Source organism: Gymnodraco acuticeps, unplaced genomic scaffold (assembly GCF_902827175.1).
Source record: "Gymnodraco acuticeps unplaced genomic scaffold, fGymAcu1.1, whole genome shotgun sequence".
Lineage (NCBI taxonomy): Eukaryota > Metazoa > Chordata > Actinopteri > Perciformes > Bathydraconidae > Gymnodraco > Gymnodraco acuticeps.
In genome coordinates, this window is record NW_022990540.1 from 1 (window position 1) to 72,089 (window position 72,089).

At 40.4% G+C, this 72,089-nt stretch overlaps 4 protein-coding genes across 4 annotated transcripts; 3 read left to right on the forward strand and 1 right to left on the reverse strand.

The window, feature by feature from the left end:
- Window positions 1-270: 270 nt before the first annotated feature.
- ero1b (endoplasmic reticulum oxidoreductase 1 beta) lies at window positions 271-25,624 on the reverse strand (the record flags this gene model as incomplete). The annotated part of the gene is given in 13 exon segments (XM_034227311.1): window positions 271-340; window positions 7,914-8,160; window positions 9,467-9,559; window positions 10,182-10,208; window positions 10,298-10,309; window positions 12,034-12,080; window positions 13,829-13,949; window positions 14,277-14,350; window positions 19,274-19,356; window positions 20,890-20,931; window positions 21,250-21,333; window positions 22,884-23,003; window positions 25,415-25,624. Coding segments are annotated over 13 exon segments (1,095 nt in total), but the record flags the coding sequence as incomplete, so codon positions are not given.
- Window positions 25,625-28,026: 2,402 nt separating this feature from the next.
- On the forward strand, window positions 28,027-31,279 carry LOC117553405 (E3 ubiquitin-protein ligase TRIM39-like). The gene is made up of 2 exons (XM_034227306.1): window positions 28,027-28,189; window positions 28,390-31,279. Exon 2 carries the CDS (start codon window positions 28,392-28,394, stop codon window positions 30,045-30,047), a length of 1,656 nt encoding a protein of 551 aa, XP_034083197.1. The 5' UTR covers window positions 28,027-28,189; window positions 28,390-28,391; the 3' UTR covers window positions 30,048-31,279.
- Window positions 31,280-31,941: 662 nt separating this feature from the next.
- LOC117553408 (probable E3 ubiquitin-protein ligase TRIML1) lies at window positions 31,942-37,287 on the forward strand. Its single transcript, XM_034227310.1, has 2 exons — window positions 31,942-32,092; window positions 34,988-37,287. Exons 1-2 carry the CDS (start codon window positions 32,089-32,091, stop codon window positions 36,640-36,642), a joined length of 1,659 nt encoding a protein of 552 aa, XP_034083201.1. The 5' UTR covers window positions 31,942-32,088; the 3' UTR covers window positions 36,643-37,287.
- A 4,580-nt stretch (window positions 37,288-41,867) lies between these two features.
- On the forward strand, window positions 41,868-49,892 carry LOC117553410 (E3 ubiquitin-protein ligase TRIM47-like). Its single transcript, XM_034227312.1, has 5 exons — window positions 41,868-41,988; window positions 44,792-45,951; window positions 47,703-47,812; window positions 49,383-49,474; window positions 49,561-49,892. The coding sequence occupies exons 2-5, from the start codon at window positions 44,794-44,796 to the stop codon at window positions 49,680-49,682; spliced, it is 1,482 nt and encodes a 493-aa protein (XP_034083203.1). The 5' UTR covers window positions 41,868-41,988; window positions 44,792-44,793; the 3' UTR covers window positions 49,683-49,892.
- The last annotated feature ends 22,197 nt before the right edge of the window (window positions 49,893-72,089 follow it).

Genomic DNA, 72,089 nt, shown 5'->3' on the forward strand with positions numbered 1-72,089 from the left:
CACACACACACACCACACCACACACACAACACACACACACACACACACACACACACACACCACACACACACACACCACACACACACACACACACACACACACACACACAACACACACCACACACACAACACACACCCACACACACAACACACACACACCACACCACACACACACACACACACTACACACACACACACACACACACACACACACACACACACACACACATCTGTATGATGAGATATTGGTTTAGATTTTGGATTCACCTACCTTTAATATTTTGGCTTCAATCTTTTGTCCTGCAAACATGGACTTCTCATCAAAGTGCATTGGGAAAGTTCTGGAAAACAAAGGAAGCCGTTAGTATTATAACAACGACTAATATTATAAGTAACCTGCATAGCGTGTGTCATAATGGATCCCCTGTATTTTAACTGCAAACCAAATACGGGTACAAACAAATAACCTGAACCCAGAGTTAATGTTTAATACATACAGTGGGGCAAAAAAGTATTTAGTCAGCCACCAATTGTGCAAGTTCTCCCACTTAAAAAGATGAGAGAGGCCTGTAATTTTCATCCTAGGTACACTTCAACTATGAGAGACAGAATGGGGGGAAAGAATCCAGGAAATCACATTGTAGGATTTGTAATGAATTAATTGGTAAATTCCTCGGTAAAATAAGTATTTGGTCACCTACAAACAAACAAGATTTCTGGCTCTCACAGACCTGTAACTTCTTCTTTAAGAGCCTCCTCTGTCCTCCACTTGTTAACTGTATTAATGGCACCTGTTTGAACTCGTTATCAGTATAAAAGACACCTGTCCACAACCTTAAACAGTCACACTCCAAACTCCACTATGGCCAAGACCAAAGAGCTTTCAAAGGACACCAGAAACAACATTGTAGACCTGCACCAGGCTTGGAAGACTGAATCTGCAATAGGTAAGCAGCTTGGTGTGAAGAAATCAACTGGGAGCAATTATTAGAAAATGGAAGACATACAAGACCACTGATAATCTCCCTCGATCTGGGGCTCCACGCAAGATCTCACCCCGTGGGGTCAAAATGATCACAAGAACGGTGAGCAAACATCCCAGAACCACACGGGGGGACCTAGTCAATGACCTGCAGAGAGCTGGGACCAAAGTAACAAAGGCTACCATCAGTAACACACTACGCCGCCAGGGACTCAAATCCTGCAGTGCCAGACGTGTCCCCCTGCTTAAACCAGTACATGTCCAGGCCCGTCTGAGGTTTGCTAGAGAGCATTTAGATCAGGGGTTCCCAACCCCCGGTCCGCGGACCGGTATCGGGCCGCGGAGGTGTTACTGCCGGGCCGCGAAATAGCTGTGAGTTTATCGTAATATTTGCAGAATTATAAAAATATTTTATCATAATATTTTTTTCAAAAAGTGTTTAATGTTCGCACCTATACCAGTCATATTATTTAATCCAGTAGCCTAGTTAATCTTTCACCAGATAACCGTTGAAAATGGCTTTTATGATGTTCCGAGGGATTCGGCGGCTCAGCCTGGTCCCAGCCTCTTGTGCGCACGAGAAAGTTACCGGTGCGCCAAGTAGGAAGAGGAGCGCACAGGAGACACGGCTCCCTGGCTAAATGATGCACTGCGTGCTAATAGAACCGTCCTTAGGGCAGCAGAGCGGAAATGGTGGAAATCCAAACACCGTGACGACCTCCTAACCTATCAAGCTCTCCTCTCCTCTTTCTCTGCTTCGATCTCTCAGGCAAAAAGCACTTTCTTTCAAGATAAGATCCAATCTTCCTATTCCAATCCTAAAAAACTATTTTCCATCTTCTCCACCCTCTTGGACCCTCCAAAAGCTCCTCCCCCCTCCTCACTTCTGTCAAGCGACTTTGTTACCCACTTTGAAAAAAAGGTTAATGATATTCGCTCTTCTTTTTCTGACTCACCTTTACTCACCGCTGGGTCATCAGACCCTCCTTCCACCAACACACTTACCTCCTTTTCCCCTCTCTCTCCAAGTGAGGTTCTTACCCTCATTACCTCTGCCCGCCCTACCACCTGTCCTCTGGACCCTATCCCTTCAAACCTCCTTCAGACTATCGCTCCTGATATTCTACCGTTTCTCACCCATTTCATCAACACTTCTCTAACTTCTGGTCACTTTCCAAACAGTCTCAAGGAGGCAAGAGTAAACCCTCTCCTAAAGAAACCCACTCTCAACCCGTCTGATGTTATAAACTACAGGCCTGTCTCTCTCCTCCCGTTCCTGTCTAAATCACTTGAACGCGCTGTCTTTAAACAACTCTCCTGTTATCTCAATCAGAACAACCTTCTGGATCCGCACCAGTCTGGTTTCAAGGCAGGTCACTCCACAGAAACTGCTCTCATTGCTGTCACGGAGGAACTGCACACTGCCAAAACTGCATCCCTCTCCTCTGTCATCATCCTGTTGGACCTGTCTGCTGCATTCGACACGGTGAATCATCAGATCCTCCTTCGCACTCTCCAAAAACTTGGAGTTTCAGGCTCTGCACTTTCCCTCCTCACCTCATACCGGAAAGACCGTACCTACAGGGTGACTTGGAGAGGGTCTGAGTCCGACCCTTGTCAATTAACTACGGGGGTCCCTCAGGGCTCTGTTCTTGGTCCCCTCCTCTTCTCCTTGTACACAAACTCGCTCGGATCAGTCATTAGCCCGCATGGTTTTTCTTACCACTGCTACGCTGACGACACCCAATTAATTCTGTCCTTTCCCCGCTCAGAGACCCAGGTCGTCGCACGCATCTCTGCTTGTCTAGCTGACATCTCTCAGTGGATGTCTGCTCACCACCTCAAGCTCAACCTTGACAAGACTGAGCTGCTCTTCCTCCCGGGAAAAGATTGTCCAACTCTTGACCTGACAATCAACATCGGCACCTCAGTTGTTTCCCCGACTCAGACTGCAAGGAATCTGGGTGTGACCCTAGATAACAACCTGTCCTTCACTGCAAACATCGCTGCTACAACCCGCTGCTGCAGATACACGCTTTACAACATCAGGAAGATACGTCCCCAGCTGACTCAGAAAGCGACTCAGGTTCTGGTCCAGGCTCTCGTCATCTCACGCCTAGACTACTGCAACTCCTTCCTGGCTGGTCTACCTGCATGTGCCATCCGACCTCTGCAGCTCACCCAGAATGCAGCAGCTCGTCTGGTTTTCAACCTTCCTAAATTCTCCCACACCACTCCGCTCCTCCGCTCCCTTCACTGGCTTCCGGTAACTGCTAGAATCCACTTCAAGACACTGGTACTTGCTTACCGTGCTGCGAATGGATCTGGCCCTTCCTACATCCAGGACATGGTTAAACCGTACACCCCAGCGCGTGCACTACGCTCTGCATCAGCCAAACGACTCGTTGCGCCCTCGCTGCGAGGGGGACCCAAGTTCCCATCGGCGAAAACACGTGGGTTTGCTATCCTGGCTCCAAGATGGTGGAATGAGCTCCCCCATTGACATCAGGACGGCAGATAGCTTGCACATCTTCCGGCGCAAACTGAAAACTCATCTCTTTCGACTCCACTTCGAGCGTTAGAACGATTAACGAAGCACTTTTATACCAATAAAGGACTGGATTACCTAAAGCCAGTTGAGTAGCACTTGAAATGTTTGGCTCTATGAAACCTGATATACTTATATGATTCTGTTTTCTTCAAGGTTGTGTCTTCCTGGTCGAATGTACTTATTGTAAGTCGCTTTGGATAAAAGCGTCAGCTAAATGCAATGTAATGTAATGTAATGTAATAACAACCGTTTTATTGCAGACTGTTATTTTTATGCGGGGAAATGGCAGTGCATACATTATTTGAGATATATTTCAAACTCGGACTTCATTTTAAGGACATGTCGGCCAGGGGTGTATAGCTATATGTTTATTTTATTAGCTTTTCTTTTTAATGACTGATTTTAAATGCCATTTTCTTAATGTTTTTCATTTTTTTGTAAAGCACTTTGAATTGCCTTGTGTTGAAAAGTGCTATATAAATAAACTTGCCTTGCCTTTGTTTAAGCACCGGATTGGCAAAACAGGAGAGTAAACCAGTCTGCCTTGATCTATGAATTCATGTCCGGGACTCTCACGGTATCTGCTGCCCGCAGCTGTTTTATAGAAGGAAAACCTCCTTCACTTCATGAAATGGCTGCAGCATCAGGAGGCAGCGGGACGTGTAACTCCGCCTCTGAGAAGTGCAGCACCAGCGCGCCGAGAGCTGTGCCTTTTTACGCACCGCCTTCGCTGTGTTTACCTTCATCAGAACAGCGAGTGACTGCAGGCTGCTACGTGTTAACCACACACATCGAACTGCCCGATTACTCCCCCTTTTATTAGTTTTATGAAGAAGATGTCCAGTCACCAAGGCGCATGATATGTGTGTGTGTGTGTGTGTTTGTGTCTGTCTGACACCGGCATTTGTTTTCAAATGACCATGAACAGTAATTTACACACATCTGGCTAACTCCATAGGTAGCCTATATGCGGGTGTTCCCAAAATAAATTACTTTAATCTTCACACACACACACACACACACACACACACACACACACACACACACACACACACACACACACACACACACACACACACACACACACACACACACACACACACACACACACACACACACACACACACACACACACACACACACACACACACACACACACACACACACACACACACACACACACACACACACACACACACACACACACACACACACACACACACACCACACACACACACACACACACACACACACACACACACACACACACACACACACACACACACACACACACACACACACACACACACACACACACACACACACACACACACACACACACACACACACACACACACACACACACAATTAGCCTATGTTGCTACCTGCTGGTGAGTAAATATTAAAATCAGTTAAAATTGAAAACCGGTCCGCGATTTTTTTTTTTATGTATCTGCCGGTCCTTGGCACAATAAAGGTTGGGAACCCCTGATGTAGATGATCCAGAAGAGGATTGGGAGAATGTCAGATGGTCAGAGGAAACTAAAATATAACTTTTTGGTAAAAACTCAACTAGACGTGTTTGGAGGAGAAAGAATGCTGAGTTGCATCCAAAGAACACCTACTGTGAAACATGGGGGTGGAAACATCATGCTTTGGGGCTGTTTTTCTGCAAAGGGACCAGGACGACTGATCCGTGTAAAGGAAAGAATGAATGGGGCCATGTATCGTGAGATTTTGAGTGACAACCTCCTTCCTTCAGCAAGGGCATTGAAGATGAAACGTGGCTGGGTCTTTCAGCATGACAATGATCCCAAACACACCGCCCGGGCAATGAAGGAGTGGCTTCGTAAGAAGCATTTCAAGGTCCTGGAGTGGCCTAGCCAGTCTCCAGATCTCAACCCCATAGAACATCTTTGGAGGGAGTTGAAAGTCCGTGTTGCCCAGCGACAGCCCCAAAACATCACTGCTCTAGAGGAGATCTGCATGGAGGAATGGGCCAAAATACCAGCAACAGTGAGTGAAAACCTTGTGAAAACATTTGACCTCTGTCATTGCCAACAAAGGGTATATAACAAAGTATTGAGATGAACTTTTGTTATTGACCAAATACTTATTTTCCACCATAATTTGCAAATAAATTCTTTAAAAATCAGACAATGTGATTTTCTGGATTTTTTTTTTCTCATTTTGTCTCTCATAGTTGAAGTGTACCTAGAATGAAAATTACAGACCTCTCATCTTTTTAAGTGGGAGAACTTGCACAATTGGTGGCTGACTAAATACTTTTTTGCCCCACTGTATATTATTTTATTCTGTTAAGATATACTTTTACATTTTAGCCAAAGTTTAAGTAGGGAATTTAGTTTTTAAAAAACCTTGAGGCTGACCGGAACTAACACAATGAAAATTGCACTTTGGTAAAAAAAGGTTTTGAGGATGTGATGTTTTCAGGTAAATCAACAGGTGAACACTTGGGTTACTTTCATCAAAATGTAAACTATTTGAACACCAGTGTGAACTTGCATGTATTTGATTGGACGGTGCAGAGAGCCAGCGCTTCAGGATGATGTTGCAGCAAACCCAGGTTCAACTTAAGGTTGTAAAAAACGGTGTTCTTCCACACAGTTTATAAGTATCAGTCCTAGTGCAACTTCATATCAATCTATCCAATCGTTTTCAGTCAAGACCAACCAACTGACGGTCGGCAGGATCTAGATTTGTTTGCAAGTGTTGGTTGTGCCGTTTTATTTTGTATTTGTTATTACTGCCGAATTGTATTCCATGTAAATACTGCAATATTTTTACTATATTTTTAATTATTTCTAATTTTTTGAAATGTAATTTTATATGTTTCCCCCACGACATTAAGTCAAATTCCTCATACGTGTAAACCTACTAGGGATGTGCATCTCCATCACTGAGGCCGATGCGATGTGCATCTCGATACGTTGCCACGATACGATACATTAACGATACATTTGAAACACTAGGCGATGCGATACGATACGATACGATTCACCCCTGTTGCGATACAGTTCGATACGATTTGATTCAACATTATGCGATTTGGTGCGATACGATGCGATTCAACACGATGCAAAAATAATGATACTTCAATATGGTACGACAGAGGATTTTTGTTTTATTCCTTATATGCAGCAAATCATACATTAACAAAAAAGTGCTTTACATATTTGGTACTGCACATCCCATCATGCCGTTTATTTTGTTGCCTTTAAAAGCTTTCCAGAGTACAATTCTATAACACCTCAGTCCACATCCAACAATGTAAGGATGCATTGCTCATGATTAACAATGTGAAAATAACAGCTACCATAGTGCAATGCCCATACAGCTGCCAGCCTGATGTGCTTAACACTCATTCATAGGCTAACTCACCAGTGAGCAGAAAGCAGTGGGTTCTATATGAACAATAAAGAATACAAATAACCTTTCACAAACAGGTATTTCATAACTGCTTACAGTAAGGAAGACATTTACATTATTATTGGCCGTCACAGGCTGCTGTAAACTAAACACCACTCTCTCTGACAGAACACCTCACTGAGTGATTTAACTCGTATGTCTAACTTTCATGTTTCTCTTTTCAGCCGCAGACCCCATGTCGCCTCTTTATGTGCGTCGCTAAGTTCCTCGTACTACTTGTGTACTTTAAAGCGGCTCGGAATCGTTAACAATTTGCGAGCGATTTTTCAAGTTGACCGTCTGTAGTATATAGTGCCGCGCACATATACCATCAGGACGTTACTGATGGGGTGCGGCTGCGGAGTGATACTGTGTGTATGTAAGCCCGCATCTAGGACGGATCTATGTATCATGGCTGTAGACCTGTTAAGTAATAAAGATACCTCATACAAAGGTCTACGGATACCTTATTACTCTCCATGACCTGCGGTCAACTATGTAGCATAAAGGACTATTACACCGTCTTTCTTGAACATTCTTGAACAATCCGAAGTGTTGCCAAACGTTTGATTTGTAGGTATTTTTCGGTGCGCTGTGTTTCTCTTTCTCCTCGACTTCCGTGTGTGTTGATAACTGAGACTCTCGGCCTCCGTAGTGGCGAAGCAAATATCAAAAATCGTCTCTGCTGAGCGTTGACAAGATGAGGGAATTTTATATGATGAATCGGTTTTTTACCGATGCAAAGACTCTACGCAATCGATGCATCGCGAGTTCAACCCGGTTCAACCCAAACTGTAGCCGATGTGCACTCTTTCAACCGGTGCACTCGCATCTTGAACGTTTATGTCGGTGCACCGATGCGAATCGGTGAATCTTAACATCTCTAAAACCTACCTGTTGATAAACCTGTTTCCGATTCTGATTGATGAAAGTGAATAACATCCCCTCTTACTTGACCTCATCGAAGAACTGCAGCAGCAGCTCCTTGGTGTTTCCGTCCTCCTGCCGGTTCCCGGTGTAGAGGTTGACGAACGCTCTCTCGAAGTACGGAGAAACCTTAGAGAGCGCGCGCAGCTCGATGAGGTACAGGAAGTAGAGGTTCTTCAGCCGCCGCGTGCCCTCGCCCTTCGTCTCCGCCGTGTCGAAGCGCTGACGAAACTCCTGAAGGTTCGGACCCCAAATCGACCGGCCCCAACCCTCTGAGGAACCAAACACACAAACACAACTTTTACTACACGATAGAACACGCAACTGTTTGTTTAACACACTGTTTAAACACACTGAAGCCCAGAAACACAAGTAATATATGTTATATATATATATATATAACATATGTTAAACTGTAACCAGATTAATTACAAAAGGTATAAGTCGGCAAATATTATCTTTATTTCAGCATTCTTGAACATTTGTTACTGTGAAAATGATGTTGTTAGACATGTTTAAAATATTTATAATTGTTTGCTTCTATAAGGTCTTCAAGTTATTCATCCCTTTTGACATTGTTATGTTATCTTAAAACTGCAGAAGAAAAACCTTGAAACCGAGTCAGGCCCACTGCAGCTGTTTGGACAACATTTAACATTGAGAAGTTTTCCTTAATTTGTTTATATTATTTATTTGTTTCTCTGGCAGGGACATTGCACATTAATAAACACTTAAAACATGAAATAGGCCAAGTGTATGCCGGATCTAGCTTTGAGCTACTTTCCATCCGCAGTCCCTCACATAGAACATTAAGAAAACGAAAATGTCAAACATAGCCGTACAAATATATAAAATGCAAGAAAAGTGCAAGAGTAAGAGTAGAATAAGTATTTAGGACATGGTAATACATTTACAGAAGATGTTCTCCAAAAAATAGTTGATATGCCTTCGTAGGTAGATATTCAAGCATCATATAAGGAAATGTATATACGCTTAAAGGTGGGGTAGGTAAGTTTGAGAAACCGGCTCGAGATACACTTTTTGTTATATTCCATGGAATGCTCTTAACATCCCGATAGCAATGAATTTATTAAGTGCTTTGACAAAAAATCCATAAACAAATGTCATCTGTGGAAGACTAGTACTGTCAAAAGCACGACCAATCATCTGAGCCGGCCCGGCTAAAGTAACTGGATGGCCTACCTGCCTGTCAGCCTTCCATCTGTGCACACACTTATCTCGTGCCCTCATTGGTCATGTGCGCGTTCATGTGTGTTGGAGGAGGGGCTCTGTAAGGAAGGGGCAGATTTTCTCCGGTTGTGTATTTTCAAATTCTAGCGCACTCGAGCTGGTTTCTCCAAAATTACCTGCCCCACCTTTAACTAAAACCTAACTATAAGCTTTATTTTTTCCTTTAAAATAATATTCACAATAATTGATACACAGTCTGGTGCAGCCGATAGTCGTAATGAAATCCTGCTGACCTCAGTTCTGGTTTCACGTTAGGTTGAATTAAGACTGAGTTGGCTTTGGTGTCACAGGGGATAAAGCTTAAAGCTGTAGTGAGATCAGTCGTACCGTTCAGCAGGTACTCGGCACACAGGTGGATGTTGATGCTGCTGTGGAGGCCCGAGATCAGCCGGTAGAAAACTCTCTTCTCTAAACACAACCCTGAAAACGAGAGGGAGAGAAAGAAGTGAGGAGGACATGCTTTTATGTTCTAAAGCTAACTATTATACTAACAAATCAAGAGGAACTTATCTTCCTATGCAGATGTTATTTGTCCATATTTATAGACTTCTGTTTTTGAATGTGACATTTCTTCCTCTACTATTGTAATGGAGGTGAAATTAATATAATTAAAATGCATCTTCATTCCAAACACTATTTGTTTTAACATGAACAGACAGAAAAAAAGCAAGGAAATTAAAATGTTTAAGATACAAAATAAAACAAATGTTCTGCAATTTTGGGATGAAAAATGACTTAATCCATAAATGTTTCCACATATGTTTCAGTTGATCAGATAAGCAATCAGTCAGCTAATTGTTGCTTTTTCATACTTATCACAATATGACAAATCACTTTTAATTGAAGTTCATTCAAATGAAACGAAATGTAAAAATGCTTCACGTGTCAAATCCTTACATCCCGTGAGTTCGAGGTCAAGAGCTGCAGGAAGCAACGTTTTTAAAAGGAAGTATGACGTTGTTTGTGAACTCAAACATAAAGGGAGATGTCACAGAACATTTCCTTTGGGGAAGAAAAAGATCAAACAAGAGGAAGTTCTCACCTTCGAGCCACGTGTAGAAACCCTCTCCTGCAATGTGAGCGAGGTAAAAGAGAAACTTCATCAGTTTATAAAAAAACTCAAATAGATTCACATGCCGACAGTTCAGTTTTACTCACCATCGTCGTCTCCTGAACAAAGAAAAGGAGAGAACAAAGCTGAGTAAGATATCTTCTATTAATAAACACCTCGGCAACATTACAAACAGATAACAGGCGATCTCAGGAAAAGATGCAAACATTAAAGTGTGCGTGAGAAGTCATGCTGCAGGCTCACGGTGGGGTTTCTACAGAAATGTCTTTTAGGAATGAAAACAAATCTAAAAATGTCAATGATTATTTGACTTGTTTATGCTGATCAGAGGCAGATTTAAATACAGTATCATCCATATAGTAAAGGACGGTTTGTCATTAGACTTGTGCGGCAGGGGTATTCATCCAGGGTACATGCAGGAATCCTGAAGTCAGATGTAAAACCTTTGAAGACCCTTTCCATACATTTTAAGACCTCATCGCCACTTTGAGTTTTAACCGGTTACCTTGGCGACACACTTTACCTCACATTGACTATATACAGTATTGATTGTCCTTCCTCCTTATCTTCCAACCATTTGGACGCAAACTTGCATTTCCCCATAACGATGTTGTTCAACAACCGGCATAAACGGACCTTCGCGTGCTATCAAGCAGTGAGCGCGCGATGTCCTGTTCAGATGACGTCACATCCAACGGGATGCCATCAATAAACTACACAGAATCACACTACACACCTACGCCATGATTACATTCAGGCAGACTGTAGAATACAACCTCTTTGGACCATTTATATACTTATTGAAAACAAGCTACAAAATGTAATACCTTGGAAAACGCCGTTTTATACTTTTTAATAGCCTTCATTTTCACTAAATTGATTTATCAACTTTACTTTTAAAGACCCCGCGGACACCCTGATATATATATTAAATAATATAATACTGGATGTAATGTAATGGCTGTTTAACTGATTGCAAAAGTGATCAAAAATAAGTGAATTGATTGCATTTACTTGGAAGATTTTCATTATTTTGCAAGTAATTTATTATTTAGCACCATTTGCAATACAATTATGTCGTCTTTTAGGAATAAACATGTCATTATGTTGTATTTGTACAATCAGGAATATAACTGGATGCCCCATTTGACTTACAAACATAGATTCCAAAAGATAAGCTATTTTCATTTTGGTGAAAGACCTCTAAGACCTTTGGTATTATGTTTAATGTAATGGGTCAAATGTGCTGTCTCACGTGAGGCATTATGGGTAAAGATGTGGATTATAGATATCTATAAACCACTTCTCTCTCATATCTCGGATAACAAGCTGAGGTTTCCATTTTCACTTCCTTGACGTCACATTGAACATCCTTTAAAGCTTTTAGACACTTATATGGATGTGTTATCAACCAAAGATTGTTGACACTTAACCCTTTTGAAAAACATGTTTGACTAACTATAATAGGGGTTATTATAATTCGGATTATAATACATAAAACAAATAACAGCCTTGAGTAAAGAGAACCATAATTTTGCAATATCCTAATTTGAGGCCTATCATTGAATGAGTTATATCTAACAAGAGAAGCCATGTCAAATATGCAGCTGAGCAAAAATGAACCTTAAACATAATGAAAAATAATGAAAAACCTGAAAGCATAAACAATTAAATTAAGTGCATAATATTGAATATGACATTTGATTCTAGAGTTCAGTGATAGCACACATGATAACAAGATGTTCTATTTAAGCAAAAGCCTGGGGTTTAGTTTGTTGAAACAGCAGCTGATGAAACAGATATTGATTCGTCTCTGACTCACCTCTGCTCGGAGCCAGAGGGTTCAGAGGTCGGTACACCGATCTGGGTCTGAAGACAGAACACACACTTTTATTAACCATCAATAATCATCACAGAGGAGGATTTCCAACAGCTTTAAATGTGGACATGTCTAAACAAAAGACAAAAAGAGAGAGAACAGAAATCACTTTTTCTTAGACGCTCTATAAAAATGCATTTTAGTTTCAGTCCGTACATATTTTCAAACACAAAATAAGTTGAAGCACTCATTCTTGCACCGCTTTATTTTGTGATGATCTAACCCAGGGGTTTTCCAAGTGTGGAAAGGTGAGCCTCCCCTCAGAGAACATAAGAACAGCCGCACCCCCCCCCCCCCCCCAATTATTATTGCTATTATTATTATTATTATTATTATTGTTGTTGCTAAAATGCAGGGGCATTCAATTGCATGTCAAAGAGGTCCAGTAAGAGAACATGTCATTAAATGCTCTGTGTTTGCTGTCTACCTTCCGCCATTTGAAATTACTCCGACTGTTTCTCTCGTCTCTGTGTGTGAATCTATCGTGCTCACTGACTGCACCGATTTGATTGGCTGAGTAGCGCCACCTCCTTAAAACAATTAATTTTTTCAAACCTTTTTATCTTTATGTTTTAAACATATTGTATAAAACTCCCCCACTACTTGGACTATTCCTTGCACCCCTCTAGAATAAGCCCGAATGGTCTCAACTATATTGCATCAGTGACGTAAGGACACTGGTATAGCGATCGGACAATTGAGTGTTGTTCAGTTTGTGTGTTGTGGAACATGCGTGTCCGTGCACGAAAATATACCACACACCCAATTATAATTGCGTGTTCAATTCACTACCCTGCAAGTTAATAAAGTTGTTAAAGTTGGAACAGACCAGGCAGTCGTTCTTCCTTGCATGTCAGTCGCCGACACCTTCTTACAGAGGACAGGCAAATCTAGCTGCAGCACTACCCGTATATGGTCACACGCCGTGTTGTAAACACATTTTTTTTTAACATTTTCAACATCGTGGATACATCCTTACATGCTCCCGGCAACACACTGAACGTCAACTTTGCCTCCTTATTACACTCACCCCTACTTTAGTGGGAACAATGAGTCTGCGTCTTTGATGCACACAGGAATAAACGCAGATCACCTTCTGGCTGCAGCCTTGACCAGCACTTGCTTTTGATCTAAGTCAATGCGGAAAACCCGCACTCACACAGGTAGGTGGAGGCAGGGGCGGACTGGGATTAAAAATCAGCCATGGAATCTCACCCAGCCCAGCCCCCACAAATTAGCAGAGCACGCTGGTGAACTGTCAACGGGGGGGGGGGCCTCGCTGCGTGGAAACGGCCCGCTGAACGGACCCCTGTCGCCTGTCAGCGCAACTTAAATGATGCCGTTTAAAAACATAAAAATAAGGGGCGAACAGAGCCGGTCTGTTCCGGAACACACAGATGGCCAGTCCGCCCCTGGGTGGAGGCGAAGGGAATGAGCACTTTTACAGCCTCCTTGGCGAGGTGGGGGAACTCGGTCTCCACAGACAGCCAAAAGTGGGCAAGTGTCACTTTACTCGTCTTTTTCTCGTTATTTTTCTCTCACGCTGCGCCTCCCTTGAAGCTCTCTGGTGCCCCCCCAGGGAGGCGCGCCTCACACTTTGAAAACCGCTGATCTAACCAATTCATTCTTACTGTAGAGTGAGTGAGTGAGTGAGTGAGTGAGTCAGTGTGTGTGTGTGTGTGTGTGTGTGTGTGTGTGTGTGTGTGTGTGTGTGTGTGTGTGTGTGTGTGTGTCTCACTTGAAGCAGTTTTCCTCGTAGATGCTGTTCCAGACTCTCCAGGCTGAAGGTCCTTTGTATCCGGTGTATCGCTCCGGATTCAGCAGCAGATCCACGTACTCAGAGTCTGGAGCGGTTTCATCTAACACACACACACACAAAACACACACACACACACACAACATATTAGACTTCAAACAACGGAGAGCATGATGACACATAAGTGAGCTTGTTGTGTAAACATGGTCAGAGCCTCTGGCTCCACAAACATACAAAGTGTTGAATAGAAACAATCACATCCTGATTGATGTCTTCTTTACCATTACATCTTTCTGTGAACAAGAGGAACATTTGTTGTGAGGGTTGGTGTTCGATTAAAGGTCAGTAGGTGAAAAAGCAGGAATGTCCAGAACATTTCATTGAAAACGTTGCAGTAGTTCAGATCAGGTCTGAGGGAGTGAATGCTCACCGTCGAGCTCACAGAAGTGATCCTGAGCATCGTCGTGTTTCTCCCAGTTAGCGAACGCCTCTTTGCTCTGGTTACTGAAACAGGAAGTCATAGAAAACAAATGTAATCACAGAGGAGAAACTATCACAACATTTTAAGAAACCGAAACAACTTAAAGTCACTTTCTGTTATTAATATCTGAGATTTTCAGACACTCATTTTTTTAAGACTGTTTGAATAATGGCTCATGACTGAGATCTGATCTATTGCATATATTTAATGTTTACAAAATTGTGCATTTAGACCAGGGGTGTCAAACTCAAGGCCCGGGGGCCAAATCCGGCCCACGACTTCATTTCATGTGGCCTACAAGATTACGGTTACATGCCACTTTACAGGAGCAGGTTGCCCATACACTACATGTCCCACAAGGCATCTCGTTTTGTGACATGCGCACTGAAGAGACTTGCAATTATTTGCCCTGGAATTCTGCTTTCAGACGTAGTTAATTACGAAGTTATTACCCCATCCGATAATAATCCAATTCAGAGGCAATAATGTAATATAATACATTATATATCTTATATATGTATATTTATATACAGGGTATATGCAGGAATCCTGAAGTCAAATGTAAGACCTTTTAAGACCCTTTCCATTAGGGGTGTAACAGTATACGTACCCGTGTGTACCGAAGTGTACCGAACGAATATAACGTTAAACGTAAAAAATTGAGAACGTGAACAACTTTTTGGAAGTAATCTCAGGTGCTGCGTCGCAGCATTCAGAGTAATTTGCTCACATTGGGTTCAACACGTCATAGAGCGAGCAAGTCATTTCATTGGACGAGAGGCATACTATGAGAGCTGGTCACAGGGATGCGTTCAAATTGAGTCAGTAATTTGAGGAACTGTTGAAATGGCGCACGCAGATAAAGTTGAGCTCGAAAATCCTCCAGCATCATTGAAGTCTCCGGTTTGGGAACATTTTGGTTTCGCAGTTACGTACAAGGATGACGGACAAAGACAGGTGGACCGAACCAAAGCTGTTTGTCGGCATTGTTCAACTAACATTGGTTATGCGGCTGGCAATATATCAAACTTTCACACTCATTTGAAAAGGCATCACCCGAACGTGAATATCACCGGTACCAAAAGAAAAAAGACTGAAGTGCAAACCCAACTCCCGCTAGCATTAAGCCTCCACCACTCGCAGAGAGTTCAGACCGAGCCAAAGCTATTACAAACACCAACTATCCTTATGTTGCCATGTTAGCAAAGCGCTACCTGGCTGGCATTATTCACAGTTTAATAATAATAAAAAAATATATATATATATTTTATGTTTTGTGATAATTTGTTCTGCTGTACCGGAAACAAACCGAACCGTGACCTAAAAACCGAGGTACGTACCGAACCGAAATGTTTGTGAACCGTTACACCCCTACTTTCCATACATTTTAAGACCTCATCGCCACTTGGAGTTTTAACCGGTTACATCGGTCACACTTTACCTCACATTGACTATATACAGTATTGATTGTCCTTCCTCCTTATCTTCCAACCATTTGGACGCAGACTTGCATTTCCCCATAACGATGTTGCTTAACAACCGGCGTAAACGGGCCTTCGCGCGCTATCAAGCAGTGAGCGCGCGATGTCCTGTTCAGATGACGTCACATCCAACGGGATGCCATCAATAAACTACACAGAATCACACTACACACCTACGCAATGATTACATTCAGGCAGACTGTAGAATACAACTTCTTTGGACCATTTATATACTTATTGAAAACAAGCTACAAAATGTAATACCTTGGAAAACGCCCTTTAATACTTTTTAATAGCCTTCATTTTCGCTAAATTGATTTATCAACTTTTAATACTTTCTAAGACCCCGCGGACAGCCTCATATAGTTACAACCGGCCCTTTGAATGTTTGAATGTTAATGTGGTCCACGATGAAATTGAGTTTGACATCCCTGCTTTAGACTTTATTAAGTATGATACAGAAATATGCCAAAACAACTGAAATCTAGTACAGGTATGAAAGTATCTAACAGTGTAACTATGAACGATTACTTTGTAAAACTCAAGAAAAATCACCCTTTTATCAATAATACAAGTCAGAATAATCAATTGTTCTCCTATAATAATAATTAATGCGATAGACATTTTCTTACCACACGATATTTATTATTTGGGAACATGGGAGAACTGTTTTTTCATAAAATACAATTAAATATATATTTAAAAAATAGTTTTTTTTACAGATTTGTGCCTGAGCAATCCCAAAAACCACTTCAGAGGAAACTTCAGGGATCCACAGCGTCCCTCTTTTTGAATAATTAATTCCACATTAAAAAAAAAATCCACCAGCAGCTTAAGATAGATGTTAAGAAATAGTGAACTATAGAAGGAAATGGGCTTCAAATACGTCCATTGTTATATAAACAAAGCCCTGATGTTACTTTATGTCAGGGGTGGGGAACCTTTTTCCTCTCAAGGGCCATTTCAATTTTTACAACATCCTCCGAGGGCCGTACACATTATTGACCTCTGCTTAAAAGCACTAAAATCACAGCTCATTCATTTGGCCTTTCTTTCATTCTGTGCAAAGAAAAAGCAACCTCTTAATCCAGATATTTTACCATGACTCGCGCATGCATGCACGTGCACGGTTGTGGCATGACCACCACAACAGAAAGATATGGACACAAGATGTGTGCAAATGTATTTAGTTTCCTGTCCATGTCATGGATGTATAATAAGAACTGGATACAGCGTGGGAGGCGGGGCCTCATTCATTCCTATGAGAGTTGCTCATTAGCGCATGATGATAAAATGGCCCAACTTTTGAGAGAGCGAAACGTCACAGATTACCCGGCATGCCTGAGAAGTACCCGTATGTGCGCTCATAGCGCATGCGCAGCTTTAACCAAAATGCTCGTTCACATCAAGCACGTCAATTTGCGTACACGTAACAGCACCGTGCGTTCATGACAGCATGGTAATGGATTGTTATTATGATGGATTTGATATTAACGAGGCGGCAGTTAGTTAATTATGCTAATGTACACATCAATCGTTATGTACTTATATTACGCTGTAACAGGATCTAGTGATATCCAAGCAACAGAGCTTCATTTAACATGAAAGAGTTATTGCACCGTATATATATATATATACACAGTGCAATATGCTTATTAGTGCAATAATAAGCTACAGGGATGTTAATCTAACGTCGGTAATATTAACTTTATTTAATACAATATTTACGGTACAATATTTAATCATACAGCCCATGTAGTATAATATTTTACAAATGATGAATTACAGCAAACATGTGCAATATATCCATTATTACAGCACCGTGGGCAGTAAGGCGATATGGTCCGTTCTTATTGTGCATCCATGGGTAAAGAGAAACTCATGTAGTGCTGAACACGTAACATGAATGTGCCGGGCGGCGGGGTCCCGTGGGTTAGATGCACGTTCATAATGCAGAGGGAAATGTACTCTCAGAATAACGTTATTATTTACAACTTGAGGAACGAATGTTTTTATAAGGGCTATACAAGTGTTCATACTGGGTTGTTTATTTAATTTAAAAAAAAATTATCCAACGAGTTACAGACCAGTCTTTCCTAATGTAAGTCAATGGGAAAAAGTGTTTCCGGGCCCAGCAACCTAAAGGAAGTGTAGTACCGCCGTTTGGCCACAACGAATATTCTCATCAGACTCCGGCGCACTTCCTGGGGGCTTGGTCCATATGAACATGATTTAAGTGGGGGGGGGGGGGGGGGACCTAACCTCCTCTAGTGGGGTCCGGGGGGCATACTCCCCCCGGGAGATTTGTTTTTAAAATGTTGAAGTTAAAAGCATCAATCTGGTGCACTTTGAGAGCAACATTTGGAGATCTATGGATACATCTCTCAACACCCATATGAAACAGAACTGTAAGCAGATGTCTTTGTCTTTATGGATATTTTACAAATCACTCCCCTTTGTATTCTTGTTTATTAATAACAACTTGTTTTTTTACTGTCATATAGTATTTTATACCTGTTTACTTTATTATCTTATTTTTTTATAACTATAATGATCATATAAAGATGTGCCTTTACCTCACTGGTTGTAGAAAAAGCTTCTTATATTCGTTAGCATAGCTAGCTAACCAGATGCTAATAACAACAAAGTTATTGACTGTATGATCAGTGTGAAAGATGAACAGATCGCCACTGTGCTTACTGCTTACAACTAAAGACACAGACACGCAGAAACTGCGGCATGTGTACGGCTCCTTATGGGGGTACTGCAATTTCTGAAGTGCCGGAGCCGCGTTCTGCTGCTCTCCAGCAGAACTGCACCCCTGTCAGACGAGACATATACCACGTGATGACACGTTAGGCTCGTGATGTGTTCAAGGACCCTGACCTTGGCCAGGAAAAACAGGCACTCGCTTGTTTAATTTTTTTGCGGTCTAGATTTTCTTTTTTGCGTGTGTTTATAAATTACCTCGAGGGCCGTACCAAATGGTCTCGCGGGCCGTATACGGCCCGCGGGCCGGAGGTTCCCCACCCCTGCTCTATGTGATGGTGCACAGAGGAGGAAAGTATTTTCTCTCTTCCTGTTATTCTCCCCATTATATTTTTAGACTTTTTGGTTGAGCGAGTCTTTAAACACATTGTTTTATCTTTGTCGTTTCAGCACATATCTATGGTTTAAATATCCCTCGACTCAGGTCAGTCAGCTGAGAAACCTCCAGCAGCTGCACATCAGATGTTAGTGAATGTTTGACTTTACTATCAGCTGTGAAGCCGCTTTGCATTTTGGGTAAATGAGCTGCTGCAGCTGACTGTGTTAAAAGTGTGTGTGTGCAGTGGGAGATAAAGCAGACAGGAGGGTTGTGTGTGTGTGTGTGTGTGTGTGTGTGTGTGTGTGTGTGTGTGTGTGTGTGTGTGTGTGTGTGTGTGTGTGTGTGTGTGTGTGTGTGTGTGTGTGTGTGTGTGTCACCTCAGGGTGCTGTTGATGGCGCCCAGATTTTTGGCCTGTTCACACTCCGTCACATCGGAGGCCGTATCCGCTGGCTTGGAGTACTGAGACAAAAAACACTACAGCTGTTAATGCCATGTTTATAATAAGAACATGTGGATCTGAAACTGACAAAAATAAGCTGATGTCGGTAAATCAGAATCAGAATAGAGTGAAATTAAATAAATAAAAAATGTATACAATTTAAATATATTCTTTTAAGTGTATTATATCTAATTTGACATTGTCATTCCTGTGTGTGGATCTGTAAAGCCCCCTAAGATGAATGCATGTTGTGATATTGGGCAACACAAATACAATTTGATAAACATAATTAATTTAGTAAAATGTCCAAAACAATATCAAAAATATAGAAATACTTTTGTTAGCTGTCAAAAAATATGTTTTCCTGAATAAAATACAGTTCAGAATTGACGTATTTTAAATAAATGGAAACAGGGAAATAATCAATAAAAGGTTTAACATTGAGACCACGCTTTACTACAATTTATTTAAAAAAATGGTACGGTCATGCAAGTCAACAAGTGATGTTTTTCTTTGTACTGTTTCCGTTTCTGATTTGATGTAAAGCGTCTTTGAGCACCAGGAAAAGCGCTATAAAAATTCTACGTATTATTATTACAAAGCAGATAATTAGGCCATAAACTCAACTGAGTCATGTGTGAGGTCTAACATGGAGGCAGTGTATACAGCCACTTTTTCAGAGATCACCAGAGAACCTTTAAAGTGCTTCACAGGTATTTCCTATGTACAATTTCATATTTAAAATATCTTAAAATCCTGTGAAACCCACTGTTAACCCTGCGATCTAAGCTAACTGAAGCTTCTGTCAGTAAGAACATTACAAACCAGTAACAGCCACTTTAAAAGCACACAGAGATTGAGTTTGATGCTCAAAATATATATTTCAGATATCACTTTAAGCCGCATGATGAACCTCTCCACTTCCAAACGGCACGCTCCTCACATACTGCTGAGGAGGCAGAGGAGTCGTGTTTTCTTTCATCTCTTCTCGCTGACTAACAGCTTCCCAGCCGACGGTCAGTGAAAAACATTCGACCTCGACTGTTACAGATGTCAGAACACTTCTGGGTCATTACAAGACAAACACCAGGCCGCGAGCCAACGAACACTCAGTCTGTGCGTGGAAACTAGCAGAGCAGATAAGCTGAGTGCTAGGAGAGTAAAGAGAGTGTGTGTGTGTGTGTGTGTGTGTGTGTGTGTGTACAGAATCAGCTAATGTGGTGGAACAAACCGCAGCTGGTGCTAAACTCCATTTGGTTTTCAGTCCGCAGATACAGATAGTTACAAAGTTAGATTCACTGCATTGCATTTTCAAACCGACGCTGAGTTTATCGACCATCAGGTATATTCTGTGACTACATTCTAGTGGAGGTCGTCTTCTTCTGTGCAATATATAGATTTTCCAGCTCAATGTTGTTATTCGCTGTGTTTATTTCCCTGCTGTTAGACAAATAAAGGATTTCTCATTCTGTTGGATGGCGTTTGTTTCAAGCTGAGAGAACAGAGATAACCTTTTTAAGTTTCAAACCCATCATGTATCTTCTCAGTCTCACCTTGTTGTAGTTCCCAGACTTGATGCCCACTGGGATCTGGCTCTGTAAAACAACAAAGAGATCAACAGATAAACAAACGCAATCAATAAGAAACAGCTTTAACATTGTTACAATTATCTGAGTGAGTAAATCAGTGTTTTAAAAGCATGTATGTTGCTATATATACAGTCTATGGTATGTTGTGAAACTAAAGTCATACGCAGTAAACAACTTAACAGGAAAGTACAGCTAGAAAAAAAAACATGACGACAACTTCAGGGACCTAAAATAAATCCAAACTATTGCTTAAAAAGTTGTGTTAATTCTTGTGTTATGAATATGGGTGTGTGTGTGTGTGTGTGTGTGTGTGTGAACACTGACCTCTGGGCAGGGCTCCACATGGCAGTCTTTGATGGCACAGTGTCCGTCGTTCGGCCAGAAAGGACACGGTCGCTTCAAGTTCACCTGAAAAAGAGACAGAAAAACATCCACATGAGTTCATGGTGCTTCGTATCAGAGGAGATTTGGCCACGCGACACAATAAGTCTCTAAGGCCAGGTTATTCATCCCACTTACTTGAGCGAGAAATAGCTTTTTTTATATTAAAATACATGTTTCAGAAGTCAGATTAACAAAAAACAGTCAATCCTGAACTCTCATGATACCATCGTGTATCCTTCTCACAGTAATATCTCTGATTGTGCTCCTCCTACAACAGCGTGTCCTCCTCAGCGAATGCTAACATAACGTTAGCTCGAGCAGCTACTCATGTCGCATCAGACATGACGTGCCAGCAGAGTGACATTCTTAACATAACTCGGCAGCAGTTGTATCAGAACATGATTTTACTTTTGAATGCTATGATTACACTTAAATATTAAGGAATAACGTTTAGTACGCCACTAATGCAACCTCTCCTTTAATCTAAGGTCAATTTGCCATGTGTTCTATTAAAAACTAGGACAATGTGCATAGCCTAGATGTTGACTTCTTTCCCATTCATTCTAATAAGTGCTAAACCAGACACACACAAACTCAATTAGGCATCTTCCTCAGAGCCCTCTTTTCCTCCTGTGGCACCAACACTCAGACAAAGCATTTTAAAGATGCTTTTCCAAAGGATGTACCTGGTTTGATGCCTTGTGTCTGACGATATGTTCATGTGGCACATGATGTCATCAGAGCAGGTGTGATCAGCGGTAGACGGAGCAGAAGTGTACAAATAAAGATATAAACGTCCCCAGAGGATCAAATGGAGGTTTAAAACTGTAGTTACAGTATTCACTAAAACACACTTTCTCTTGCTGCAACTGCTCGCTGTAGTTTGAGTATTTCACAATATTTCATCGTTCCCGTTCTGCAACAGGATCATAAAGACAGCTGCCGTTGTTGTTTAACGTGATGCCTTTTTTTGATGAACAAAGCTTTTTGACAGACCTGCACCAACCTGAATATCAGGGCGTGTCCTCGGCTGTTTACACCAGCAGGCGCTGTCACTACTTGAGAAATGTTCTCATGCGATAATGTGAGAATTTAACGAGTCTTTTTTAAGGACAGCGCAAAACTTGAACGTGAAGGGACATCATTTACACAGATTTTCAAAGGAAAAACAACATTTTTGGACAAGTTTGATTGATTTTAACTGATTTTCAACGCTTATATGTTCTCACATCCAAATGGTATAGTTTCTCTTCTTTTTACAAGAAGAAGCTGATCACTGGACTTTACAGTAAACAACTACATGCATAGAAAACACAAGAGACGAGAAAGGCACATCCTTATGAGCTAGTGTCCCTTGAAGTAAACAAAAACAAACAACTTAAATAAGAGTCGGATTTGAAAAATGTTCACTTTGCATGAATTTTCATATTTCCGATAAATCTGATGCTCAGCCCTTTTTATAATATAAAGTGCAGAAGTTCAGACGTATTTGAGAACTACTGCCTTCTTTTACGCTTTTATTCCCGAGTGCAAGAAGCGTCTTGTTGTTTTCACAGAGAAGTGGCAGCTCTTACTCTGTAGTATCTGAAGTAGTCTTTCTCCGTCAGCCTCTTGATTCGAGGGTAGATCTTGAAGTTGTTGAAGACGTCGATGCTTTCAACGTCACAGAAGCAGTCGTCCAGGACCCCCGTCAGCTGGAGCAGAGAGAAACACGGATTACTGAGTGACGTCACACATGAAGAACAAAAAAGACAGAACAATGACCCAAAAAAGATTTGAGATCCTTAGCAACTTTTCAATTTGTCCTCTACTACACTTTTCATTTCTGCTTCACTGTCTTACTCACTAACGTGTCTCCGTTCATTCATTACAAGTAGCTGAAAGCTGTCGGAGGGAAAGCCAATGAAGTGCACACTCTAGATATAAGTGCAGATAAAGCCAAGGAGGTCATTTGTATTATTAGATATCTACACAGACTGGAATCTAAATCACCTGTATTCTATAGAGTTACTTTTTCAACTAATCAAGATGAGGTTGAATAATATGTGCATTTTTAGCTTATCTGTAGTAGATTTAACAAATACATAATTATTACAATAAAAGGTGCCACAATTTTATAAAACAGAAAATATTTCCAAACATGACATCGTTGTAAACTCTGAAGGATTCAATCAATCGATGAAACAACATTACACACACAACAACACAGACTATAACACCCCTTGTTGTTAAATACCATTGAACTATGTGCAATATATATATGCCGTTAATAACTGTGCAATATATACCTGGCTGCTAAATCTTCAGAACTGTTACAGGATGTGTGTTTTGTAAATTGTGTAACTTTAAAACAAATCTTTAATACTTTTGTATGCATGCTTCTTAGGTGGCCGTCTTTGGCTCTTTTCTGCTGTTACAATGTAGCTGCCCCCTCTGTGGGACGAATAAAGGCATTCTCATTCTGAACATTAAGGATATTTGTATAATTATGTAAAAGATGTATTAGGCTCTCCTTCTGCTAAACACTAACAACTCCACTGGGAAACCACTTTCCCCTTTTCACAGCAGGAGGCCCGCAGACACACAGGCTGTTGTCTACCTGCACTTCCATACATAATACATCCACCCCCTGCTGTGTGAGGGCGCACAGTGCTGTGTTACCTGATCCCAAACAGCTCATATAAAATGCAAACCTCCCTCTGATCATCACAAAGGATACACCTCAATCTGCAGATGAACGTATTTGACCCGAGGAGCAACTAAACAACCAGAGTTTGAAATCTGAGGAGAGTTCGGTAAACAGAGGGAGGTATTAAAGGTGGGGGCGTTAACACCACTGTTGCAGTAAAGAGGCTTTGGGTTGTCTTATCGTTTAAAGTTAGCGGTAACCTGTAGCTTTAATCCAGAGCACACACACCTGGTTTAGGGGGCTAAAAAACAGCTAACCTGCCCTGAACACAAACACTGTTGAGAGGGCATTTTTTAACACGTCATGTTTTTGGTAGGTTTTGTATTATCACAATAAACAAGACGCAATTTAGAAACCTTTGTCGTATTAAACTGATGATATCTTTCTTGAAAACAGACTGATCATTTGTCCATTAAATGAAAGAAAATAGTGAAAAATAACCCATAGCCCCAGTTGACATTAAAATGGGAAAGTATACACATTTCATAATACGACTATCCAGGACAACATTCTTAAAAAGGCACTAAAAACAATTAAATAAATACTAAATTAAGTTTTTCTTAACAGAACAGACGACTTTTTGGCATCACAGATAGGACACACATCTGTATTAAAATCAACCAACAATCTTAAATGATGTAATCATACGTCCCCTTGCATACATAAAGGAAGACTAAATACATTTAAATATCAACATTGTGTGAATTTTTTCTTTCTCACATGATTATTATTTATTTTTTAATCTGGCGATCTTTTTTTTTTACTATTTACAACAATAGTGGGCAGAGCTTGTTCAAGGTATGAATATTACAAAAGATACACCAACATACTGTGACTATACCTCCTATATTGTGGAGAAGTGATACACGAGGTAGTCGATTCAGAGCTTTGTTAATGTCTCTCTCGGTTTAGTTATTTGCATAAACAGATACACTTCCTAAAATGACCATTTCAGTGTTTCCCCATGTGTTGTTCCCCCAGGTGCTCATTCGAGTAAACATCACATCACTGACAAATATGTATGCCTGGAGGGAAGGTAAATACAAAATCTAAATCTCTGTATAATAACTATGGCTAGATGTTGTTTATTTTAAGTGCCCAATTCAATATGTAATACATTATAATTAGGCTTGGTTTTATATTGAAGAAAACTACCAAGGAAATTCTAAGAAAATGATTGAGCTGTAAATTAAAGCAAATGTTCTCGCCTTAAATAGCAATGTTTTAAATAAACAAATGTGAAATTAATGTATTAAACCAAATTAAATATCAGAGTATGACCAAGCATATGGAGCCACTTTTCTGCTATTTAATACAACACGAATAATACTGCTATGATCTTATCATCTACTTATATCTAGTATTGTATTATACAGACACATCTGGGAAATCTCAGTATAGCCATATTAACCAAACCTCGGTGTGAAGTTGTCCACCGAGCAGTCCACCGAGAGCCATGAGAGGCAGGAAGAGGCAAATCCCTCTCAGCATGCTGTTGTAATATCTCTACTTCTGTTTTCTGTGTTTTAGCTTCAAATCAAAACTTCCTCTATGTAAACTTTCAGCCCATATGTCACAGCAGCAGCAGCTCCGTCTGTGGACTGAGCTGTCATTGCAAACCTTTCAGTGCCAATGCCAACCGCCCCAAAGGGCCCCGCCTCCAAACAACCAGCTGTCAACAGTAAATCCCGCCTTCTCCACAAGCGCCCTATATTGTGTAGTCCACTTCCGGGTCAGAAGTCGTATACACCGCTTGTTGGTAGCGGGGCGAAAGACTACAATTCCCACGAGAGGACAGAAGACGGGAGCTATGCCTCAGCCAATCACGTTACACCACGCTTTTCTACTGGCTAATAGAAATAACATCAGTTCAGCAGAAAATCCACAACATAACAATTTGATTATAACACTTCTATTTGTATGTATTGCTTTCAATAATTATCCTATTTTCATTTTCATTTCTTAAAAATCCTCGAAATAGTCTTCATACGTTTTTGAAAAAACGGAAGTTAGGTAAACCAGGAGTAACGCAGTAAATACATATACATGATTACATAATGTGACAGTCACTTAATGAGTTTCAATGGGACGTGAACAAACACAATCGTTCGCTAGTAATTCTCATTTAGGAGATCGATAAATACATTAAAAGAAAAAAGAGAAACGTCGTTGCTATTTGCCAACCATGTCCGTAGTTTCCGGAATAAATAAAGACTACGTTTGGATTTGATTACTGCTAGAATATATATAAAAAGAGAGCTTTAATGTCACTTTCACACACGAAAAGATATGGAGATGTTTATTTCTTTTTTTCATGAATTTCATATTACAGTCAGAAAACACAGTGTTCTTTTGACAACAGAACAAGAATGATTTGATCCGTCATACACGCAACATAAAATAATTGAGACCAGTAATGTTAATAAATAAAACCTAAACAAATCCTACACCTTTTCTTCCAGGATGGATATTGTTGCTGCTTTACTATCTTTGGTTTATTTTATATTTACAAAATGTTATTTCCTGCATCTCCATTCAATGTGTTTTTGATGTTTTGTGAAGCTACGTTTGTATTTTATTATTGCTAATATATATATATATATATATATATATATATATATATATATATATATAAATAGAGTGACTTTCACACACGAAAAGAGAAGGAGATTGTTGCTGCTATCTTGCATCACACACACTGTGACGTCAAATTAAGATGACAGCAGAAAATGCTAGAATATTTCCTGAATGGAGAGGCTGTGTCGTATTGCCACGTTTAAAGCTTTAGAAAGCAAATACACAACCTTTATATCATCGTTTGACTCTAATACCACACACACACACACACACACACACACACACACACACACACTGTTTCAATGTTACTTACATGGCAGAAGCAGCTCTGGTCCTGGCTGTCTGGAGAAGGAGAAGCTTTGCTCGGTTGCTCGCTTTGCTGCGTTTTGGGTTTTACGCTGCTGTCTTGTTGAAACCAACCCAAACAAACAAAGTTCCCGAATAACAAGGCCAGCAGCAAAACACCAAACGCTAGTATAGTTGCTTTCCACATCATTCACTGTGCTGGCGGTGGGGAAATAAAGAAAAAACAAGTATGACTTCTGTCAGTTGTCCCGTCTATGTGGCGACTTTAGTACCAACGGTCGCTAGCTGAAGTTAGCATCCGCATGCTAACAGTGGCTCTGAAAATAAGAGCGGTTGAGCGAACTGAGCAGCCCGGTGTTTGAAGAGCCTCAGACGGACATTTAGAGGTCCAATTGCCCTGATAGAACCGGAGACATTGATTTAAGATGATACATAACTGGATAAGTTTATGTGTACCAGTTTCCCCCCTTAGCATCAAGTTAGCAAAACAACACAGTGGCTCTACTTCCGGTTAAACATTTTCCAAATAAAATACCTGTGATAGTTAATACGGTACTACATGAAGTTTTAATATTCACTTCAACATAAACTAAAGTACAAAGTTAAACACATACAATACTTTTGGGAAATAATACAATCATCCAAAACACCATAAAAGACCAGAGATTTCAATAAAATGTTGAACTTTTACACAAAAAATTGTTATGTCATCTTTGTGTTTTTTTTACTACTGGTTGAACAAAACAAGAAATCACAAAGATCTTAATTTAGAGGCATTGTAAAGGACGTTGTTCACTGTTGTAAGATGTCTAATAGACACATTATTGAGACAATAATCAGCATGTATATTTTGTATATAGGCTAAGTGTATGTGTGCATTGAGGGTAACAAGAACTGAAAGTTAAATGTTGTAATGTCTACACATACTCTGGCAATAAAGCTGACATTGAATCTGACAATATACCTTGGTTGGTCATTATAAGGATCAGTAATGTGATGCTGACGTTTGATTAGTATTGAGCAAATTGATTGTGAAAACGTTTTATTTTGAAAATGTAGTCTTGTCCTCTAGTTGAGGCTCATGTGTTTCCCTCCTGTGGTCACCAGAGTTAAGATTTACTGAAGAAGAGAACACTCACATACAGAGGTGCTGCAAGAGGAGGAGCAACACAGGTAGCTTCAACGTCGCATTCCTGAAGTAAAACGTATTGTTGTTCGGAGCTGCAGTCAGTCAAGACAGAGGTATTCTGTCTGAAGAAATATTATACTAAGTTCGTCAGGTCTTCTCAACAACTTACTCTAATACTGGTGAGTGCAACTTATAATTAACTGTATTCAACCCGCCTTAACACAAAACTAACAGCTCTATAAAAGCAGGAAGTAACTTTCTGTCAATTTCAGAATGACATGGTTTCACAATGTTGCAATAATCATGCTGTGATATATTTTTTTAAACAAATGATAAGTGATAACTTTTCACTTTATAATACTTTGACTTCTGTTCTCAGACATGTCTTCTGTCAGCTGCCTGCTACATGAAGATCAGTTCCTCTGCTCCATCTGTCTGGATGTGTTCAGGGATCCAGTCAGCACACCATGTGGACACAACTTCTGTAATACCTGCATCATTGACCACTGGAATAGTAATGACAAATACCAGTGTCCTATGTGTAAAGAGGCTTTTGCCACAAGACCAGATTTGAAAGTGAATACTTTACTCTCTGAGATGGTGGCTCAGTTCAGACAGTCGGCTCAACAGAAAGCCAGAAGCAGCAGCAGCAGCAGCAGCAGCTCAGAGCAACAAGTCTTCAAAGCAGGAGAAGTTCCCTGTGACGTCTGCACTGAAACCAAACTGAAGGCCCTGAAGTCCTGCCTGGTGTGTCTGACCTCCTACTGTGAGACTCACCTGGAGCCTCATCTGACAGCTTCAAGCCTGAAAAGACATCAGCTGATCGACCCTGTGGAGAACCTGGAAGACAGGATGTGTCCGAAGCACGATAAACCTCTGGAGCTGTTCTGTAAGACCGACCAGACATTTGTGTGTCTGCTCTGCCATGTTTCAGACCACAAGATGCATGATGTGGTTCCTCTGGAAAAAGAATATGGAGAAAAGAAGGTCAAACTGTGGAAGACAGAGGCGGAAATTGAGCAGATCATCCAGAAAAGACAACTGAAGATTCAGGAGATCACACGGTCAGTCGACCTTGGTAAAGAAGATGCAGACAGACAGGTAGCAGAAGGTGTTCGGGTCTTCACTGCTCTGAAGGAGTCTGTTGAGAGAGGACTAAACAAGCTCATTCAAACAATAGAAGTGAGTCAGGAAATGGCACAGAAACAGGCTGAGGTTTTAATCAAAGAGCTGGAACAGGAAATCTCTGAGCTGAAGAAGAGAAGCTCTGAGGTTGAGCATCTCTTACGCTCTAAAGACTACCTCCATCTTCTCCGAAGCTTCCAGTCCTTTAAATCTGCTCCCCATACAAAGGACTGGACAGAGGTCAGTGTCTGTCAATCATACGAGGGGACAGTAGTAAGAAATGTGCGCCAGCTGGAGGAGACAATCAGTAAAGAGATTTTGAAGCTGCTTCCTGTGGCTGAGCTGAAGAGGGTCCAGAGGTACGCAGTGGATGTGACTCTTGATCCTGATGCAGCACAAGCTGAACTCAGACTGTCTGATGATGGGAAAGAAGTAAATCATTGTGGTGGGAAGAAGAAGAATCTCCCGGACAATCCAGAGAGATTTACTAATCGTACTTTTGTTTTAGGAAAGCAGGGTTTCTCTGCAGGCAAATTCTACTATGAAGTTCAAGTTAAGGGGAAGATCAACTGGGATTTAGGAGTGGTCAGAGAGTCGATCAACAGGAAGGGAGGAATCTCAATGAGCCCTCAGTATGGCTATTGGGCGATATGTTTGAGAAATGGAAATAGGTACAATGCTCATGCGGACCCTCCAGTCAGCCTCTCTCTGAAGTCTGTGCCTCAGAAGGTGGGGGTGTTTGTGGATTATGAGGAGGGTCTGATCTCCTTTTATGACGTAGATGATGCAGCTCTTATCTACTCCTTCACTGGCTGCTCCTTCAACGGGAAACTGTTACCGTTCTTCAGTCCCTGTAATAATGATGGTGGTAAAAACTCTGCACCTCTGATCATCTGTCCTGTCAAGGCCTGACCTTATCATGACTACTTTATAGAACAATAAAAGCATTGACAACGGTACATATAGTCATTAAATGCGTCTTTTACCTTTCATATCCACATTGTAAATGTGTACGAGAAAACATTTCATTGCACAAAAGGAGCAGAAAATAGGATGCCAATGGGTTACAGACATACCAAAAACACAAGCCTGGCTGATCCATTTTTAAATTAAAGTATGTTTTGTTAATTTTTGGTAAGAAATGCTAATGTTTGTGAGGTAATGTGCAGTGATGTGGTCAATAATGAAAAAAGAACACCCCCTATACACGGCTACATACTACATTACATTACTTGTTATTTGTTAGACGCTTTTATCCAAAGCGACTTACATACTCAATACTGTGGGCAATCCCCACAGGAGCAATTTGGGCTGAAGTGTCTCAGGGACACAACGACATGCTGACTGCAGTGGGGTTTGAACCTGTGACCCCCAGATCCCAACACCAAGGCACTATCCACTGCGCAAATAAACCTACAACTTGATTCAGAAAATTCATTTAACATTTTTTATTGATTAAAAAAGATTGGTCAATTTGCGGGCTATTAGCGTAAATTAGAATGTCCAGCTGGACCAATCAGAATTGAGTATTCACCTAAACTGTGGAATAATTAGTATTAATGCACTGTTCTTTATCATTTGTTTTATGAGCTTTCTATTTTTACTGTGTGTCATAAAAGTTACGTTTTTTCTTACTGTTAAAACTGTCAATTTGTTTTTAAATGTAATACTTCTTAGAGACAACATCTTTTTTTTAGTGGTTTCTGTTTTGCTCCACAATGTAGTGATAATTATGAATTGTTTACTTTGTGAATCACTGGACTGGGGATGCACTGATATGCGGTTATTTTAGTTAGATCTTAGTTATTGGTATGAATGTTATTTAGCTCTGGGAACTGTTCTGTTAATCTCTTTGGATGTTAATATACGCCATGTCTTTATTCAACTTTTATAGAAAAACTTTGATAACATGCAAGCCTTGTCACAAAACCATGAACAGTGTTGGTATTGGTAAACAACCACGTGCCTTCACAACAACAATACAGATAATTATTGAGTATGTGAGGGAGAATCTCATACTCAACTGAAAATGAGAAAGAGCTACTAAATCAAACAATATACAATGTAATGATTATGAATCATTTCTACTATATTTCTAGTTTTGTATCTATTTGTCTTTTTTTAATAAAATGTTTTATATGAAGCATTATGGATGATTGTTCAGTCTTTGCTTGAATAACATATGTACCAGATAATATAGATTTTTAATGGTTTCCTAACATCTATGATATATGTTTTTAAACCTCTTTCATGCTGTTGTGTTAGTGACTATAACAGATGCTATGAATTGAAATAAAAACAGACTTTGTGATCTTTAAAATCTGCTCTGGTGAAGTCAAATAAATCATTTGTGGAAGTGTTTAACTTTGAAACTGAACTCCTGGTCTCTATGCCACAGAGGTGTTCTCAGTGTGGATGTGTTTACCTTGCTTTGGCCACTAGATATCAGCATTACATCACACATAGAGAGAAGAGTTTGTTAAAGGCTTTCACAGACTGCACACAAGACTACTTCCTGGTATGATTGAGCAACAACTACAGAAAAAGGCAAACAAAAGAAGGAGACGAAACGGCTAAACATTGCAGGGAAAACAGTGAGCTCGACTTTGCACTGAGCTGAAGAGCACTGTTGGTCTTTTCTGAATCTAAGATATATATATATTTGTTTAGACAACCGTCCTAGTGGCTTTAAGAAAATATGTTAAAAGTATTTCTAAATGTTAAACCTATCTTGTGCCCAGATGTCTGTAACTTTAATCCTGACTAACCCTGAAGGAGAAACACAGAGCTGCTCTAAGAGGAGGAGCAACACTGGAGGGAGGAGAGCTGTAACGTCACTTTCCATAAATGAAACGTATCGTTTGTCAGAGCTGCAGAGACACGTCTCTGGATTTTCTGTCTGAAGAAAGATTAAACTGAGTTTGTCAGTTCATTCTCAGCACTTTACTCAAATATGGGTGAGTCCAGCTGATCATATTTTCTGAGTTTAAACAACCAGGATTAACACAAAACGGACAGCTATAAACAAACAGGAAGTTAAACTAGAGAATGCAATTCCTGAAGAAATTGCTAGTGGGAATGCTTAATGCTGAAAAGCTGACGCTGAATTGCTATTCTGAAATGTAATGTGTAAGAAGAAAGTGAAGAATTTAGATTGAAATGATACATGAATACAGGGGGCTTGAATGTGTGATGAGAGAAGAAAATAAAATAAAAAAGCAGCAGAATATTTGAACTGCAAACTATTGAACTAACTTGATGACGAATGATCTGTCGCCATGGCAACGGTATTTGATGACACCCCATAATACGCTTAGATGTTTTGATGGCTGCATCGTTACCAAACCTGTGAAGTTTTGGGGCGTTTGGAGCATTTTCACTGAAGTTATGAGAAAACCGTATATCATAGCGAGCATTGTGTTGCCATGGCAACGACATTTGAAGACATTTCAAAACTGTCACGTAGATGTCTTCACGGCTGGACTGTTAGCACACGTGAAGTTTGAGCACTTTTTGACAATTTTCATAGGAGTTATAGCAATATCGTGTTTTACGTCGAGGGATGTGTTGCCATGGCAACAGCTTTTGAGGAAAACTCACTAATGGCACATAGACATGTTGAGGGCTGGACCATTAAATGTCAACTGAAGTCTGGTGGTGTTTTGACCATTTGCATATCAAGGTTCAAGGTTCTTTATTTGTCATACGAACATAGCTACAGAGTAGTTATGTCGATGAAAATCTTAGGTCACAGGCTTCTCCAACAGTGCAACACAAAAATACAGAAGAACAGAAAAATATAGTGCAAGTAAATATTAAAAAGTAAATACAAGAAGAAAAATTGTTTAAAAAAAGTGAAATAGTGAAATAAGAGTCTATATGCAAGCTATTGGAATGATATTAGATAAATAGATAAATAATTACTAAGTAGCAGATGAATGTTATGGATGTTGTTACAACAGTTCAGGTGTTTAACAGTCTTATTGCCAGTGGGATGAAACTGTCTCTGAATCTGGTGGTTTTTGTCCGGATGCTGCGGTAACGCCTGCCAGACGGCAGCAGACTGAACAGTTTGTGGCTGGGGTGATGGGGGTCACATCGTGTTTTTTGGCGAGGGATGCGTTTCCATAGAAACAGCCTATGGTGAGATCTCAGATTTGGCGTAGAGCTGTTGATGCATGGACCGGTGATATACAAGCGAAGTTTGGGGCACGATCGAACCGTGTCCATTGGAGTTACAGCGACATCTTGTTTTATGGCGAGGGATGCGTTTCCATAGAAACTTCATTATCTGAAGTCTGCTGCTCTGAGCATGTCAGTTGGAGTTATAACATCATCGTGTTCCACGACACAGGTGTTTATATTTGGCTAACGACGTGTCCAGAGATCAAAGGTTTCCATGGTGATATGCAGTAATCAGTGAGAGGAGAGCATTTTCATTGTTCTGAATGAGAGATAAACCTCTTACATGTGAAAGTTTTGTTGAAGAACCGTAACAGATATCGGTACAATTTCAAAGCGTGAAGCATGTCAAGGAACTTGAGCATCTGAAGTGTGCTTTTTGTGTACTTTCGGGTTAATAATGTGGCCTTTTTGGCAGATTAACTAAAGGTGTGTGGCCGCTGTGGTGGGGAAAGATGAGGCTGAACTTACATTGGAGTTTGAAAGTTGTTGTCACTTCATGCCCTCAAGAGGCATTTTGTTTAATTATTTTGCTTAATTTTTATTTTTCAATCTACGAGATGTTTCCCTACGTTTCTCATGAAAAATGATGTCTCAGGAATGTAGGGTTTGGGAATTATGGCAGGTTTAGAAGAAAATATGAAGGCAAAATTAAATCTGTCCTCCACTCTAGCTGTGACATCACGCACTCTAAAATCTGAAGAAGGCCTCTTTACCAAGGTCTGAACAATGTTTAATATCTCTAAAAGTACGAATCAGATTTAAAAATTGTGTTAGACTAATAATGTCAGAAAGATGTGTAACATTTTAAAGTTGGAATGAGGTTTCTGAGTGAAAGTATGAAGGAGCAGTTAGCAGTTGAAGTCGCATGAAGATTGTTGAAGTCTGATGAGTTTCTCCATTGACTTCCATGTTAAAAATGTGATGAATTATGGGATATATCTCTGGAATTATGAAAGTTATGAATGAGAAAAGTAATAGCCATCGATTCCCGACCGAGCTGAACATTTTGATGTTCGAACAGAGTTTCTGCGATGTGGAAGAAGAAGACGTGCAAAATAACCCGGCGGAATAATAAATAATTCCGTGCGTCGAATAACATATAGTTGGAATGCTGTATCAGCATTCCCACTAAATCAGTTGAAGTAACTTTTCAGTTGAGTTAAAAAATACATACAAAGTTATTTTTAATGCAGTAATCATACGTTATTCGTTAGACAGATTTGACTTTGACTGTCAAATATGTATGCTTTTGGGTTTTTTCCTTTCCTGTAGTGTGTTCCCTCCAGAGGGAGTTTCTCTCCCACACACTCCCCCACTGCCTGAAACGCCTCCATTGGACTTGTTTGTTTGATTCCTGATCATAGTGACATCACATGTAACATTCGCATCTCTATTGGCTAGAGCTCCATCACATTGTGCGTGATAGGCTAAGGGGCGGGACATCTCTAAGCGGTTGACCAATCACAACAGAGTCGGCCAGCTAACCAATCAGAGCAGACTGGACTCTGGTTTCAGACAGAGGGTGAAAAGAGGCAGTATAAGAAAAATAAAGAGCTTTTTGAACATTAAAGCATGGAGACATGTCGCAGAGGCATAAAATACAATTATAAAACGTTACAATTAGCATAATATGTCTTCTTTAATAATACTTTGACTTTTGTTCTCAGACATGTCTTCTGTCAGCTGCCTGCTATCCGAAGAGCAGTTTCGGTGCGCCATCTGTCTGGATGTGTTCAGGGATCCAGTCAGCACACCATGTGGACACAACTTCTGCAAAACCTGCATCACTGCACACTGGGATACTAATAACAGATACATTTGTCCCCTGTGTAATGAGGGTTTTGAAAAAAGACCTTTTTTGAGGGTCAACACTTTGTTCTCTGAGATGGTTGGTGAGTTCAGACAGTCGGCTCAACAGAAAGCCAACCGCAAACGGTCACAGCAACAATCGTTCAAACCAGTAAACGTTTCCTGTGACTTTTGCACTGGAACCAAACTGAAGGCCCTGAAGTCATGCCTGGTGTGTCTGGCCTCCTACTGTGAGACTCACCTGGAGCCTCATTTAAATGTGTCAGGTCTGAAAAGACATCAGCTGATCGACCCTGTGGAGAACCTGGAAGACAGGATGTGTCCGAAGCACGATAAACCTCTGGAGCTGTTCTGTAAGACCGACCAGACATTTGTCTGTCTGCTCTGCTCTGCTTTAGACCACAAGATGCATGAGTTTGTTCCTCTGAAATATGAATGTGAAGACAAGAAGGTTGAGCTGGTGAAGACAGAGGCTACAATTCAGGACATGATCCAGAAGAGACGAGTAAAGATTGAGGCGATCAAACACTCAGTAAAGCGAAGTACAGAAAATGCGAAAATGAAGCTATCAGAAGGTGTTCAGGTCTTCACTTCTCTGAACAATTTGCTTGAGAGAGGCCTGAATGAGCTCTACAAAACAATAGGAGAGAAGGTGACAGCAACACAGAAACAGGTTGAAGGCCTCATCAAAGAGCTGGAACAGGAAATATCAGATCTGAAGAAGAGAAACACTGACGTGGGGCAAGTCACACGCTCAGAAGACCACCTCCATGTTCTCCGAAGCTTCCCGTTACTGAAAGCTGTTCCACCCACAAAGGACTGGACAAAGATCAACGTCCATGTACCTTCATATGAGAAAACTGTGGAGGGGGCCTTGATCCAGCTGGAGGAGACCCTTGATAAAGAGATGAAGAAGCTGCTCGGTGAGGCTGAGCTGAAGAGGGTCCAGAAGTACGCAGTGGATGTGACTCTTGATCCTGATACAGCACATCCTGAACTCATCCTGTCTCCTGATAGGAAACAAGTGAGTCATGGTGATTTAAAGAAGAATCTTCCAGACAACCTACAGAGATTTTCTCATTATAATTTTGTTTTGGGAAGGCAGAGTTTCTCTTCAGGCAGATTTTACTACGAGGTTCATGTTCAAGGGAAGCCTAAATGGAATATAGGAGTGGCCAGAGAGTCGATCAACAGGAAGGGAGAGTTCAACATGAGGCTTCAGGACGGTTACTGGACTATATGTTTGAGAAATGGAAATGAGTACAAAGCTCTTGATTCTCCGTCAGTCAGTCTCTCTCTGAAGTCTCAGCCTCAGAAGGTGGGGGTGTTTGTGGATTATGAGGAGGGTCTGGTCTCCTTTTATGACGTAGATACTGCAGCTCTTATCTACTCCTTTACTGGCTGCTGCTTCACTGAGAATCTCTACCCAATATTAAGTCCCTGTAGTAATGATGGAGGCAATAATGCTGCCCCTCTGTTCATCGTCAGACCTACTGTCAATCAAACCGCCTGATCTTTGAGATCAGCATGTTGAGCAATGCAAATAAAGCATTGCCAACAATATTTGTACATAGTGTGTATATATATATATATATATATATATATATATACATAAACATGCCAGACAAAATGTTCATACTAAAATGGGCATAGTGGTCAATGCTAGTATACCAATGTGTTATAGAAAAAAGTGCATATTCAGTTGAAATGTTATCTGAATTTGATTTACCATTTGTGTTCTAAACTTAAATATTTTTCCTTCATATTTGGTTAGAAAATTAACAAAAAAAAGGTTACTTTTAAAAAAGGTGCTTTTGTTTGACTTGTTATAATTTGAAGGCTTCTTGAAGAGAAACCGTATTTGAGCAGTGTTTTTTATTATGCAGGACAATGTAGTGAGAATTAACATCGATGTATTGCTGGACTGGGGATGCAATTGTTCTGTATATTTTATTTTGAAGCATTATGGATGATTGTTCAGTCTTTGCTTGAATAACATATGTACCAGATAACATCGATTTGTAATGGTTTCCTAACATCCATGGTATATTTTTTTAAAGAAGTGACCTCAAGTCATCAACCTCTTTCGTGCTGTTGTGTTAGTGACTATAACCAATGCTATGAATTGAAATAAAAACAGACTTTGTGATCATTAAATCTCTGGTGAAGTACAAATAAATCATTTGTGGAATTGTTTTACTTTGAAACTGAACTCCTTGGCCCTTTCTCATTTCATCAAATCGCCCTCCTCGACTCTTCGGTCCTCCGGTAGTGACCCGGAAATGAATTTCAGCGCGCCATGTTGAAGGACATCTCATTTCTCTAAATGCACTTCGAGGACCGATGATCGAGCGTCGAGGAGGCTCTCTGGAGGAGCTCTAACCGCGGATACACTGATGGGTCCTCCACGGCTCCTTCGTGGATGCATTTCCGGCAACAGAGATGTGACGCACGGCCGGACTTATCTCAGCCAATGACAGCTCTGCATGCATCCCCTGGATATTATTTTATTAACTGCTTTCATCGCGACGCGATGTTTACATCACACATACACTCTAAAAACAAATGCCTTGGCTCAACAAAGAAAATCAACGCAACAGTTTGCATCAATGTTTATTGAGTTATGACAACTTCTAATGAAATTGTGTTAAACCAACAAACTTATGAGTTAGGGGAGAAGGCTTTTCCTCTACAATCAGAGGTGTTTTTAATGACCACTTACTTAATAATTGGTAGCATAAACACAAGTTGATTACTCCAAAGATCAAGTTGTTCCAACTAGTTTTACCACATTATTTAAAAGGAATTTTAAGTTGTATGTACTTAATTACCATCATTGTGAACACACGTTTTTAAGTTGACAAACATTTATAAATTAAGTTGCTCCAAATATATTGTTTTCAATATTTTTTTTTCTTAGCTTTTTCATGTTTTTGCCTTTAAAGAAAGAAATTAATTAATTCCACAACAAAAATATTAGGCAATTCACTTTTTTATTTTGAACTGCAGTTGTTTATTTCAACACATGTTGTTTTAATCAGGAGAGACTTCATTTTGTTTGAACATTTATTGACACATGTCATATGATAAATGTTAAGTCTTTGGTGATTAGACCCCGATCCTGAAATCGTATATCCCCCGGGGTCTAGACACTGGTGATGATGCTGAGGATCTGGATTTGATGAGGAGATGGGATGAAGAGGAGGTGTGATGAGGTCTTTGGATTAGCTCTCCTGGCTCTGGATATGATGAAAGGAGGTGGATGGGGAGGAGGCGGGCGGCAGCATGAAAACCTGAAATCACAGCTGACTGCAGGAGAGAGGAGAACCATTTTATAGTTTGGCTGCAGCACGGTGATTGGCTGCTGGAGAATGAGGTGAAATGTAATAGGTTAAAGAGAACGCCTGTGATGAGCTGATTATAGCTGCGGAGTGAATGTATACCAGTCTTCCTGAAAGAACTTGCGCTGCGCTTCATTTACATTTTGAGAAAAAAAGAGAAATAACACAAATTTAAATGGCCCCACAAATAATAAATAAACACATTAGCCATATTACCATGGGACATGGGGACACAGCAAATAAATGCTGCCATCACATCGAAGTTAGAGGCCTTTGCATATTTAAAACCAGTGCCAAATGTGTAACATCTGTAAAGTTTTTGTAAAACTACAGAAACAAACTCTCAATGGCCACCAATCTGCAGATCACACACATCCATGTTACAAAAGATGTAACAAAGATGTTTACACTGCCGACAGTCATTATCTCAAACAGTGTGAACACATTTAACGCAGAATGCTCATTCATTTGTTTCCCTCGACCACGATGGTTGCCATCGTATGGTCAGATCCTGGGGTGGACCGGTCACTGATGAAGGCGATATTCATGTCCTTTTGAAGCACATTAAATAATAGGTTAGCGCATAAGAGATAATGAATTAGGTAACTGCATACTTTTTAAACTGTCACTCTTAGCTAATTCAGAGCCATTATTACCAGCTGCTAAAGCAACGCTGGTATTGTTTTCACCTATTGAGTCTGCATGTGTGTGTCGTCATGGCAATGTGGTCCTGAAGACACACAGAGGTGCTTTTGAGTACTTTGCCTAGTGTTTAAATGCATGTGGACAGATTTTGTCAATCACAACCGTGCAAGTTTTAGTGTATCTTCTCTTTTTTGCAGGTTCCATACAATACTTGAACTGGTTAAGTGAAGAGCAGAAGCCACTTTTCAAATGTTACACAATCCTTTTCCCATGCCATTGCTGTCAACACCTATCCATGCTGAACGTTGCTAAGATATTATTGATTGGGGTGTGGCCAAAAGTGCTTCAAAATGTAATTGACAGAGAGCAGTGCTTTTATCCTGTGCCATGGATTTTATGTTATTTCAAGATTTTTAATTACGCCGCTAAACTCCTTGAAAAGGTCCTCTTCCTTTTCTCCAAGGTACACGACAAGGCAGCGGATGCCTAAAGTTCTCTGCATACTTCAATTGTATTGTGCTATTTTTGAAAAAGGGACAAAAAGAGAAATAACCTAAATTAATATATTCTGAATGGGTGACTGCCAACAATTTGCATTTCAATGACAACTCTAAATAACGATCCTACCTCAAGAAGCATGTCCTTGATCTGCTTCACCGAGATTTTTTTTTTAATAAAAAGTTATAACACAATAGTAACTAAAGTATTTTTACTCTCACAGCAGCCTCTAGTACTTTGTATCCTCTCAAAGAACTATCCACAGTTCAAAGGCTGCTAATTTTGGTCAAACAGCAATTTGCCTACAGTGCAACTACAAGGCTATCTATTTGAATGACACAAGATGACACTCACCTTAAAAATGTTCTTTGTATATTATTTCTATTTGTCTTAACTGCCGGAACTTGTCCAGGCATGTTAAGTGGGAATGGACTTGAAATCCTTAACTCAAAGTGTAGAACAATTAAGTTATCAAGCCAATTGCATTACTTACTACAACTTGAATTTAGTTTTAAGTCAATTAACGCAGAAATCCGAGTTTAAATTACACACAATATTAAGTTGATGTAATTACATTACATTGCATTTACCTGACACTTTTATCCAAAGCGACTTACAATAAGTGCATTCGACCAACAAGATACAAACTTGAAGAAAACAGAATCATATAAGTACATCAGGTTTCATTTCATTTCATTTCAAACCTTTATTTAATCAGATTGGTCCCATTGAGATCATAGATCTCTTTTTCAAGGGAGACCTGCAGCATATAGGTTCCAGATGAAACATAAAGGACATCATACATTATATTTACAGGATACATTTACATAGTTATAGACATTTACAAGTGCCCATAGTATCAACAAGCATTTCATTTAGCCTAGCTTTAAAAACATGCAGAGGAATGAGATTGCTCAGTTTCAATTCTTGCTGAAGATTGTTCCAAGCAAGTGGAGCTGCGCACATAAAAGCTGTCTTACCTAAGACAGTCCTTGCTCTTGGCACATCTAACAATACTACATCATGCGAACTCAGACAATAGCTGCTTGCAACTCTCTGTGTTATCAGAGAGCAGATATAATACGGGAGTTTACCCAACAAAGCTTTATAAATAAACGTGTACCAATGACTGAGCCTCTTTACTGTAAGTGATGGCAAACCTGCCTTGGTATACAGGGTACAGTGATGAGTAAGTGCTTTACAATTTGTGACAAATCTCAGTGCGCTGTGATAGGCGGCATCTAACTTGTTCAGGCAATAGGCAGGTGCATTCATATACAACAAATCACCATAGTCCAGCACAGGTAAAAAGGTCACAGTGACTAGCCTTTTCCTGGCTTCAAATGAGAAACAGGACTTGCTTCTGAAAAAGAAACCTAGTCTAACCCTCAGCTTTTTAAGCAGGTTATTGACATGAAGTTTAAAAGTAAGACAATCATCAAGCCAGATACCCAGGTATTTGTAACTGGTAACCACTTCAAGTACTTGTCCTTGCATAGTAACAATATCCAAAACAGGCTCTGGTGTCTTTTTAGCTTTTGAAAATAGCATTACCTTGGTTTTATCAACATTTAAAATAAGCTTAAGTTCAGCAAGCTGAGTCTGAATAATGTTAAAAACAGCCTGTAATTTAACACCAGCCTCCTTAATGGAGGGAGCTGCACAATACATCACGGTATCATCAGCATAAAAATGTAAAGTAGCTTCATCCACATTTTCACCTAAACTTAGATTTCATAGAGCTAACACATTTCAAGTGCTCAACTGGCTTTAGATAAGCCAGTCCTTTATTAGTATATAAGTGCTTTGTTAGCAATTCTAGTAATTACCAGCATTATTACGTCAACACAACTTATAAATTAATGTTTGCAACTTAAAACTTTTTAGAGTGTAGAGAGAAGAGTTTGTTAAAGGCGTTTACAGACTGCACACAAGACTACTTCCTGGTATGATTGAGCAACAACTACAGAAAAAGGCAAACAAAAGAATGACACGAAACGGCTAAACAGTGAGCTTGACTTTGCACTGAGCTGAAGAGCACTGTTGGTCTTTTCTGAATCTAAGATTTTTTTTTTTTTGAGACAACCGTCCTAGACCTAGTGGCTTTAAGAAAATATGTTAAAAGTATTTCTAAATGTTAAACCTATCTTGTGCCCAGATGTCTGTAGCTTTAATCCTGACTAACCCTGAAGGAGAAACACAGAGCTGCTCTAAGAGGAGGAGCAACACTGGAGGGAGGAGAGCTGTAACGTCACTTTCCTTAAATGAAACTTATCGTTTGTCAGAGCTGCAGTGGAGACACGTCTCTGGATTTTCTGTCCGAAGGAAGATTAAACTGTTTGTCAGTTATTTCTCAGCACTTTACTCAAATACTGGTGAGTACAGCTCATAATATTTACTGAGATTAAACAACCAGGATTAACACAAAACGTACAGCTATAAACAAACAGGAAGTTACATCAGTTGAAGTAACTTTTCAGTTGAGTTAAAAATACCTACAAAATTATTTTTAATGAATAATCATACTTTATTCGTTATACAGATTTGACTTTGACTTGAAATATGTGTGTAACAAAATATTTAAATGAGGCCCTAATATGGTTTTGGGTTTTTCCTTTCCTGTAGTGTGTCATATAGGCATAGGTTTGTGTGCATTTAAATGGTCTGCTAAGGTTAAAGTCCCTGTGTTCCCTCCAGAGGGAGTTTCTCTACCACACTGTGTGGGCAACACATTCTCACTCCCAACTCGTACTATAGTGACGCTATGTCAGGATCGCTTGGCGACACTATCAAACGCAGTGGGGGGCCCTATAGCGTAGATTTTCAACTACCAGGGAGTCCCATTGACTTCCATAGAGCTCCCTGAATGTTGGTAATTGAAGAGTTGGGATCGCGGAGAAATGCTCTCCACAGACCAATTCTCACAGCGTTTATCAACCTTTTTCTTACTCAATATCAAGCCACACAGGGACGTGCACAGACATTTTGGAGGGCAGGAGCTCAAGTGAGAAAAAGGGCACTTCCCATAATCATTTATTTAAAAAAAATGTAAAGGTCCCATGTCATGCTTTTCCGGTTATTACCCGTCCCCTTGTGTGTTATGTAGCTTTTTCTGCATGTAAACGGTCTGCAAAGTCTACAAACAGCAGCCAAGGCTACAGGTGCGTGTGCTCAGTCAGGACAGTATGGACCAGAGGTGGGGACTCGAGTCACACGACTTGACTCGAGTCAGACTCGAGTCGCATATTTTTGGACTTGAGACTTGCTTGACTAACATTGATAAAAGACTTGACTTGACTTGGTATTCATGACTTGAGACTTGACTTAAGCTTGAGACAGATGACTTGAAAGGACTTGACTTTTTAAAATTAAATATTTGCGTTTGTTTTTGTATTGAGATATTACGTTTAGTTTTTTCGAAATGTGATTATAGCGCTATGCGCGCAAACCTGGCAACCCACTAGTAGGCAGGAGTGTCAGCTAACATGGCAGCGGCTAGCGTTACTCCAAAAATAGTCAAGTTTGGATTCAAGGATTAGGTTGTCGATGACGCTAATAAGAAGAAAACAGTGGTATTCAGGGTCTGCAGCATTAAGATCAGTGACACGACCACCACAACATCCAACTTCATTCGTCACTACAAAAAAACCCCACAGAGAAAGGTACGTGCATGTGTTGTGTTAGCTAGAAAGCTAACGTTAAGTTTAAGCTACGTTAGACTTGGTTTCAAATCTATTAAGCATTGCAAAGAGAAGACAAAATGGTAAATTAACACTAGAACCGCCAAGGGATTCATTTTGACTAACCCTGATAGTGACGGGCTGTCAGGAGAGAGAGAGAGAGAGAGAGAGAGAGAGAGAGAGAGAGAGAGAGAGAGAGAGAGAGAGAGAGAGAGAGAGAGAGATGCCTCGTTTATTTCCCCTGTGTTATCAGAAGTTACTGTACACTGTTGAATAATGTAGTTCATCTACTTTTAGTAGTTTGTTTGAATGTTGTTTTTGTTTGTAGAAGTGCATCATTCCTTGATTTATTGTAAAATGAATCTGAACTTTTTGATCTGTTATGATGATAAACTGAAGCAATTTCAAAATTAACCCAATTAAGTGAGTTTTAAATCGTCCTACTTAGTTTATAAGGAAATTATGAAGAGGAACAAATTAAATGATTTGAAAATGATATCTATGTAGGCGCTGACGCTGTTGGCGGTTCTAGTGTTAACATACATTTAAATTAAATATGTGTAATGGCAAATGCCATATATGATTTTCTTATCTGGAATTCTGCCTTTTTGAACAGACTTTTTGATTGAGTCCTAGTTATATTGTCTGCAGTTCTGGGTTAATATGAATCTAATATGATTGTCATCGGTCTAAATTAGATTTCAAATGATTAACTGTGTATGTAATGAAGATCATAGTGTGGGTTGAATCCATTTTCATAACCACTGTCTTTTAACTGATTTAAATGCGGAAACTGGGCTTATTCATCAGAATTTTGTATGACTTGACTTGACTTGCTTGACCTGAGCAATGACTTGACTTGACTTGCTTGACCTGAGCAATGACTTGACTTGACTTGCTTGACTCTCATCAGAGTGACTTGGGACTTGCTTGATACTTCTAGGTCAAGACTTGAGACTTGCACATGACTTGCACATGTAGGACTTACTCCCACCTCTGGTATGAACTGATAAACTGGGTCAAAGTTATGGGCCTTGGAAAATATTTCCCCAACAAATGGGACTCCGATAGGTGAAAATCGACGCTATAGGGCACCCCACTGCATTTGATAGTTACGTCGCCAAGGGATCCTGACATAACGTCACTATAGGAGGAGTTGGAGTGAGAATGTGTTGCCCCCCCCCTCCCCTGCCTGTAACTCCTCCATTGGACTTATTTGTTTAATTCCTGAACATAGTGACATCACAATGTAAGACTCGCACCTCTATTGCCTCTAGTACATCTCTAAGTGGTTGACCAATCACATCAGAGCCGGCCATATAACCAATCAGAGCAGACTGGGCTCTGGTTTCAGACAGAGGGCAGTATGAGAAAAATAAAGAGCTTTTTGAACATTAAAGCATGTAAACATGTCAAAGTAGAGGCATACAATACAATTATAAAACTATGATAACATTTGCATAATATGTCTTCTTTAATAATACTTTGACTTTCTCAGACATGTCTTCTGTCAGCTGTCTGCTATCCGAAGAGCAGTTTCAGTGCTCCATCTGTCTGGATTTGTTCAGGGATCCAGTCAGCACACCATGTGGACACAACTTCTGCAAAACCTGCATCACTGACCACTGGAAAATTAATTACAGATGTCCCCTGTGTAATGAGGGTTTTCAAAAAATACCTTTGTTGAGGGTCAACACTTTACTCTCTGAGATGGTTGGTGAGTTCAGAAAGTCGGCTCAACAGAAAGCCAACCGCAAACGGTCACAGCAACAATCGTTCACACCAGTAAACGTTTCCTGTGACTTTTGCACTGGAACCAAACTGAAGGCCCTGAAGTCCTGCCTGGTGTGTCTGGCCTCCTACTGTGAGACTCACCTGGAGCCTCATTTAAATGTGTCAGGTCTGAAAAGACATCAGCTGATCGACCCTGTGGAGAACCTGGAAGACAGGATGTGTCCGACGCACGATAAACCTCTGGAGCTGTTCTGTAAGACCGACCAGACATTTGTCTGTCTGCACTGCTCTGCTTTAGACCACAAGATGCATGAGTTTGTTCCTCTGAAATATGAATGTGAAGAAAAGAAAGTTGAGCTGGTGAAGACAGAGGCTACAATTCAGGAGATGATCCATAAGAGAGGAGTAAAGATTGAGGCGATCAAACACTCAGTAAAGTGTAGTACAGAAAATGCGCAAATGGAGCTATCAGAAGGTGTTCAGGTCTTCACTTCTCTGAACAATTTGCTTGAGAGAGGCCTGAATGAGCTCTACAAAACAATAGGAGAGAAGGTGACAGCAACACAGAAACAGGCTGAAGGCCTCATCAAAGAGCTGGAACAGGAAATATCCGATCTGAAGAAGAGAAACACTGACGTGGGGCAAGTCACACGCTCAGAAGACCACCTCCATGTTCTCCGAAGCTTCCCGTTACTGAAAGCTGTTCCACCCACAAAGGACTGGACAAAGATCAACGTCCATGTACCTTCATATGAGAAAACTGTGGAGGGGGCCTTGATCCAGCTGGAGGAGACCCTTGATAAAGAGATGAAGAAGCTGCTCGGTGAGGCTGAGCTGAAGAGGGTCCAGAAGTACGCAGTGGATGTGACTCTTGATCCTGATACAGCACACCCTGAACTCATCCTGTCTCCTGATAGGAAACAAGTGAGTCATGGTGATGTAAAGAAGAATCTTCCAGACAACCTACAGAGATTTTCTCATTATAATTTTGTTTTGGGAAGGCAGAGTTTCTCTTCAGGCAGATTTTACTCCGAGGTTCATGTTCAAGGGAAGCCTAAATGGAATTTAGGAGTGGCCAGAGAATCGATCAACAGGAAGGGAGAGTTCACTGGACTGTTTAAAAAATAGCAACATTTCCTTTCAGAAAAAGTGTGATTTCTAGTTTGAATTATCCAAACAAACAACCTTGTAAAAAAAAAGTCTAGTCTTCATCCAGAAGAGATTGTATTTATATTCTGGGCATCTCGTTTTAAATCTTTTATCTCACTAATTATTGACCTTTGTCTCTATGGAGGTAAAACAATAAAGGTCCATTTCTTTAGTCATAATATTTGGAGAAAATAATCCAGGATTTTTACAACAAACCTTGTTTATGAGCCTCATTTGAACAATATCTCAGCTCAAAGTCCAGCAGGAACCAACCACGTTTTTTTACCGGTTCAAAAGTTAATAGTGCTGTGTCACTCCTGTCTCAACATCTGAGGGAATTTAAATCAGTTTGATTTTGTGGAATAATTAGGATTCTTGCGCTTACTTAATTGTACTTTGGTATGGCATCAGAGGAAAAACTGTTTTACTTGTTGCATCAGTCAATAAAATAAAAAATCTCACATTTAATATAGAGAGGAAGTCCCGCCCTTCTACTTCCGCCCCATGGGACCTTATTTTGGAAAAATTATGTATTGAAGTCAATGGAGAGAGAAAGATTATCTTTCGATCCCGTTTGAATTGTGCCACGAATTACACATATGATGTTTGTCAATCTTAAAAAATCATTTCCATGTCAAAAAAGTCACAGTTTGAGGTAAAACTGTTGAAATATAAGACTATGAAAAATACGCAACTAGAAAGACTACAAATCCCAGAGTCGATAAGTGATGTCATTAACGTTACACATTACACTCGTGTTACTCACCGAAACCTTGTAAAGCCGGTCCCGCATGCTGGCTCTTACGGAACCGACTAACTCCCCTTTAGTGTATGCACAGCTCTCAACGTGCCCAGACTTGGAGTGATTTTCACCTCTTTTAATACTTTTTGCCTCATTCTGAAAGAAAGAAGTGAAATGTGCCAACGTGACGGCCATCTTGGTGTTGGTGACGTGTGCGAGACCAGAGTTGTAGTTCATTGAGCGTTTCACACAAAAAAAAGTATTACTTCACAGACACATTTTAATTTTTTTGACTTGCAAAATTATCTTTTAAATTGACAAACATCATATGTGTAATTCGTGGCACAATTCAAACGGGATCAAAAGATAATCTTTCTCTCTCCATTGACTTCAATACATACTTTTTCTGAAATAAGGTCCCATGGAGGTCCCTCGGAAGGGGAGGGACTTCGCCTCTCTATTCAGTGGTGTTCTCAGGGGATGTTATACGGTTACTAATGGTCTTTCTCCTCAATGTCTTTGTCTGTAACAATGTGTGTTTCCTTGTAAAATAATAATTATGTTGCTCGGCTACGAAGAGAAATTGAAACAGAAAGGAGTGACATCTGGTGGTGATCATTTATAAAGGTTGCCGTTTACATGATGCTTGGATAATAACTGTGTTGTGTGTGTGTGTGTGTGTGTGTGTGTGTGTGTGTGTGTGTGTGTGTGTGTGTGTGTGTGTGTGTGTGTGTGTGTGTGTGTGTGTGTGTGTGTGTGTGTGTGTGTGTGTGTGTGTGTGTAGCCGCCTCCTGCAGAAGGTTTCTCTGACCTTCGCCTGAAGCAGAGGAAGAAGGAGCTGCAGTCAAAGACTGACGACATCGCTAAACAGCTGCAAAAGGCGCAGGACCAATGGTGACAACATCACTATCATCCACTGCATGTTGTTGTGTGATCAGATGATATTGTTTGGGGCAGCATAGATTGTTGTTGTATCACAATTCATTAGTTTTAATTTGCCCTTATTTTGTTTGGGTTTTTCCAAACATTTAAATACTTTCTTTAGTGGTCACCTCAGTTAGTTAGTTTGAAGCTTTTGGATTTACTTTAAAGGGGGGGGGGGCTATTAGGTTGTTGGGGGTTGTCTCTTTCCTTTAGTGTGTTATACAGGTTTTTTTGCATGTAAATGGTCTGCAAAGGCAGAAATACAGAAAACAGTGATGTATTTTTTGGACAAAAGTGTGCTCCTAATTTGGGAACACCCTTTCCTTTTCCCCTGTATGACAAAGCCAGGTCCATAAAGAAATGGTTTTCCCAGTTTGGTGTGGGAGAACTTAACTGGTCCACGTAAAGCCTTGACCTCCAACATATTTGGTATTCATTATAATTGCAAACCAGGCCTTGTCGCCCATCATCAGTACCTCACCTCGCTTCTATCATAGAGCTGTACAAAGTCTCCCTTCAGCAAGTCTCCTAGCTTTAAAAAATGCGTCCCTCCTGTTTTTTCATAATTTATGCTACACAGGAGAGAAACTTTCTTAATGAGTGTTCACATTTCCAAAATAATAACACTTTTCCTCCGCATTTTGCCCTCAGTGAGGATCTGAAGAAAATGTTACAATCTAACACGTTCTAATAACCTGTTCTAATAACTGATGTCATAGGTCTTAAAACACAATCAAAATATGCATGCAGGACAAGTTCTTCCCTTAGACGCTGCTATCGCTACAGTGGCTAAACTGATATTTGCCATTCAAACTTGAAAACATAGATCTCACTTCATTCATTTGCATTTTGAATTGATAACTCTTACCATTTTATATAAATAACATGGAGCACTGGTAATGACCCTGCTGTTCCCCAATGTTTCCAATCTGTATGCTAAGCTAAGCTAGCCCAGCTGCTGGATGTAGCTTTATATTTACTTAACAGATATTGGAGAGCGTTATCAGTCTTTTCATCTAACTCCAAGCAGGAAAGCAAATCAAATCATTTCTCAAGATATTGAAAAAAATAATTAAATGTCAAATCAAGTTTTATCAAATCAAGTTTTATTTGTAGAGCACATTAAAAAACGATTTTGGTCGAGCCAAAGTGCTGTACATGTAATTTAAACACATAAAAACACATTACATCACAATAAATCACAACAGATAAAAAGAACACCACGTAACCCCACTCTAACTAGAAGGCCAGAGAGAAGTAGTGTGTCTTCAGTGTGGATTTAAAAGCCCCTAGGGTTTGGGCCGACCTCACATGGAGGGGAAGAGTGTTCCAGAGCCTGGGGCCAGCTGCTGCGAAGGCTCGGTGCCCTCGGGTTTTGAGCCTGGTCTTAGGCACTACCAGCAGCAGCTGGTCAGCAGATCTTAAAGCTCTGGCTGGGGTGTAGCGCTGGAGGAGTTCAGCTATATAGGCCGGAGCCAATGTTTCAATGTTTAGATATACCGAATACAATTCCTTGATTTTTGTTCTTGGACATTTCCAGGGGTGCAGCAGCTCAACAGCCTCAGAATATCTTAGAGTTTGATGACGTAGAAACTCCTGATGGCCAGTGCACGGCTCTGTACACTTTTCAAGGTAAGTTGTCATATTCATCCACTTCACTCGCTCATAAATGTATTTCATCTCAGGCTTTTAAACATGTCTTCATTGTGTGTGTGCAGACAACAGCGAAGGCAACATTTCCCTTACCGAGGATGAGCTGAGGAGTACAATGGAGGAGGAGATAGTATACGGATGGAAGCGAGTACAGTGTAAAAAAAATCGTAAAAAAACGGTCAAATGACTGGCAGCAGCAGCTGCCAAACACAAACCATAGAATTAAAGTCAAATACTTTAACTGAAATAAAGTGCAAAATTAATTAATAAACAGGAATTGTCCTTAAAGATTTTACAGGAAAACACTGTAATGTTACAGATGTTTCCTCTCTTTTCAAAATCCATTGTCTTAAAATGTTACATTCAAATACCTTAAATAAACTTCTGATGAGAAAAACTGTTTTTTACTTTTTTTTTTTTTTAGATTTGTATGATCAAACACTAAAATAAATACAGAACCTAAAGCTTTTTTCTAACATTTTCCAATCAAACACATTCAACAAAATGACAGCACAAAATGTTCTGTAGGAAACAATTACTCTGAAAACTTCAAATAAACAAATATGTGTAGAATTATAGTACACCTAATCAATACAGCATTTCATATTTAAACATCATACTTATAAACAGTAGAAACAAAAAGTTTATTTTTTTAAGATGACTTTCATTCTCAACTGAAAATAACTGAAATTACAAAATGGCAACATATGTTCACATTCACACACACACACACACACACACACACACACGTTTCGAAGGGGGGAACATAGTCTAACAAGAGTTAGCTTTTGTTAATGTTACCTCGAGCCAAACTTGTGAGACTTGTTTCTGAAATCCTTTTCTCTTAAAGTGAATACATAAAAAAAAAAAAACTAAAACTAACCACTGGATTGCTTGTCTAACATGTCCTAGTCCATAAAAGTGGTGAGGGTGAGAACAATCAAACGCACCCTCCCAGGCACTGCGTATTAGCGAAGTACAACTGGGATTTCGAAGAGGAAGATATGCTTGGTCAATTCTTAATAAAAAAGCAAAAGTAACAAATTGAGCACTTGAGTTTTCATTAGCAGCGCCTAGCTACAGCTGCGGAGCTTCGGTCAATACCGCTAACAGTCTATTACCTCAGTTGTTTGGGTACTTTTGTATATTAATTTTTAATCTTTATAATCATTTGTATTTTCCAAATTCTATGGTATACGAAGTATAAACAGGAGGGATACTGTATGTTGGAGAAAATACAATTATGAGTTGTTTTAATGCACTGATACTGTGTGACTCTGCACTGTGTGATAGGAGGAGGCAGGGCATTTCAGGTTGTTGATTTTTATGAGAGGACACATACTTGTTGTCTCCTAAGTACCTGATGCAAAGAGCAACAGTACGTGCCTCTTTCCAGAACACGTTGCAGATGTCCCCGTCACCTGCTGATGATATTAGCGCCTCCTCGATTTACGACTTTGTTGTTATCTCCGTGTTTTGGACTATATAAGCCTGATGTTTTTTCCTGCTCCGTTGAGCAACATACCCCATGTGTGTGAGTTAAACCATATCCTTTGTATGTGATTTAACTCTGCTCCTTCTTGCAAAAATAAATTAGTACCTGATTATTGATTCTCAGTACATATCGCTGAATCTATATTTTCACCTTCAGTTGATGAAATCTGCATAATGTCCCTGTACAATAACGGCCCGTCCACACAGCGGCGTGCGTTGAAGCTTCCAACGCTTCTGCCCATTCACTTTGAATGGGGTGACGTCACTTTTAGCCGAACTGCATTTTGGGAAGCGACGTGGAGCGTTGCTGGCGTAGCTGGCGTCAAAAGTTGAGCAATGTTCAACTTTTGACGCCTCGACGGAGGCGTCAGCCAATGAAATCCCGTTTATGCAAATCTGCCAGTACAAGCGCTAGCCAATCAAACCGCGTATATGCTGGGAGAGACTACGCAGGTCATTTCCTCATATTCAAAAAAATGGAGGAAAAATTCATTATAGCGGTAGTGAATCACCCGGTGCTGTATGATCAGTCTCTGTTGATCTACCGGGATACAAACCGGAGGAGCGAGGAGGTGGCAGAGACAGTGGGTGAAACTGGTAGGTTTTCGCCTGTTTGGGGATTTTATATCCAGTTTACGTCGTTTTAACATTGCTATTGCTTTGTATGTCGGGGGCAGGAGATTCATGTGATTGGTTGTTGGTCGCGTTGCTCGCAAAAAATCCCCAAGCTTCAGATACGCCCACCTCCAAGCGTCAACGCACGCTGCTGTGTGGACGCTCCGTAAGATTCGAGCATTTTGTAATCCAGTGAGGAAATTCAAGACCAGTAAATATTGATTGATTAAACAACACCAAATAAAATGTTCAGTGTGAGAAAAAGTTTTTAGAGAGTACTTGTCCATGGACAAGTGAGTTTGGCAATGTACTTGTCCGAATACATTTTTCACTTGTCCAGAATGGACAAAAATTGGGGCCATTGGGGATCTTCTTCGTCATCGTATTTTACATTTTCCCACGGTTTTTACGACACCGCTAACGTAAGTGAGCGGTAAGATTTTACTGCATCACACATAGGGTTGGGTATCGTTTGGATTTGAACGATTCCGGTTTTGCTTTTCGATTCCGGTTATTTTCGGTTCTCGATTCCGGTTCTTTGAGAGGGTAAAAATAAGTCAAATTGGGAGAAAAATATATTTATGAAAACATTAAGTCAAATCTGTATTCCTATTTACAAATCACTTCATACTGTTGCATTTATTACAGTTATTGAATACAATTATATAAAAATAATCTATGCATTGTTTAGTTTGTTCTAAGTGGTGCAGTTTGAGAATGTACAATTGGCCCAGTCTCCTCTGATGTTACACTGCAACCTGCCTGTGAGACAGAGTCCAACCACAGATGTCCAACACATAGACCTAATAATAATAATAATACTACATTAGATGTATAGGCCTAGCGCTTTTCTACAACTCAAAGACGCTTGCACGCTTACACATGTCCTGCAATACACATGCTGCAGCTGCCCAGCTACTCACTGTTTGTAAAAGTAAATAAATAGTATTTTCATTTCAATAATGTAGCTACTTTCTATACCCTGCTTCATAAACAACATACTGACATCCCTGTGCTCCTCCGAGTCTGGGGGTCCGGGGATGTGAGGACAGCGCGAGGACACAGACAGGGAGGCTGCTTCACTTCATAAAGGAAATGGCGGTCAATATTAACAACACAGGAGCTAAAAGTTTAACGCTTAATAACCTTCATTACGTGTGAGAGAAAGAACATAAGAAAGTTTGACAAAGATGAGGCTGTTAAACGGGAAGCGGATCCGCTGTGTGTAGAAAGAGAGAGAGAGACGCTGAGCTGCACGTGCAGCGATCAGCTGATACGGAGCATATGAGAGAGCTGCAGTCCGCGGGGCTCGGCCTCGCCTCCTGTCCTCACAACTCTTATTAATCCTGGTACCGGACAATTGTTATTTGTTCCTACTCGGAACCGAGTTTTGCTTCCCAACCCGGCCACTGTGCTACACTTCCCGCCCCGCCCTGCCCCCGTCTAACTGTACAGAAAGCTGCGAGATGCATTTCCTTAGGAATCGACAAGCAGAACTGAAACTAACATTTCTAAACGAACAAGGGCGGACACGTACCATTTGCGAATGAGTTCTGCCTTTTGTAAACTGAATGTATCAATAATTTGTCAATAAACGTCACTTGTCCGCCGGACAAGTCAATTGACAGATCTACTTGTCCGATATTGTAAAGAACACGTCCCGGACGGTGGGACGTGTACTTTTTCGCACACTGAATGTTAGTGTTTTCTTCAAACTCAGACTCTCTGCTGCGGCTGTACCTTAAAAAGACAAAACAATTGTCTGATGATCTTTGTTGAACAAGGTCTGATTGTCCTGTACTTGTACAATGTGGGGTATTTTTAAATACTTTACTAAACCACATTCAATATTATGTTAGACACAAGTTAGTTATTACTCACATATCAAAGTCTTTTCATCTGCATGATGGAAGAAAAATAGCTGGATGCTGCCTGGAGAGACTGATGAGAGGGACACCGGCTGGCGTCAGTAGCTTTCCACACAAAGCCATCACATCTTCTCTTCCATAGTCTTCACTGTCCACTGGTGCTCTGTCAAAAAAGAGTGAACATCACAGTTGTCATGGTAACCCTTTGTTACACATCATACAACCAACATGCTTCAAAAGTGACCCGAATTAGTTTTAATTGTAAATATTTGCAATAAATTACTAATCATTCAGGATTCCAGGTATTCCTCAATTAACCTGTTTTTGATCAACGCCATTTCAAATTTAAATTATTCCTTTCTTACTTTTTGAATAAAAATCATGTTTGTATCACTGCACTTCTAAGGGACAACATGGGTCAAACATTACCCGTATTCTTTTCCTATGTTATTTCATGCATGGCTGAGTGTTTCTTTACTATACATTTTCAAATCTATTTATTTAGTCATTAATATTCAGAGTATTAATTAAATACCTTGTTTTTGATTACCACAAATCATTATTTGCATTCTCTCGTTCTTAATTGATGAACTAAAATAGTTTATGACAAGTGTGATAAAAATGCAAAAAAAAACATACTATAATAATAATTTTGTCAAAAATAATAATTTTAGCAGTGATTTGGACCAAGCATGTATGATGTAGTAATACAAAAACTATTTTAGTTCATACACTGTGACATTAGCTAGTCATGTTAGCTTGTAATAGAGCAGAGCTAGCTAGCCCGCGTGCCTTAGCACCGCTGCTATGACTCCATCCTAGGGGAAACACTGATGTTTATGAGTAATTCTCCCGTATTGGAGATGCGAAGGTGGGGGGCAGCACTGCAATAATCTGTAAACTAACGTTAGCAGCCACCTTGTTAACCTGCTAAACCCGGTTTTCCGCATCAGTGGGGGCAGACGCAACATCTTGCAAGAAACAGCATCTCAGGGCTTCTTAACATTTAACAACATATTAATGACGTAAACCAACTGACGATATCAACCATTTTTACCTAAACGAAACACAAGTCTACACCAAGCTCTAAATCAGCACTTAGCGAAAACGGGCTAATGGAGCTAACGCTACTTTAGCACATGACTGGCAAAAGCGATCTTTTCTACTTCATGCTATCTACACAAACGACATGAAAGCTGAGTCTCATCACTGTACGACCAAAACTCACTGAACTAGAAGATGAAACGTAACCTTAAATAAAAAATAAAACATTCACAAACTAAGGATTATCTAAATACATGTTTAACTCCATTACAGTTGTCGGACCTATGTGTAGGACTCACCAGATCTCAAGTCTTCTGTTCTCTGCTGACGTCCCGATGCTCATATTTAATGTGTCGATGTAAAACGATCCTGATATTAATCCATAAACTCCTGGAGTAGCTCCGCAGGAGACCCGCTCAAACTGACGTCGATGTTTCAAATGTGACGTTTATATTAACCAATCAGAAGTGTTGTGGACTCATTCCAAACATGCCTGACTTGTCTGCCGTGTTATGGCTGATTTCTATTTCAAGTGCCGTAGCTCTGGTTGTCGGCCAGAATCCGAATCCAAGCCCAGCCCACTCTGACATCAGACCTTTTATAGGGTATTATTGTAAATTGTGAAGTTGCTTTTTTAATTTTGTATTTAAATGTCATTTAAAACCATACATTATACTGCATGTAAGCAGGGGCGGATCTAGACAAATATTCATAGGGTGGCAAGAGGGTGGCAGGAGATTTTGAGGGGTGGCATCCCCTGACAGAAGTATATGCTGATTTAAATCGCAATCATATCAATCAATTAGGGGTGTAACGGTACACGTACCCGTACTGAAATTATTCGGTACGGGCCCTTCGGTTCGGTACACGTGTGTACCGAACGAATATAGCGTTAAACGTAAAAAATTGAGAACATGAACAACTTTCTGGAAGTAATCTATATCATAGAGCGACCAAGTCATTTCATTGGACGAGAGGCATACTATGAGAGCTGGTCACAGGGATGCGTTCAAATGTAGTCAGTAATTTGAGGAACTGTCGAAATGGCGAACGCAGATAAAGTTGAGCTCGAAAATCCTCCGGCATCATTGAAGTCTCCGGTTTGGGAACATTTTGGTTTCGCAGTTACGTACAAGGATGACGGACAAAGACAGGTGGACCGAACCAAAGCTGTTTGTCGGCATTGTTCAACTAACATTGGTTACGCGGCTGGCAATACATCACACTCATTTGAAAAGGCATCACCCGAATGTGAATATTACCGGTACCAAAAGAAAAAAGACTGAAGTGCAAACCCAACTCCCACTAGCATGTAAGCCTCCACCACTCGCAAAGAGTTCAGACCGAGCCAAAGCTATTACAAACGCCAAATATCCTTATGTTGCCATGTTAGCAAAGCGCTACCTGGCTGTATCTGCTGCCACTGTCCCTAGAGAGGGTGTTCTCCACAGCAGGAGACATTGTTAGTGCCAGCAGATCTGCCCTTTCAGCAAGCAATATGGACAAGTTCATCTTTCTTTAAACAACATGAAAATACAATGACAAGCAAGTCCTAATGTCAAGCTGGCTGCTTAGGTACTAGTACAGTTCAAATACAGATTATTTCAGTTCATCGAAATGCTGCACCTTAATGTTTATTTTACTATATTTTGTATTTATTTGAATACATTAGTCACAGTTTAATAATAATTTAAAAAAAATATTTAATGTTTTGTGATAATTTTTTCTGCTGTACCGAAAACGTACCGAACCGAACCGTGACCTAAAAACTGAAGTACGTACCGAACCGAAATGTTTGTGAACCGTTACACCCCTACAATCAATGTTAACTTGGAAAGCCACAATATTAATATTTTAACTCAATCACATAGGTGATATTATTGTGGCACATCAGTAAAGCCTTACAAGGTGGCAGACGTAATTTAATGAATTTTAACTGAACAATAACTGAATGAGTTTGTCTCACTCTTAGACCAGCAGGGGTACCAATCTATGCAGACTGCTGCAATAAGTACATTAATTAACTGTCTCATCGATGTTTGTCTGAATGAATATGATACTATTAACAATCATATTATTCCTATCAGCTGTCAATCACTGTTAATAAATAATAATAATAATAGATTTAATTTGTTAGCGTTTTTACAGGTGCTCAAAGACGCTTTACAGATATAGTGAAGAACTGTTATGATTCACATATTCATTTATTATTGAATAAACTATATTTTTTGGAGGAGTTAATGATGAATGTTCATCAAGATGCTTGCTCACCCTCCTTCAAATTTGAAAAACAAGTAATTATATCATTATTGATATACAGTTACAACCTTGACTTTACATCAGAAAGAACAAACATTAAAGAAGTGACTAACTGCATCAGTTAGGGTTAAAAAACGTGTATTCAGCTAAAACATAAACATCGCTGCAGTTATTATCCAGTGGAAGGTCCTTACCTACTGGCCTAGTTAAATCAAAGTGGTTACTTTCTGTTGGCTGGGCAGTGTAGTTTTACACACCGTCTTATTTTACTTTCTCAGGACTTAAAACTGTTTTTTGGGGGCAGACCCCCTCAAAGAAAAATATATATACACGCATACAAGGTCATCATCTTAACAGTTTGTTATTCTCATCGAGTCATCCGTGAGCAGAGCATCAAGTTGGCATGTCTATTGTCTATTGTCTAATGCGGCGATTACTATTTTGTTCAGCAAAACGCCTCACAAACTTATTAAGATCAACAGCTGTAGTGCGTTTTGATTCAATGCTGAGTACAGCCAAACTTGACATTCTCTTCTCTGTCATTGTAGACCGCAACTACCTCATTCCTTCAGTACTTGGGTCCGAAAGGCTTCTCGTTTTGCGCCGTTCCCACGTTCAAGTGAATTCGCCACCAATCATATTTCCACTCTCGCGCCAGGACCGGGGGAGGGGTTACATGACGTGGATCTTGTGCTGCATTCACCTGCACTCGGACATTAGAGACTTTCTCTCATAAATGTCCGATGAGCCACAACTTTTCTTTCAAAACAAAGATGCCAACTGGGGTGGCAGCTGGGGTGGCAAGGCTATTGTTTAGGGTGGCAGTTGCCACCCCATGCCACCCCGGTAGATCCGCCCCTGCATGTAAGACTATAAGGCTTATTACTGTATACTGACCAATGGAAAAAACCCACAGCAGGATAACTCATAAATAAAACAAGGATAACTGTGACTTATTGTTGAGTAAATAACAGTGTGTGTTTTAAACCTTGGTCCTCCCTGTAGAGATTTCTCCACTTTCTATGTTTTGAATTTTTTCAAATGATATTGTCAACTGTAGATGTTTACAATATAGTAAGTTAGGAATTTCATGAAAACATATTTATTTACTTTTGTTTCAACATTGGATATTTTGTGTTTGTGGTGGATTCAATCGAATATCGAGAAAATGATTTATGTAAAAATGTTTTACTTAAATTTTACGTTTTTTTTATTTGACACTTTTTTTTAGTTTTATGTTTACCTTAAAATTACAAAGAAATATCTTAAAGTCTTATAATAGTAATACAGTTTTATATTACGAGTTACATATTTAATTACAGGTAATAATTTTTATTTTACGCACATCTGCATGTATTTTCTGAATGTGCAAAAATACTGTAAATATTATATAGTAAATGTACTTTTTTTTTTTTAATGAACACATTTTTTGTTGTAATTGTCAAAATACTTATAATAATGTTTTGGGTTGTTAATTTATAGTTAATATCTGTAATTTTACAGGATTTTGCAAGTGATTTAAAAAAACATGATAATTACAAACATAAAATACACTTATTTCCTGTAAAATTAGGATCTTTTTTAACAGTGTAGGCTACTACTACCGGTGGAGAAGATGGCTATATTCCTCCATCCTATGTTAAACTTGCCCCATAACACACACATACACACTTAGAGCTTGTGATGAAAAGCAAGTTATAAGTCGGAGGTGAATATAGAGTCATCCATGATAATTTTGAGCTTTTCTCTACATCTTTTATCTCAGCCAGTGACGTGTCTGGCGAGATGAGAGCGAGTTATTAGGAAGCTTGTTATCGAGGCTGATTGCAATATAACAAAGTCCATGTCTCTACTCACTGCTGCAGGAAAGACCGTCTCTAAACTCTGACTGTCTGATCTTTATAAACTTCAGCTCTTTTAAATCCAAACTTTTGAATGTAAAGCTGAACTCTTTTGTCACAGCATTGAGTGATAACTTTTGTAACATATTCAGCCTCATAGTAGCATGACGCTACTTTTCTTTATGGCTTTCCCACTGCCATCTCTAATATCCTGCTGAGCATTTTTCTGCTTAAACCTCTCTCCTGACAGGATAATGGGAGTTTTTATTTTTATATTTGTTATGTTTTATGAGTATGACTAATAACTGGATGAAAACCAGTTCTTTTTTTACTGAAAAAAAGATAAAAGTTATTTATCATTTGTTTTATGAGCTTTCTATTTTAACTGTGTGCCATAAAATGTTAGGTGTTTTCTTACTGTTAAAACTGTGAATTTGTTTTTAGTTGTAAGACTTCTTGGAGTGGTTTCTGTTTTGCTCAACAATGTAGTGATAATTACGAATGGTTTACTTTGTGAATCACTGGACTGGGGATGCACTGATATGCAGTTATTTTAGTTGGATCTTAGTTATTGGTATGAATTGTTCAGTCTTTGCTTGAATAACATATGTACCAGATAACATTGATTTGTAATGGTTTTCTAACGTCCATGATATATCTTTTTAAAGAAGTCACTTAGTCATCAACCTCTTTCATGCGGTTGTGTTAGTGACTATAACAGATGCTATGAATTGAAATAAAAAAAGACTTTTTGATCTTTAAAATCTGCTCTGGTGAAGTCAAATCAATCATTTGTGGAAGTGTTTTTGTTTGAAACTGAACTCCTGGTCTCTATGCCACAGAGGTGTTCTCAGTGTGGATGTGTTTACCTTGCTTTGGCCACTATATATCAGCATTACATCACACATAGAAAGAAGAGTTTGTTAAAGGCTTTCACAGACTGCACACAAGACTACTTCCTGGTATGATTGAGCAACAACTATAGAAAATGGCAAACATAAGAATGACACGAAACGGCTAAACATTGCAGGGAGCTGAAGAGCACTGTTGTTTTTTTCTGAATCTAAGATATATATTTTTTTGAGACAACCGTCCTAGTGGCTTTAAGAAAATATGTTAAAAGTATTTCTAAATGTTAAACCTATCTTGTGCCCAGATGTCTGTAGCTTTAATCCTGTCTAACCCTGAAGGAGAAACACAGAGCTGCTCTAAGAGGAGGAGCAACACTGGAGGGAGGAGAGCTGTAACGTCACTTTCCATAAATGAAACTTATCGTTTGTCAGAGCTGCAGTGGAGACACGTGTCTGGATTTTCTGTCTGAAGGAAGATTAAACTGTTTGTCAGTTCTTTCTCAGCACTTTACTCAAATATGGGTGAGTACAGCTGATACTATTTACTGAGTTTAAATAACCAGGATTAACACAAAACGTACAGCTATATACAAACAGGAAGTTATATCAAGTAACTTTTCAGTTGATACCTGAAAAGTTATTTTTAATGCAGTAATCATACTTTATTTGTTATACAGATTTGACTTTGACTTGAAATCGGTGTGTAACAAAATATTTAAATGAGGCCCTAATATGCTTTTGGGGTGTTTTCCTTTCCTGTAGTGTGTCATATAGGTTTGTGTGCATGTAAATGGTCTGCTAAGGTTAAAGTCCCTGTGTTTCCTCCAAGGGGAGTTTCTGAACATACAGTAGTGACATCACATATAACATTCACATCTCTATTGGCTCGAGCTCCAACACATTTTACGTGATAGGCTAAGGGGCGGGACATCTCTAAGCGGTTGACCAATCACAACAGAGCCGGCCAGCTAACCAATCAGAGCAGACTGGGCTCTGGTTTCAGACAGAGGGTGAAAAGAAGTGCTGCAGCACAGGCAGTAGGAGAAAAAGAAAGAGCTTTTTGAACATTAAAGCATGTAAACATATCACAGTAGAGACACTAAATACAATTATAACATTTTAAAATTTGCATAATATGTCTTCTTTAATAATACTTTGACTTTTGTTCTCAGACATGTCTTCCGTCAGCTGTCTGCTATCCGAAGAGCAGTTTCGGTGCGCCATCTGTCTGGATGTGTTCAGGGATCCAGTCAGCACACCATGTGGACACAACTTCTGCAAAACCTGCATCACTGCACACTGGAATAATAATAACAGATATCTTTGTCCCTTGTGTAATGAGGTTTTTAAAAAAAGACCTTTGTTGAGGGTCAACACTTTGTTCTCTGAGATGGTTGGTGAGTTCAGACAGTCGGCTCAACAGAAAGCCAACCGCAAACGGTCAAAGCAACAATCGTTCAAACCAGTAAACGTTTCCTGTGACTTTTGCACTGGAACCAAACTGAAGGCCCTGAAGTCCTGCCTGATGTGTCTGGCCTCCTACTGTGAGACTCACCTGGAGCCTCATTTCAATGTGTCAGGTCTGAAAAGACATCAGCTGATCGACCCTGTGGAGAACCTGGAAGACAGGATGTGTCCGAAGCACGATAAACCTCTGGAGCTGTTCTGTAAGACCGACCAGACATTTGTCTGTCTGCTCTGCTCTGCTTTAGACCACAAGATGCATGAGTTTGTTCCTCTGAAAAATGAATATGAAGACAAGAAGGTTGAGCTGGTGAAGACAGAGGCTAAAATTCAGAAAATGATCCAGAAGAGACGAGTAAAGATTGAGGCGATCAAACACTCAGTAAAGCGAAGTACAGAAAATGCGCACATGGAGCTATCAGAAGGTGTTCAGGTCTTCAATTCTCTGAACAAGTTTCTTGAGAGAGGCCTGAATGAGGTCTACAAAACAATAGGAGAGAAGGTGACAGCAACACAGAAACAGGCTGAAGGCCTCATCAAAGAGCTGGAACAGGAAATATCAGATCTGAAGAAGAGAAACACTGACGTGGGGCAAGTCACACGCTCAGAAGACCACCTCCATGTTCTCCGAAGCTTCCCGTTCCTGAAAGCTGTTCCACCCACAAAGGACTGGACAAAGATCAACGTCCATGTACCTTCATATGAGAAAGCTGTGGAGGGGGCCTTGATCCAGCTGGAGGAGACCCTTGATAAAGAGATGAAGAAGCTGCTCGGTGAGGCTGAGCTGAAGAGGGTCCAGAAGTACTCAGTGGATGTGACTCTTGATCCTAATACAGCACACCCTGAACTCATCCTGTCTCCTGATAGGAAACAAGTGAGTCATGGTGATGTAAAGAAGAATCTCCCAAACAACCCAGAGAGATTTTCTCATTATCATTTTGTTTTGGGAGAGCAGGGCTTCTGTCAAGGCAGATTTCACAGGTTCATGTTCAAGTGAAGCCTAAATGGAATATAGGCAGGGGTGCACATAACTGGTACGCAGGTGCGCGGCAACAATCTGAAATGCGTACCGTCACTTGTGTCACAAAGCGCATTTGCGTACTAACGTACTTGTGAAGCTTTTCCAGAAGGCGGTTTGATCACCGGACGACAGAGTTGGTCTCAGTGTGCACAGACAGGGCTGCTGTTAACGTAGGTCTGTACAACGGAATTGTGCCAAAACTACGCCTACCGGCTGCGGAGGCAGACTCCCCCCCTTCAACTAGGCTGAAACAGCTGATCTCAGCATTCACGCTCTGTAGTCACAAAGTACTCCACTTGCCCCCCCCCCCCCCCCCCCGTCGACTTTCCTGAAGTACTCCACTAGCAACGTTCACGTTCGCGATACAGAGGGCTTCATTAAATAACTTTGAGTGGAGCCAGAAGTTGGAGTACCAAACACTGACTCCAGTTACTCATCTGAGTACCTCACTGAGAAAGTTATGTGCACCCCTGAATATAGGAGTGGCCAGAGAGCCGATCAACAGGTAGGGAGAGTTCAACATGAGGCCTCAGGATGGTTACTGGACTATTTAAAAAAATTGCAACATTTCCTTTCAGAAAAAGTGTGATTGCTACTTTGAATTATCCAAACAAACAACCCGAAAACAATCCAGAAGAAATTGTACCTATTTATATTCTGGGCATCTCATTTTAAATCTTTTACCTCACTAATTATTGACCTTTGTCTCTATGGAGGTAAAACATAAAGGCCCATTTCTTTAGTCTTCAGCCTCTTACACACCAAAAAGAAAACTGACACCAAAGAACACCAAAGAACACGTCCAGACGGAACTTCGCCTCACGTTTCCTGCGACTTGGCCATGTTTCGCACCGGAACACACCGCAAAGACTTCAGCCGACGGCCAAGTTGCACGTACGAACTGCGCATGCGTGAGTGGCAATAACTCTCCTTACCAGCAGGCGGCGGTAGTGTGTATTCGTCATTCAAAAGAGGCAACAACCGGAAGACAGACTGCGTGATAACCGAGAGAAGAAGAACAGACTGCGTGATATAAACAAACAACAAATAGCGTGTGCATTCCATTTTCACTCTACAACGAGAAGCTCACAGGGCTTTCCTGAACCTGTGTCGAGAGCTGGAGTTAAATTAAATCTCAGATTTGCCTTCTCAATAGTTTGTTTGGGTCCCTCACTTCCGTTTCGCTTCTCATGCACTGATTCGCTAAGCTGAACAGCCAATCAGAGTGATTTATTTGGCCGACGGCCTCCCGATTCTACATGTCGAATCGGCGGCGGAAGGTGTCGGCACGGCCGAAAAGACACGACGGTGCAGTACACACCAAGACACACCAATCTGAGTAGACCGACACGACGCTCATCGATGGCCCGACATCTATCGACGCCGAAAATCGGCTTGGTGTGTAACAGCTTTTAGGACACATTCACACCTAATAGTCAGTTTTCTGGTGCGCACCAGACGACAGTTTGTTACATTGTTACATTTTTCAGAAGGTTCGGTTTGCGTTCATACGAGCAAAACTCAAACGGACTATAAACTTTAAACACAAGTCATGTGCACGGAAATGCTGTTCAACCATTGGTCAGACATTAAGGGGGTAAAAACGCAAATCCCGACAATTTCTACCGGAGCCTCCGCCACGGAGCATCGGCACTTTCGGCAGGTTATTCTCATGCTGGTGTTAATCTGGAGATCAACAGACACTAGCGGCCCTCGCATATGATTATATAATCAGACAACGTCCGTTTATTTTAACAATATCTCAGTCAGCTCAAAGTCCAGCAGGAGTCTACCACTAAGCTTAAACCAAACCACATTTTTTTACCGGTTCAAAAGTTAATAGTGCTGTGTCACTCCTGTCTCAACATTTTAGGGAATTTAAATCAGTTTGATTTTGTGGAATAATTAGGATTCTTGCTCTTCCGTGATTGTAATGGCATCACAGGAAAAACAGTTTTACTTGTTGCATCAGTCAATACAATTTTTTTTCACATTTAATATTCAGTGGTGTTCTCAGGGGATGTTATACGGTTACTAATGGTCTTTCTCCTCAATGTCTTTGTCTGTAACAATGTGTGTTTCCTTGTAAAATAATAATTATGTTGCTCGGCTACGAAGAGAAATCGAAACAGAAAGGAGTGACATCTGGTGGTGATCATTTATAAAGGTTGCCGTTTACATGATGCTTGGATAATAACTGTGTTGTGTGTGTGTGTGTGTGTGTGCGTGCGTGTGTTTGTAGCCGCCTCCTGCAGAAGATCTCTATGACCTTCGCCTGAAGCAGAGGAAGATGAAGCTGCAGTTAAAGATTGACGACATCGCTAAAAAGCTGCAAAAGGTGCCGGACCAAAGGTGACAACATCACTATCATCCTGACAACACCTGATTACCTTTTTGTAACTGTTATTATTAGGTTGTTGGGGGTTGTCTCTTTCCTTTAGTGTGTTATATAGGTTTTTTTGCATGTAAATGGTCTGCAAAGGAAGAAATACAGAAAACAGTGATGTATTTTTTGGACAAAAGTGTGCTCCTAATTTGGGAACACCCTTTCCTTTTCCCCTGTATGACAAAGCCAGGTCCATAAAGAAATGGTTTTCCCAGTTTGGTGTGGGAGAACTTAACTGGTCCACGTAAAGCCTTGACCTCCAACATATTTGGTATTCATTATAATTGCAAACCAGGCCTTGTCGCCCATCATCAGTACCTCACCTCACTTCTATCATAGAGCTGTACAAAGTCTCCCTTCAGCAAGTCTCCAAGCTTTAAAAAATGCGTCCCTCCTGTTTTTCATAATTTATGCTACACAGGAGAGAAACTTTCTTAATGAGTGTTCACATTTCCAAAATAATAACACTTTTCCTCCGCATTTTGCCCTCAGTGAGGATCTGAAGAAAATGTTACAATCTAACACGTTCTAATAACCTGTTCTAATAACTGATGTCATAGTTCTTAAAACACAATCAAAATATGCATACAGGACAAGTTCTTCCCTTAGACCAGGGGTGGGGAGCCTTTTTCCTCTCAAGGGCCATTTCAATGTTTCAACATCCTCCGAGGGCCGTACAAATTATTGACCTCTGCTTAAAAATACTAAAATCACAGCCCACTCATTTCACCTTTCTTTCATGCTGTGCAAAGAAAACGCAACCTCTGAATCCAGATATCTCACCATGACTCACTCATGCACGTGCACGGTGTGGCGTGACCACCCAAACAGAAAGATATGGACACAAGATGTGTGCAAATGTATTTAGTTTCCTATCCATGTGAACATGATTTAAGTGGGGGGGGACCTAACCTCCTCTAGGGGGGTCCTAACCTCCTCTAGGGGGGACCTAACCTCCTCTAGGGGGGTCCTAACCTCCTCTAGGGGGGGGACCTAACCTCCTCTAGGGGGGGACCTAACCTCCTCTAGGGGGGTCCGGGGGCCTGCTCCCCCGGGAAGATTTGTTTTTAAAGTTTAAGTTAAAGCATCAATCTGGTGCACTTTGAGAGCAGCATTAGGAGATCTATGGAAACATCTCTCAATACCAGATGAAACAGAACTGGAAGCAGATTTTCTTTTTCTTTATGGATATTTTACAAATCACTCTCCGTTCAAACTGTATTCTTGTTTATTAATAACAATATGACATATAGTATTTTATACCTGTTTACTTTATTCTCTTATTTTTTTTTATAACTATAATGATCATATAAAGATGTGCCTTCACCTCACTGGTTGTAGAAAAAGCTTCTTATATATTCGTTAGCATAGCGAGCTAACCAGATGCTAATAACAACAAAGGTATTGACTGTATGATCAGTGTGACAGATGAGCAGATCGCCACTGGGCTTACAACTAAAGACACAGCCACGCAGAATCTGCAGCATGTGACATGTGGCTCCTTATCGGTACTGACATTTCTGAAGTGCCGGCCCGAAGCGGCGTTCTGGTGCTCTCCGTCAGAACTGCACCCCTGTCAGACGAGACATATACCACGTGATGACACGTTAGGCTCGTGTTGTGTTCAAGGACCCTGACCTTGGCCAGGAAAAACAGGCACTCGCTTGTTTAATTTTGTTTGCGGTCTAGATTTCTTTAATTTTTTTTTCTTTTTTTGCGTGTGTTTATAAATTACCTCGAGGGCCGTACCAAATGGTCTCGCGGGCCGTATACGGCCCGGGGGCCGGAGGTTCCCCACCCCTGCCTTAGACGCTGCTATCGCTACAGTTGCTAAACTGATATTTGCCATTCAAACTTGAAAACATACATCTCACTTCATTCATTTGCATTTTGAATTGATAACTCTTACCATTTTATATAAATAACATGGAGCACTGGTAATGACCCTGCTGTTCCCCCATGTTTCCAATCTTTATGCTAAGCTAAGCTTGCCCAGCTGCTGGATGTAGCTTTATATTTACTTAACAGATATTGGAGGAGAGCGGTATCAGTCTTTTCATCTAACTCTAAGCAGGAAAGCAAATCAAATCATTTCTCAACATATTGAACAATTGTTTTAAATGTCAATGTTTAGATATACCGAATAACATTTCTTAATTTTTGTTCTTGGACATTTCCAGGGGTGCAGCAGCTCAACAGCCTCAGAATATCTTAGAGTTTGATGACGTAGAAACTCCTGATGGCCAGTGCACGGCTCTGTACACTTTTCAAGGTGAGTTGTCATATTCATCCACTTCACTCACTCATAAATGGATTTCATCTCAAGCTTTTAAACATGTCTTCATTGTGTGTGTGCAGACAACAGCGAAGGCACCATTTCCATTACAGAGGGTGAGCTGTTGAGTGTAATGGAGGAGGATAAAGGAGACGGATGGATGAGAGTACTTAGAGCCAGTGGAGAAGATGGCTATATTCCTTCATCCTATGTTAAATAGCCCCATAACACACACACACACACACACACACACACACACACACACACACACACACACCCACACACACACACACACACACACACACACACACACACACACACACACACACACACACACACACACACACACACACACACACACACACACACACACACACACACTGTAGTGAAATATTTGTATTTATTCATGTTAGCAAACTATGGATAAGCTTAAAATGGGAATAATTTGGGTAAAACTGTGAGCTGGATTTGGGGCCTGTTGACATGTGTTTTTGAGGACAAAGGAAGATGGGGGAAGGTGAGAGCATGTCTTGATTTGCATTCACCTTAGATCTTGCTACAGTGATTGGGGAAACCTAAGATTTGAGGTGTCTGTGATATTTGGGCGGCCAATCAATGAGCTCCAAATGGGAGGATCTGATAACTCCTCCCATTGTCAAAGAGTATAAACAGACACACACGCGGTGTTCAGCTTCTTTCCTCTGGCTGGCTCACGTGCAGGTAAATTCGGGATCCCAAAGATTAACTGTATTGAATTTGTACTGTATTGATTGTATTGCATTGTCATATTATCATTAAAGTAGATTAACGGTTTACTTGGTAGCTCTGGATTCCTTCCTGTATTAACCAGCTTGATAGGGACGCGCAGAGATTTGAAAAGCGGACCAGATATCCCTTTAAATCTCTAACAAGTGGTGACCCGGACGTGCCAGATATAACGAAGCTGAGGAAGAATCCAGACGACCAGAAAGTTTAAATGGAATATACAATGCATATTTTACTATGTTAGGAAAGTTATATACAAAACGTGAACGTTGATCGCCAGGTAGACGGAAAGTCCTGCGTAACGTAAATAGAGCAGTTTGGCGCGGATCTGCAGGTAGTTTATTCCTGAGTGGCGTGGAGACGGTGCAGTTTGTTTGGTTGCGAGGTTTGATTCCTGCACGACAAAACCTGGAAACACGATATTTTAGATCGGGTCGCCGTTTAAAACTGGGGTTAAATAACAGACCAAGGCTGAAAGCTAAAAGCCAGAGGTCAGTTATATGTTAAATCGAGGGAGAGCGTTTCCCTTTGTCTGTAAACTTCTGCTGCTGCCATCTAGTGGCTGAAAGGGGGAATCACACCCTTGACATTTTTCTGCTGCCATCTAGTGGCTGAAAGGGGGTAGCACACCCTTGACATTTTTCATTACATTGCTGGCCGGTATTGAAGACGGGAAGCACGTTAATGGTAACAACGACAATAGCCCAGTATATTAATACAAGTGAACACATATTAATTAAGTCAGAGAAATAAAAGCAAAGTTATAAAAGGAACATGTTGGCACCTTCTTACACATTGTGTAGCCGTACCGCCACCTTTCCAGAAACGGCACGGCAGTTCGAACTGATTTTGGAAAACTGGTACAAAACAATAAGGAATTGACAACGACAGCACCAGGAGATGAGTAAACTCAAGAATCTGTAAATACATTGTGAAAAACACATTTTACACTCGAACTGTTTGCAGAAAGTAGACATGGGCCTACACTTGATTCAAATTTCATTACTGTGATCCGATTGGTGTGCTCTGCAGGTTTACTATTGTTCGAAGTAACAGTGGGATTTAAAATGAGAGAAAATATGGGGATGTTTTTTTCGTAGTGTGTGGAATATGTGATTCTGGAAACATGTAAGTATTTCAGAGTTGTGTTGGGTAAATATGTAACAATGGATGAAACAATTTTTGGAGTGAGTTTTTGTAATATCATTAGTACACATTAATTATGTTGTTTAGATGGCATTTAACAACTAAGACAGATAGTATGATTAGAAAGGGACAGAGTGGAAAGGGTTGGATTTATTTAACATCAGTGTGCTAGAAGGTGTCCCGAGACCTGGACTCCCCCTCTGAGTTAGAAAGGCTTCGATCCCGACCCTCCAAGCAGACAAAAGACCTAACCCAACAGGAGACTCCTCCTTCTCCATCGTACAGACAGAGAACTAGAGCTGAACCAACAACAACAACAAGACTACATCAAGACTGCAGCCAGAACTGTCTTCACCTGTGGCATCCAGAACCAAACAGCATGCTGACATACAGAGAGATACTCTCATCAGCCCCTCAGACAGGACATGAGAGCAGAATCCGCCCTCCATAAAAACAGCAGAGAGACTGTAAAGGAGGAGTGCAACAACAGTGGCATGATGGGGCTGCAGATGTAACTGGGCCAATGGCTGCCTAAAAAAGTTACAGTGGATGGATTCAACAGCTGATGGACTGAAGAGAAGACAGAATCAGAGGAGTTGGCATGGTCGATTAGAAGTGAGGAGGCCGGGGTCACGGCTTGAGAAAACCAGGGGAGGAGAAAAGGAGAACGGGAATGAGTGAGTTACACATAAACACACTTATTCACGAAACGCACATTTAAATAACTTGAATTAACTTCATAAATACGTAAAGACAGAAAGATTTATTAATCAATTGGTAAATTAAAAATAGCAGTAAAGAGGAAACTATTAACGTAAAATGATAATCATCCTAAAACACACTGACAGAGTAGAACCATATTCTTCAATATTTTCATCATGTTAACAAATCATTCTTTAAGACATTTTTATTCACGTGTGAATAAAGTAGCGATCTCATTGGTTACAATATTGATCACCATTAAAAGGATAGTTTTAGGAACCGCTCTATAAGACAAATCTTTATTTGTATTAATAATGTTAAAGGGGGAGCTGGTGCCAAGCCACATATAAAATTCCAATCTAAAGTGTTGATTTCACCATTGTGGCATAATTATTACCATCCTTGATAAAGGAGGGAGTAATTGTTGCATGTTCGGACACCCAAGGTTCCACACACTGCTAAAGAGTTTATCATTGTTTTTTAAGTAGACCAGAATTATAATGAGCTATGAAATGCAGAGCGACACAGATCCTAGTAATGTTTTGACTCATGATAATAGTTATGTACACAAGTTTCTGAAATAGATCATTAGACATTTTAATACTAATTAGGTGTAAATGGATTGCAGTAGTGGTAGTACTCGAAGGAAGTGAGTTTTGTACCAAGTTTCAGGAAAGGTGGGAGGCAGAAGTCCCAATGAAAAGTTAGAAATCGTGAATTAATAAATGATGGCGCTCCATATATACATATTTTTGTAGACAAAGGATACTGGCCTATGCTGAAATGTCAAAGTCTCTGCAGAGCACGACACATGGCCAAAAAAGACGGAGACCAACTGACCTTTGACCCTGACCGACAGTGTAACTTGACAAGGCACTGTGGATGACTGACTCTGGGGTGAAGCTGACCAAACTTGACATGACAACCAGACAGTGTGAGTGTGAATGAATGCCGGCATGTGATCAGTGTAACTGCATGATTCTAAAACAATAACTAACCAAGCATGTTTTTGGACTAACATATTATTTTGGAGCTCCAAGGGAAACGAGAGGTTTCCTAAAAATTCCACAAAAAGGGGCAACCGCACATGTGATATTTTCCTCTCACATGAGTTGGCGGTTTGCAAATGTAAAACTAAAATCTGAAGATTCTGTTTCTTTTAGGCCTGAAGGACGGAGAGGAACACTTCTTTTCACTGAAGTGTTTACTGTGGAAATAATGATAATGATGTCAAATTGTAAATAATGTTCGTTATGTCCCTAACCAATTACCTGACAGTTTTTGTTCCCCTCCCATTACAGGGTTTTGTTACACATGATTTCATGTGTAAAAAGGGGGAGTGAGTATAAGGTATAAATGTCAACATGGCTGTGATATTCACAATTTAAATTTTTCTTTTAAGGATTGACAGAAACCTTCCGCCCCAACCCAGATGTTCAAACTGAGCATTGAATGTAATTAACCTGCTCCATATCTGGGGATAAGATACTGTTTGATTAATGTTGAGATGTTTCTAAATATTGATTTGAATTATAACAGGTAATGCAGAAGCAGTGGCCAAGGGGCTACTGTGAGAGATGTAATTCAAGAAGTTGACCTGTGATAATGAAACAATTTTGTAATAGTTTAACAGACATTAGAGTAACTGAGGTTTGAAATGTAGAAAGAACATATTACATTAAAGCTAAAACATAGTAGTGTATTGAGACAGAATTTAATTTAGACAACATCCTGTAACTAGCCTGGTAAAGAAGTAAAAGCCATAGACTTTATTGTTTAGGTCATTATGGGGATATACATTTCATCTAAATTTATAATGGAAAGACATTTGATGACAGTTTGTTGGAATTCTGTATTCATTTTTTTAGCGTGAGAATATCTAAGCACTGACAGGTAGAAGCAGAATCACCAGGAAATCATTCACTTTGTTAGTATCGTGATTTTGGTTGTTTTTGAATCCATAACATTAGTGTGTTTCTTTACCAGAAACATTAGCAGTTCATATTAGATTTGGATTTTAAATAGGATTTCATTTAAAAATAAACACGGATGCTTGTCAGAAATTCAGAGCTATTGAAATATGTTATTTAGTTTACCTAAAGATGTTGGGGTTCTTATTTAGTTGGCAAAATCCAAGTATTAAGATTCTGAAGCTGCACTGGCAGATAGGAGGTCTACAATTAATTTGGAAAACCTGTTCACAGATGGCTGTTGTTTCAAGACACCCCACCAACAGGCTCCAAGTGGGTCAAAACAGCTGAGCGTAGGCTTGTGGATTTCTCCACACAGGTTGCTGGCGCCAAAAGGGGGACCCGAGAAGCACGAGGCCGACACAGCAGAGTTCGTCTGGCTGAAAGTCATCAGGACAAAGTGGCTCAACCCCAGGCTCTCCGACCCCGACCGAGTGACCCAGCGGACCTCTTATGCCGTCTGCCTGGGAGAAAAGGGGGACAGCTCGTACCACGGGAGCCAGTGTGCGGCGGGGAAACCACCTGCTAGGACCAGGGGACGACATCAGGACGGACGTGGCCCTGGCAGACGTGGACTACTCGGAAGCAGCGGACTGGAGGAGCAGGACCCTGGAGACATCCTTACAGCAGACGACCCGGGAGGCATCATCAGCGGGCCGGAGGAGGAGGAGGAGGAGGAGGAGGAGGAGGAAGAGGAGGAGGAGGAGGAGGAGGAGGAGGAGGAGGAGGAGGAGGAGGAGGAGGAGGAGGAGGAGGAGGAGGAGGAGGAGGAAGAGGAAGAGGAAGAGGAAGAAGAAGAAGAAGAAGAAGAAGAAGAAGAAGAAGAAGAAGAAGAAGAAGAAGAAGAAGACGACATAGACATCTCTCTAGCAGGCAGCCCAGAAGCTGCTGTC

Excerpts from the sequence above, each read along its gene's own strand:
- LOC117553405 (XM_034227306.1), top strand. The coding sequence starts at position 28,392 with ATGTCTTCTGTCAGCTGCCTGCTACATGAAGATCAGTTCCTCTGCTCC.
- LOC117553410 (XM_034227312.1), top strand. The coding sequence starts at position 44,794 with ATGTCTTCTGTCAGCTGTCTGCTATCCGAAGAGCAGTTTCAGTGCTCC. Across the intron at positions 45,952-47,702 it reads TGTCTCCTGATAGGAAACAA|CCGCCTCCTGCAGAAGGTTT; the intron begins GTGAGTCATGGT and ends GTGTGTGTGTAG. Across the intron at positions 47,813-49,382 it reads CAAAAGGCGCAGGACCAATG|GGGTGCAGCAGCTCAACAGC; the intron begins GTGACAACATCA and ends GGACATTTCCAG.